This window comes from Phyllobates terribilis, unplaced genomic scaffold (genome assembly GCF_046119375.1).
Source record: "Phyllobates terribilis strain yellow unplaced genomic scaffold, ASM4611937v1 Scaffold_8__6_contigs__length_399053987, whole genome shotgun sequence".
In the NCBI taxonomy this organism is placed as follows: domain Eukaryota; kingdom Metazoa; phylum Chordata; class Amphibia; order Anura; family Dendrobatidae; genus Phyllobates; species Phyllobates terribilis.
Genome location: NW_027362768.1, coordinates 229,985,674 through 230,057,762, shown reverse-complemented (window position 1 = coordinate 230,057,762; position 72,089 = coordinate 229,985,674).

Below are 72,089 nucleotides of genomic sequence, written 5' to 3'. Positions count from 1 at the left end.
GTGGAGGCGGAATCTGGCCACCACGCCATGGCTGTCTCGGCGGCCTGGTATCCATACTCAGTCCCCAGCCGCCTGGTGGCCGGGTGTCCCCGCTTGCTCCCCAGCCTCCAGGGGGTGGCCGGGTGTCCATACTCAGTCCCCATCCACCCCTATTTGTCCCGGTATCCTTTCCCACACTTTTCTTAGCCTGGCCTGCTTTAGGGCAGCATTGGCCGAGCCCAACGGACTATCAGACTCCTCCGGTGGGCCCTGGCTTCTCCATCAGGGGAGTTGAGAGTGTCAAGGTGAGGAGCATGATGAAGATGATAGAAGTTAGCATCTGCTTTGTTTCATTGTAATGCAAGCGCATGTATGTTGTAGCGGCTAGGCCTGAGGTGGTCAGCGTTTTGGCGTATATCCTACCTCCTCCGAGGATTGCTGGATGTTTTCCTGCTACTATCCAAGTTCTATGACTCCCGTTAAAACAAAGCTTCAGGTGATAAATGATGGATGATGTAGTGTCAAAAGAGAAAGAGCAGGAGGAACAGGGACCATTCACATCAATATCAGGCCAGTCAACCAGATATGTCTTGTAGGATATGTTTCTGTAACAAAAGGAGCGGTTCAGCTACACAGTTATAGGGCATACAGTGAGTGCTATGCCTACCAAAAATTTCAAGGCACTCCAATGCCCCTTGAAAATGACATGGAGGTCAGAGGGCGTTAACTAAACCTTTTTTTCCATTTATAGCAACTGGGTCTCCTGTGCACTGTTGGCCTAAGCAGTGAATGGAAGGCTTTGCAAAAATTATGAGGAACTGCAATGCCCCTTACAATAGCCATGTGTGGCACCCCAGGGGTCTTGTCAACACAGTAATAGAGATATTGCATCGGAGAGCAAGTGAGAGGTTTCCTGGTCAGGATCCCTTAAACATGCAACATCCTCCTGCCCCAGTCCTGGGAGGGGAGAATTCTGCCCTTATAAACTGGATCTGGGGCGGGGTTGAGTGAGTCAGAGAACAGAGAACAGTCAGAGTCAGAGTGAGAGCAAGGGAAAGTAACAGCAAGGAGCTCTGTAGGAGCTAGGAGCTAAAGACCAGGGGCTGGAAGCTGAGCAGAGCTCGCCCTGGCAGAAGACAATAGGAACCGGACACAGGAGTCCGAGGCTGTGAGGACTTATATATCCAGCAGCAGAAACCAGCCGACAGGGGATTTCAGGTCCTCTGGCCATAGAAGCCCGGAGGCTCAGTCACAAGCAAGGGACCAGCTCCGCCATCGTGGAGCGGAGGCTAACAGAAGGCCCCAAATCACCAGCCATACAGGTGAGCACTACACGGTACATTCAGGGACGTGGGCTACTTCTACCCGCTTGCAGCAAGGTAGCCAGGAAGAGTGCAGACAGACGGGGAGGCCTACAACTCCACCTGGCCAGGGGAACTCCTGCTTGCTCACAGACTGACCAGGCCTCTTATGCTAGCCAGTACTCCCAGGAGGGTCTTCCTTGTAATCATCAGTAAAGACCCTGAACTGCACTGCAAAGAGTCTGAGTCATTTCTGCTGTGCTCGTGCACCATCACCCCCATCATCCACACTCACTGCCCTGAGGCTATACTCCTCCCGTGAGGAGTTATCCCATTCTATGCTGCGAACACAACACCAGCCTCAGCGGTCTGCCTCGCAGCAGTGGTACTCCCTGACCGCAATCCACAGGTGGCGCAGTCGGACAATTAACCTCAAAACCTAAGAAAGACTGCAACTGGTTTGACCAGCCTGAGCCACGGGACCGGGTCACCGCCACGGAGACAACAGACCCCAGAGACCCGGCACCGGGTATCCCACACACGTGTACACACGGCCCAGGGGGCGTGTCACATGCAGTACAGCATATTACAAACATAAGTCCCATTATTGGGGAGTGGGTGTTCCATAGTATTTGCTTAAGCATTACAAGCAAAGCTGGCAAAAATTAGGACGGAGCAACTTGCAATGCCCCTTACAAGAGCCATGCAGAACAGCATATTACAAACATAAGTCCCATTATTGGGGATTGGGTCTCCCATAGTTTTTGCTTATGCCTTGCAAGCAAAAGCTGCCAAAAATTAGGACGGAGCAACTGTCGGTAAACCAGGGGAGGAGTCCTGAGGAGATCATTTGCATATTCCCACTGCATTTTGGGGTAAGTGAAGAGTCTCCGCGAGCTCAAAGAACACTGGATTTTGGCTGTTGGAGCTGAAAAGAGGACATCGGTAAACCAGGGGAGGAGTCCTGAGGAGATCATTTGCATATTCCCACTGCATTTTGGGGTAAGTGAAGAGTCTCCGCGAGCTCAAAGAACACTGGATTTTGGCTGTTGGAGCTGAAAAGAGGACATCGGTAAACCAGGGGAGGAGTCCTGAGGAGATCATTTGCATATTCCCACTGCATTTTGGGGTAAGTGAAGAGTCTCCGCGAGCTCAAAGAACACTGGATTTTGGCTGTTGGAGCTGAAAAGAGGACATCGGTAAACCGCGCGCCTACCGGCGCGTGCATTTTGAAGCTTTTTTTTTTTTTCACTGTTTTCAGAACATTAACAATAAGAACATGGAAGAGTCCAGGAGCCATTTGGTGAGCTGCATATCCTGCTACATGTTCACAGACTTGCCAGTGGAAAAGCCAAACTTCACATGCCAGAAATGCAAGCTTGTGTCCCTGTTGGAGGAAAAGTTGCGAAATCTAGAAGAGAGGTTAACTACCTTGAAAATCATTAAGGAAGGTGAAGAGTTCTTAGACAGAGCAGAATTATCTCTTCATGATTCAGAAAGAGAAGAAATTCGAACTGCACCTGACGAAACAGAGGAATGGAAGCATGTGACCCACAGAAGCAGGAGGATCGAGAGGCAGTCAGCACCCATACTGCTCAGGAACCAGTACCAGGCTCTCACGCAGGAGAACCATGAAGAAATACAGCAAAATAAGACTTTGCCAGCAATGAATAACCTTGTAAGCCCTCAGAATCCTCCTGGATGGAGAAAGAAGAATGTTGTGAAGAAAAAACGGAGAGTGGTGGTCATGGGGGATTCCCTGTTAAGAGGAACAGAGGCCGCTATCTGCAGACCAGACATAACCTCAAGAGAAATGTGCTGTCTTCCAGGAGCAAAAATTAAAGATGTGTCTGACAGGATATCAAGACTCTTCAGACCTACAGATCACTACCCATTCCTGCTAATACATGTGGGGACAAATGATACCGCAAGAAAGGACCTGGAAACCATCTGCAGTGACTTTGAAGACTTAGGCAAGAAAGTGAAAGAATTGGGAGCGCAGGTGGTCTTCTCATCCATCCTCCCAGTGGATGGCCATGGAACAATGAGGTGGAATAAGATTCTACAGGTGAACAACTGGCTACGTCGATGGTGCTGTCAACAAGGATTTGGATTTCTGGATCACGGAATGAATTACCTATACGATGGACTACTTGCTAGAGATGGGGTGCACCTTACGAAGACTGGAAAACATGTATTTGGAAGTCGCCTTGCTACACTCATCAGAAGAGCTTTAAACTAGAACAATGTGGGAAGGGAAGCAAAAGGCTAGAAAAAGCCATACAGCTGACAAATACTATTGAGATCTCTGCTACTGGAAGTGGAAAGGAAGAACAAAGACAAAACAATTTAAATAATAAAAATATGGGAGGAAGAGAAACCAATCACAAACTAAAATGTTTTTATACAAATGCACAAAGCATGGGCAACAAACAAGGAGAATTGGAACTACTAATGCAGGAAAAGGAATATGATGTCATTGGAATCACTGAAACTTGGTGGGACGATACACATGATTGGAATAAAAGGCTAAAAGGATACAACTTATTTGCAAGAAACAGACTTGATAAACGAGGAGGAGGTGTTGCATTGTATGTTAGAAAAGCGTATATCTGCACAGAGATTGAAGCTTCAGAGACTGGGAGTTCTGTGGAAACTGTTTGGGTAAGAATACAAGGAGAGAACAACGGAAAGGACACCATTGTAGGCATTTACTACAGGCCACCTGGGCAAGCTGAAGATATGGATGAACTCTTTATGTATCAAATGACCAAGTTCTCCAAAAAATATGACGTAGTGGTCATGGGAGATTTCAACTATCCAGACATTTGTTGGGAATCTCTCTCAAGTAAAACTAACAGGTCAAGCAAATTCTTATCCTCTCTTGCTGACAACTTTATCTTCCAAAAGGTAGGGGAGAAAACAAGGAGATCTGCTACTTTGGATCTAATCCTTATAAACAGGGAGGAAATGGTTGAGGAGGTAAAGGTGGCTGGGACCCTAGGAGGCAGCGATCATGCTATTATAGAATTTTGGATAACTAGAGGAGGAAGACATGTGAAGACTCAGACTTCAAGGTTAGATTTTAGAAAGGCAGATTTTAAGAGACTCAGAAAGAGAATAGGAGGGATCCAATGGCTGGATGTCCTTAAGGACAAAAATGTCCAGGAAGGATGGGAAATTTTTAAAAATGAGATTCTCAAAGCACAATCGTTAACAATCCCGAAAAGTAGGAAGAATGGGAAGCATTTAAGGAAACCAGGATGGATGAACACAGAACTTAAACACATGCTAAAAAGAAAGAAAGAAATGTTTATTAAATGGAAAGAGGGAGGCATATCTAAAGAAGATTATAATGCAGTCTGCAGATCCTGCAGGGCACGTATCAGGTTAGCTAAAGCTGACAATGAATTAAGGCTTGCAAGAGATGTCAAAAGCAATAAAAAAGGATTTTGGGGGTATGTCAAAAGTAAAAGAAAAGTCAAAGATGCTATAGGATTTTTACAGGATGAAAATGGAGAAATGGTAAGAGAGGATGTTGAGAAGGCCGAACTTTTTAATTCCTATTTTGCATCTGTTTTCTCTCAGAAAGAAAATGTAACATCAACTGATCTTCACTGTCCTTTTAAAGGAATAGAGGTATCCAAGTTATCTGTAAACAGAAAGATTGTGAGGGAATATTTAGCTAACATAAATGAGTTCAAGTCTCCAGGTCCAGATGAATTACACCCCAGAGTACTGAAGGAGATCGTAGAAGAAATTTTAGAACCACTCTCCATAATCTTTGAAAATTCTTGGAGAACAGGAGAAGTCCCAGAAGACTGGAGAAGAGCAAATGTTGTTCCTATCTTCAAAAAGGGGAAGAAGGTGGACCCAGGGAACTATAGGCCGGTGAGTCTGACTTCTATACCAGGAAAGATCTTTGAACAAATTATTAAACAACATGTATGTAAGTACATGGATAAGAATGAAGTGATTAACCAGAGTCAGCATGGGTTTGTAACTAACAAGTCATGTCAGACTAACTTAATTTCCTTCTATGACAGAATCACTGACTGGGTGGATCAGGGAAATGCTGTAGATATAGTATATCTTGACTTCAGCAAAGCATTTGACAAAGTATCTCACACCATCCTTATTGAAAAAATGACCAAGTATGCAATGGACCAGGCAACTGTTAGGTGGATTCATAACTGGCTTAGTGATCGGACTCAAAGGGTGGTTGTAAATGGCTTCACATCCAGCTGGATGAATGTCTCAAGTGGGGTACCACAGGGCTCCGTCCTGGGACCTGTATTGTTCAACATCTTTATCAATGATTTAGATGAAGGAATTGAGGGTAAACTGATTAAATTTGCTGATGACACAAAGCTAGGAGGGATAGCTAATACTAGAGAAGAGAGAGAGAGGATTCAAAAAGACTTAAATAAACTGGAGCAGTGGGCAGCAACCAACAGAATGGTTTTTAACAGGGAAAAATGCAAAGTACTACATCTGGGCAATAAAAATGAAAAAAGCATATACAGAATGGGAGGAATAGAGCTAAGCAACAGTACATGTGAAAAAGACTTAGGTATACTAATAGATCATAGACTGAACATGAGTCAACAGTGTGATGCAGCAGCAAAAAAGGCAAATACAATTCTGGGATGTATTAACAGAAGCATACAGTCTAGATCACGTGAAATCATTATCGGTCTTTACTCCTCTTTGGTCAGACCTCATCTGGAATACTGTGTACAGTTTTGGGCACCACATTTTAAAAAAGATATAGACAAACTGGAGCAAGTTCAGAGAAGAGCGACCAGAATGGTGACTGGTCTGCAAACCATGTCCTATGAGGAACGGTTGCAGGATTTGGGAATGTTTAGCTTGCAAAAAAGAAGACTGAGAGGAGACTTAATAGCTGTCTACAAATATGTCAAGGGCTGTCACATTGTAGAAGGATCATCTTTATTCTCATTTGCACAAGGAAAGACTAGAAGCAATGGGATGAAACTAAATGGGAGGAGACACAGATTAGATATTAGAAAAAACTTTTTGACAGTTAGGGTGATTAATGAGTGGAACAGGCTGCCACGAGAGGTGGTGAGTTCCCCTTCAATGGACGTCTTCAAACAGAGGCTGGAGAGACATCTGTCTGAGATGATCTAGTGAATCCTGCTTTGAGCAGGGGGTTGGACCAGATGACCCAGGAGGTCCCTTCCAACTCTACCATTCTATGATTCTATGATTCTATGAACTTGCATTGCAATGCCCCATACAAGAGCCATGCAGTACAGCATATTACAAACATAAGTCCCATTATTGGGGAGTGGGTCTCCCATAGAATTTGCTTATGACTTGCAAGCAAAAGCTGCCAAAAATTAGGACGGAGCAACTTGCAATGCCCCTTACAAGAGCCATGCAGTACAGCATATTACAAACATAAGTCCCATTATTGGGGAGTGGGTCTCCCATAGTATTTGCTTATGCCTTGCAAGCAAAAGCTGCCAAAAATTAGGACGGAGCAACTTGCAATGCCCCTTACAAGAGCCATGCAGTACAGCATATTACAAACATAAGTCCCATTATTGGGGAGTGGGTCTCCCATAGTATTTGCTTATGCCTTGCAAGCAAAAGCTGCCAAAAATTAGGACGGAGCAACTTGCAATGCCCCTTACAAGAGCCATGCAGTACAGCATATTACAAACATAAGTCCCATTATTGGGGAGTGGGTGTCCCATAGCATTTGCTTATGCCTTGCAAGCAAAAGCTGCCAAAAATTAGGACGGAGCAACTTGAAATTCCCCTTACAAGAGCCATGCAGTACAGCATATTACAAACATAAGTCCCATTATTGGGAGTGGGTCTCCCATAGTATTTGCTTATGCTTTCCAAGCAAAAGCTGCCAAAAATTAGGACGGAGCAACTTGCAATGCCCCTTACAAGAGCCATGCAGTACAGCATATTACAAACATAAGTCCCATTATTGGGGAGTGGGTGTCCCATAGTATTTGCTTATGCCTTGCAAGCAAAAGCTGCCAAAAATAAGGACAGAGGAACTTGCAATGCTGGCACCCTGGTGGTATAGTGGTGGTGGAGGCTGAGGATAAGGAGAAGAAGATAAAACAGCTGAAACGAGGAAGAGTATACCCATGTGTGGGTTTGAAGCGGTGCATGTGAATACACCTCCCGAAATAACACAGTGGATTTGACTTTATGTTACTCTGCTGTCATTTGGTGGTGATGAGAAGTCTGGCCCAATCCAGCCCTTGTTCATTTTGATAAGGGTCAGCTTGTCAGCATTGTCAGTTGACAAGCGAGTGCGCTTATCAGTTATAATTCCCCCAGCGGCACTAAAAACACGCTCCGATAACACGCTGGCGGCAGGGCAAGCCAGGACCTCCAAGGCGTACAGAGCGAGTTCATTCCAAGTGTCCAGTTGGATACCCAATAATTAAAAGGCACAGAGGAATCACAGAGGATGCTGGTACGGTCGGCAAGGTACTCCCTCACCATCTTTTGAAACTTTCCACTCCTTGTGAGAGTACCCCACGTCTCAGGGCCTGTAAGCTGGGCGGGTGTCAGAAAACTGTCCCAGAACGTTGACATTGTTCCCCTGCCTCTGCTGGATTGGAGTTGCATCTCTCTCGCCTGTACGCCTTGGTTGGGCAACGAACTGTGACCTCTGCCGCTAGCGTGTTCAGATGGGAATTTTTTTAAGAGTTCTGCAGCAAGAGACTTCTGGTACTGTCCCATTTTTGTAGACCTCTCCACCTCAGGAAAAAGAGAGTGAAAGTTCTCCTTGTAGCGGGGGTCTACAAGTGTCACCAACCAGTAATGACTGTCACCCAACATTTTGACAAGGGTCACGGTTAAGGCAGCGTAACATAAAGTCAGCCATGCGTGCCAGACTGGTAACGGGCAAGATTTCCGTGTCCTCACCAAGATGACGACTGACCATGCTCTCCTCCTCCTCCTCTTCCTCCTCCCCCCTGTCCTCAGGCCACCCACGCTGAACCGACGGTATGACACTTGTACAGGTACTACCGTCTACACCGCATGATAGCATCTCCTGTCCTTCCTCCTCCTCCTCCTCCTCCTCCTCCTCTCCCTCATTGTCCCCCAATGCACATTGGGATGAGATGAGGCTGGGCTGTGTGTAATCGCCCGCTACGGCTTCTTGATCCATCTCATCATACTCTGGCTGCAATGCCTCCTCTTTAATTCTCTGCAGAGAGCGTTGCAAAAGACAGACAAGTGGGATGCTGACACTAATGATGGCGTCATCGCCACTCACTATCTTGGTGGCTTCCTCAAAGTTTGTCAGGATGGTACATATGTCAGACATCCAGGTCCACTCCTGAGGTCTTATGTGTGGAGTCTGACCTGAATATCGACGGCCTTGTTGCAGCTGGTATTCCACAACTGCTCTCTTCTGCTCACAAATCCTTTGCAGCATGTGGAGGGTAGAGTTCCAACGTGTGGGGACATCACACACCAGTCGGTGTGCCGGAAGCTGCAAACGCTGCTGCAACACAGCAAGGGCGGCGGAAGCTGTAGCCGACTTGCGAAAATGAGCTGACAGGCAGCGTACTTTCATGAGCAGATCTGGCAACTCGAGGTACGATTTAAGAAACCACTGAACCACGAGGTTAAGCACATGAGCCAGGCATGGTACGTGTGTGATCTCACCTCGCCTCAGAGCCGCCACCAGGTTACGGCCATTGTCACACACGACCATGCCGGGATGTAGGTTCAGCGGTCTCAGCCACAGATCTGCCTGCTCTTTCACAGCTGTCCACAACTCACAAGCAGTGTGTAGCGTCGGCGTCCCTGCCTCCTGATAGGCAGGGACGCTGTTCCCCTCACCTCTCCGCTCCGTGCCCGGCGTCTTCCTCCCACTCTGCTGGCAGCGCGCGCTCCTTCCCGGCCACGGTGCTTAGGGCGCGCGCGCGCTCCCTCCCTCTTAAAGGGGCCGCGCGCGCCGTACTAAGGAGTCCCCGGCCAATGGCCGGAGGACTTCACCGTATATAAGGCACCTCCTCCAAAATGGAGGTGCCCGAGCAATGTTGTTGCACTGTTCACTACTCTGCTTCAGCCCTCAGGTCCCGTTTCCAGTTACCTGCCAGTTACCTGCCAGTTTGCTGTTTGATTTCTGCCTGTTATCCGCTTACCTACTTGCTAGCCTGAGGTCCGACGGTCTGCCTTCCGACACCAGTCAGTTTGTCTATGGACCAGCTTGCCCGCTCACCTGGGAGCGCTCATCTGCTACCTGCCTGTTAGCCTACCTGGAGGCTCCGCCGTCACGTGCCGTGACCACCTGCCAGTCCAGAGACTCTTGCCCGCTCACCTGGGAGCGCTCACCTGCTACCTGCCTGTTAGCCTACCTGGAGGCTCCGCTGTCACATGCCGTGACCACCTGCCAGTCCAGAGACTCTTGCCCGCTCACCTGGGAGCGCTCACCTGCTACCTGTCTGCTAGCCTACCTGGAGGCTCCGCCGTCATGTGCTGTGAACACCTGCCAGTCCTGAGACTCTTGCCCGCTCACCTGGGAGCGCTCACCTGCCATCTGCCTGCTAGCCTACCTGGAGGCTCAGCCGTCACAGGTCGTACCTACCCTATACCCTGAGACTGTCCCGGTCACTTGCCGTGACCTCCTGCCCGTTCACCCAGAGACTGCCCCGGTCACTTGCTGTGACCTCCTGCCCGCTTTCCCAGAGACTGTCCCGGTCACCTCCTGTGACTACCTGCCTGTTTCCTGGTTGCCACCCGCTTCCTTACAAGGACCGCCCCCTTGTATAAGTTGCTCAGAGGTTCCGCCTCCCAGACCCTTTACACAGTGTGAGGTTTATCACCTAAGCTTATGAGTTTCAGCACAGCCTGTTGCCGCTTGGCAGAGGCAGTACTGCAATGCTTCCAGCTTGTAACTGATGTGGTGATATCTGAGATGGAGGCTGAACATGAGGAGGAGGAGGAGGATGCGCAGGAACTGTACACTGTGGGGGCAACTCTGACTGGCATAGGGCCCGCAATCCTCGGTGTGGAGAGGATGTGTACCGTCCCAAGGTCCGACTGGGTCCCGGCTTCCACTATGTTTACCCAGTGTGCCGTCAGAGAGATGTACCGTCCCTGGCCTCAAGCACTTGTCCACGTGTCCGTTGTCAGGTGGACTCTCCCAATAACTGCGTTGTTGAGGACACTGCAGATGCTTTGGGACACGTGCTTGTGTAGTGCGGGGATGGCACACAGGGCAAAATAGTGTCGGCTGGGGACTGAGTACCGAGGGGCGGCCACCGCCATAAGATTGCGGAAGGATTCTGTCTCCACCAGCCTTAAAGGCAGCATTTCCAACGCAAGCAGTCGTGAAATGTGCGAATTTAGGACTGTGGCCTGTGGGGTGTTAGCTGCGAATTTCCGCCTTCGTTCAAAGGTCTGGGATATGGACAATTGAATGCTGCGGTGGGACGTGGACGTTGATGCTGTTTCTTGAGAAACTGCCATAACAAGTGAAGACTGAGAGGAGGGGACATCTTTACATGCAGTATGGACAGGGGATTGCCTTGCACACACAACAGGGGGTTCTATTGCACGCACAACAGTGGAAGAAGCAGTGGTGACACCCGCTGACACTGGTGGTGGACCCTGGGCTTCGCCCCACAAAGTCGGGTGCTTTGCTGCCATGTGCCTGATCATGCTGGTGGTGGTCAGGCTGGTAGTTTTGTCACCCCTGCTGATGCTGGCATGGCAGGTGGAACATATGGCCTTTTTGGGGTTATCAGCAGAGTCTTTAAAAAAATTCCAGACTCTGGAAGACCTACCGCTTGTACTGGCAAGGTCCCTCGTGTTGGTTTTACGGGGAACGGTTGCCTGCCTTCTGTCTGCGGCCACCACACTGCTTCTTCCTGCCTGTTGGGGTACTATGCCTCCCTCCCCCTGTGTGCTTCTGGCCTCACTCTGCATGTCCTCCTTCCACGTTGGGTCAGTTACTAGATCATCCACCACCTCCTCCTCTTCCACTTGCGCACCACGATCCTCCTCCTCACTTCGTGGCAATTGTGTCTCGTCATCGTCCACCTCTTGTGACAGATTGCCAATGTCGACTTCCTGTGGCCGTGGCTGTTCAAATATTTGGGCATCGCAACATGGGATCTCCTCTTCCACCACTTCAAACGTATCAGGCGAGTGGCCCAAATATGGAAATGGACCAGTGAACAGCTCTTCAGAGTGTCCAAGTGTGGGATCACTTGCTGTCTGACGACACTCGGCATGGTGGGAGGAAGGAGCATAAGGGTGAGGAGGAGTATGCGGTCGAGACTCACGGCTACTAAGAGTTGACCGTGTGGAAGACAGACCGGAGGTGGTGGTGCCCAGGTTACTGGAAATATTATCTGCTATCCAATTAATAACCTGTTCACACTGATCAGTTCTCAATACTGGTGTTGTTCTGTGCTTCCCTAGTAATTCGGTCAAGAAGTGGGAGCGAGAAGATGTGGCTGTTGGTTGTGGCACATTTTCACCTTGGCCACGGCCCCGTCCTATGCACGAACCATCACCAGAACGTCCACTTCCACGTCCCTTGCCACGCGACTTGCCCATTGTAAATGAAGTAAAATAGCTTACACTTGCACTATCAATGGAAAAAGGGTAATAAAGAGTAGATTAGAACCGTGGAAGAGGAAAACCACAGTTATTGTTTACTGGGGTATACCACACTTTTTTAAATAGAGATATTTGCCGCTGAACAGTGAGCGACACACTCAAACTGCTTTTTTTTTAGATACAAAAGGCCCAAAACTGGATAGTACAGCGATTTGACCCATGGAACTGCGAAACCACACTGGGATGTTGGACCTACACAAGACTATTTTCAACAGATATATTTTTGTGTCACAACAGTCAGGAGACACTACTGTTTTTCTTTACGGAAAAAACTACCAAAGGCTGAATAATAGAGATTTTTTACCGTGGGATGGCAAAACCACAGTTATTGTTTACTGGGGTATACCACACTTTTTTAAATAGAGATATTTGCCGCTGAACAGTGAGCAACACACTCAAACTGCTTTTTTTTTAGATACCAAAGGCACAAAACTGGATAGTACAGCGATTTGACTCGTGGAACTGCGAAACCACACTGGGATGTCGGGCCTACACAAGACTATTTTCAACAGATATATTTTTGTGTCACAACAGTCAGGAGACACTACTGTTTTTCTTTACGGAAAATATACCAAAACCTGAATAATAGAGATTTTTTATCGTGGGATGGCAAAACCACAGTTATTGTTTACTGGGGTATACCACACTTTTTTAAATAGAGATATTTTCGGCTGAACAGTGAGCGACACACTGAAACTGTTCTTTTTTTAGATACCAAAGGCCCAAAACTGGATAGTACAGTGTTTTGACCCATGGTACTGCGAAAACACACTGGGATGTCGGGCCTACACAAGACTATTTTCAACAGATATATTTTTGTGTCACAACAGTCAGGAGACACTACTGTTTTTCTTTACGGAAAAAACAACCAAAAGCTGAATAATAGAGATTTTTTACCGTGGGATGGCAAAACCACAGTTATTGTTTACTGGGGTATACCCCACATTTTTAAATAGAGATATTTGCGGCTGAACAGTGAGCGACACACTGAATCTGCTTTTTTTTTAGATACCAAAGGCCCAAAACTGGATAGTACAGTGTTTTGACCCATGGAACGGAGAAACCACACTGGGATGTCGGGCCTACACAAGACTATTTTCAACAGATATATTTTTGTGTCACAACAGTCAGGAGACACTACTGTTTTTCTTTACGGAAAATATACCAAAACCTGAATAATAGAGATTTTTTACCGTGGGATGGCAAAACCCCAGTTATTGTTCACTGGGGTCTACCACACTTTTTTATATAGAGATATTTGCGGCTGAACAGTGAGCGACACACTCAAACTGCTTTTTTTTTAGATAGCAAAGGCCCAAAACTGGTTAGTACAGCGATTTGACCCGTGGAACTGCGAAACCACACTGGGATGTCGGGCCTACACAAGACTATTTTCAACAGATATATTTTTGTATCACAACAGTCAGGAGACACTACTGTTTTTCTTTACGGAAAAAACTACCAAAAGCTGAATAATAGAGATTTTTTACCGTGGGATGTCAAAACCACAGTTATTGTTTACTGGGGTATACCACACTTTTTTAAATAGAGATATTTGCGGCTGAACAGTGAGCGACACACTCAAACTGCTTTTTTTTTAGATAGCAAAGGCCCAAAACTGGATAGTACAGCGATTTGACCCGTGGAACTGCGAAACCACACTGGAATGTCGGGCCTACACAAGACTATTTTCAACAGATATATTTTTGTGTCACAACAGTCAGGAGACACTACTGTTTTTCTTTACGGAAAATATACCAAAACCTGAATAATAGAGATTTTTTACCATGGGATGGCAAAACCCCAGTTATTGTTCACTGGGGTATACCACACTTTTTTAAATAGAGATATTTGCGGCTGAACAGTGAGCGACACACTCAAACTGCTTTTTTTTTTAGATACCAAAGGCCCAAAACTGGATAGTACAGCGATTTGACCCATGGAACTGCGAAAACACACTGGGATGTCGGGCCTACACAAGACTATTTTCAACAGATATATTTTTGTGTCACAAAAGTCAGGAGACACTACTGTTTTTCTTTACGGAAAAAAATACCAAAAGCTGAATAATAGAGATTTTTTACCGTGGGATGGCAAAACCACAGTTATTGTTTACTGGGGTATACCACAATTTTTTAAATAGAGATATTTGCGGCTGAACAGTGAGTGACATACTCAAACTGCTTTTTTTTTAGATACCAAAGGCCCAAAACTGGATAGTACAGCGATTTGACCCGTGGAACTGCGAAACCACACTGGGATGTCGGGCCTACACAAGACTATTTTCAACAGATATATTTTTGTGTCACAACAGTCAGGAGACACTACTGTTTTTCTTTACGGAAAATATACCAAAACCTGAATAATAGAGATTTTTTACCGTGGGATGGCAAAACCACAGTTATTGTTTACTGGGTTATACCACACTTTTTTAAATAGAGATATTTGCGGCTGAACAGTGAGCGACACACTGAAACTGCTTTTTTTTTAGATACCAAAGGCCCAAAACTGGATAGTACAGTGTTTTGACCCATGGAACTGCGAAAACACACTGGGATGTCGGGCCTACACAAGACTATTTTCAACAGATATATTTTTGTGTCACAACAGTCAGGAGACACTACTGTTTTTCTTTACGGAAAAAACAACCAAAAGATGAATAATAGAGATTTTTTACCATGGAATGGCAAAACCACAGTTATTGCTTACTGGGGTATGCCACACTTTTTTAAATAGAGATATTTGCGGCTGAACAGTGAGTGACACACTCAATCTGCTTTTTTTTTTAGATACCAAAGGCCCAAAACTGGATAGTACAGAGATTTGACCCATGGAACTGCGAAACCACACTGGGATGTCGGGCCTACACAAGACTATTTTCAACAGATATATTTTTGTGTCTCAACAGTCAGGAGACACTACTGTTTTTCTTTACGGAAAAAACTACCAAAAGCAGAATAATAGAGATTTTTTACCGTGGGATGGCAAAACCACAGTTATTGTTTACTGGGGTATACCACACTTTTTTAAATAGAGATATTTGCGGCTGAACAGTGAGTGACACACTCAAACTGCTTTTTTTTTAGATACCAAAGGCCCAAAACTGGATAGTACAGCGATTTGACCCGTGGAACTGCGAAACCACACTGGGATGTCGGGCCTACACAAGACTATTTTCAACAGATATATTTTTGTGTCACAACAGTCAGAAGACACTACTGTTTTTCTTTACGGAAAATATACCAAAAGCTGAATAATAGAGATTTTTTACCGTGGGATGGCAAAACCACAGTTATTGTTTACTGGGGTATACCACACTTTTTTAAATAGAGATATTTGCGGCTGAACAGTGAGCGACACAATCAAACTGTATTTTTTTTAGATAAAAATGGCCCAAAATGGATAATGCAGAGGTTTGAACGTGGAAGTGCAAAACAACACTTCTGTTTCTCTAGCCTACACCAGACTATTTTCAACAGGTATATTTGTGTCTGAAAAATCACAGACACGCTTTTTTTTTGGGGGGGGGACATCAAAAGGTTGTGCAGTGTGAAGGAGGAAAAAAAAGGAGGATTTAGATGAAAAAAAAAAGATTTTCCTGGCCCGCGACACCTGCTGCTAAGTCCAGCAATTTCAGCAACAGGAGCACACAGGACTGTAATGCAGCGTTTGCTGGTATAACCACTGTGTCTCCTATACAGCCTGCCTGCCTGGTATCTGCGTTGGATATTAGTCCTGAAAAGGACTGTTTGTTTGTTCTGGCAGCCTTTACAGACCCTACTCTAACTATTTTGCAGTTTACATCTCTCCCTAAATCAGCAGCGCTGTCCCGCCATTGTCTAATCTGAAGCAACTGTGTCTAAGATGGCGGCGCGCCCGTTTTAAATATTCGAGGTGATGCTGTGCGGCCAGCCAATCACTGTAATGCCCACAACCAACATGGCTGCAGCATTACAGTGACTGGCTGGCAATCCCTGCATGTTCATTGGCTCTGTAAAGAGCGCCAAGCATGCAAGGCGGAGACGCGAGCTCCCGCCCGAGTAACAAGGAAATGCTCGGTGTTCGCCGAACATCCAGAGTAGCATGATGCTTTGGCGAGTACCGAGCAGTGTCGAGCATGTTCGCTCAACACTAGTAATAATATGTGTGAGGGTACCCCAGGAGAGTTCCAAATGTGTGTGGGTAGAATATACTGTGTATCCCACGGGGGTAAAATTGAAAAAAGTTGAAAACAATTTTTTTTTGGACTTAGTCATTTTTCCAGCATTTATCAGACTTTCAGATAGGGTAAATGTCAGTGAGCGTTCCGATTTCAGTTCCAGAGTGATTCGCCCAATGAGTCCTTGATATTTCTTTGTTTTCAGCCAATTTTCTGAATTTTTGAAAATTTCACTTTTTTGTGAAAATATCCACTAAATAAGGGAATAATATGTGTGAGAGTACCCCAGTAAAGCTTCAAATGTGAGTGGGTAGAATATATATCCCTCGAGAGTAAAATTGAAAAAAGTTGAAAAAAATTTTTCTTGGGACTTAGTCATTTTTCCAGCGTTTATCAGACTTTTAGATAGGGAAAATGTCAGTGAGCATTCCGATTTCAGTTACAAGAGCGATTCGCCCGATGACTTCTTGATATTTTGTCGTTTTCAGCCAATTTTCAGAATTTTTGAAAATTTCACTTTTTGTGAAAATATCCACTAAATGAGGTAATAATATGTGTGAGGGTACCCCAGGAGAGATCCAAATGTGAGTGGGTAGAATATATATCCCACGCGAGTAAAATTGAAAAAAGTTGAAAAAAATTTTTTTTTGGGCTTAGTCATTTTTCCGGCGTTTATCAGACTTTCAGATAAGGGAAATGTCAGTGAGCGTTCTGATTTCAGTTCCAGAGCGATTCGCCCGATGATTCCTTGATATTTAGTCATTTTCAGCCAATTTTCTGAATTTTTGAAAATTTCACTTTTTTGTGAAAATATCCACTAAATGAGGTAATAATATGTGTGAGGGTTCCCCAGGAGAGTTCCAAATGTGTGTGGGTACAATATATATCCCACGGGGGTAAAATTGAAAAAAGTTGAAACAATTTTTTTTTTTTTGGGACTTAGTCATTTTTCCGGAATTTATCAGACTTTCAGATAGGGGAAATGTCAGTGAGTGTTCCGATTTCAGTTCCAGAGCAATTCGCCGGATAAGTACTTGATATTTAGTCGTTTTCAGCCAATTTTCTGAATTTTTGAAAATTTCACTTTTTTGTGAAAATATCCACTAAATAAGGTAATAATATGTGTGAGAGTACCCAAGGAGAGTTCCAAATGTTTGTGGGAAGAATATATATCCCACGGAGGTAAAATTGAAAAAAGTTGAAACAATTTTTTTTTTTGGACTTAGTCATTTTTCCGGCGTTTATCAGAATTTTAGATAGGGGAAATGTCAGTGAGCGTTACGATTTCAGTTACAGAGCGATTCGCCCGATGATTCCTTGATATTTAGTCGTTTTCAGCCAATTTTCTGAATTTTGGAAAATGTCACTTTTTTGTGAAAATATCCACTAAATGAGGTAATAATATGTGTGAGGGTTCCCCAGGAGAGTTCCAAATGTGTGTGGGTAGAATATATATCCCACGGGGGTAAAATTGAAAAAAGTTGAAAAAATTTTTTTTTTGGACTGTCATTTTTCCGGCGTTTATCAGACTTTCAGATAGGGGAAATGTCAGTGAGTGTTCCGATTTCAGTACCAGAGCGATTCGCCCAATGAGTGCTTGATATTTAGTAGTTTTCAGCCAATTTTCTGAATTTTTGAAATTTCACTTTTTTGTGAAAATATCCACTACATGAGGTAATAATATGTGTGAGAGTACCCAGGAGAGTTCCAAATGTGTGTGGGTAGAATATAAATCCCACAGGAGTAAAATTGAAAAAAGTGAAAACAATTTTTTATTTGGACTTAGTCATTTTTCCGGCGTTTATCAAACTTTCAGATAGTGGAAATGTCAGTGAGCATTCCGATCTCAGTTCCAGAGCGATTCACCCGATGATTCCTTGATATTTAGTCGTTTTCAGCCAATTTTCTGAATTTTTGAAAATTTCACTTTTTAGTGAAAATATCCGCTAAATGAGGGAATAATATGTGTGAGGGTACCCTAGGAGAGTTTGAAATGTGCGTGGGTAGAATATATATCCCACGGGAGTAAAATTGAAAAAGTTGAAATATTTTTTTTTTTGGACGTAGTCATTTTATCGGCGTTTATCAGAGTTTTAGGTAGGGGAAATGTCAGTGAGTGTTCCGATTTCAGTTATAGAGCGATTCGCCCGATGAGTCCTTGATATTTAGTCATTTTCTGCCAATATTCTGAATTTTTGAAAATGTCACTTTTTTGTGAAAATATCCACTAAATGAGGGAATAATGTGTGTGAGGGTACCCCAGGAGAGTTCCAAATGTTTGTGGGTAGAATATATATCCCTCGGGGGTAAAATTTAAAAAAGTTGAAAAAAATTTTTTTGGGACTTAGTCATTTTTCCGGCGTTTATCAGACTTTCAGATAGGGGAAATGTCAGTGAGTGTTCCGATTTCAGTTCCAGAGCGATTCGCCCGATAAGTCCTTGATATTTAGTCATTTTCAGCCAATTTTCTGAATTTATGAAAATTTCACTTTTTTGTGAAAATATCCACTAAATGAGGGAATAATATGTGTGAGGGTACCCCAGGAGAGTTCCAAATGTGTGTGGGTAGAATATATATCCCACGGGGGTAAAATTGAAAAAAAAATTTTTCTGGACTTTGCCATTTTTTCGCCGTTTATCAAACTTTTAAATAGGGGAAATGTCAGTGAGCATTCCGATTTCAGTTCCAGAGAGATTTGCCCGATGAGTCCTTGATATTTATTCATTTTCAACCAATTTTCTGAATTTATGAAAATTTCACTTTTTTGTGAAAATATCCACTAAATGAGGGAATAATATGTGTACCCCAGGAGTGTTCCAAATGTGTGTGGGTAGAATATGAATCCCACGGGAGTAAAATTGAAAAAAGTTGAAAAATGTTTTTTTTTTGGACTTAGTCATTTTTACGGCGTTTATCAGACTTTCAGATAGGGGAAATGTCAGTAAGCATTCCGATTTCAGTTCCAGAGCGATTCGCCCAATGAGTCCTTGATATTTAGTCGTTTTCTGCCAATATTCTGAATTTTTGAAAATTTCACTTTTTTGTGAAAATATCCACTAATTGAGGGAATAATATGTGTGAGGGTACCCTAGGAGAGTTCCAAATGTTTGTGGGTAGAATATATATCCCTCGGGGGTAAAATTAAAAAAGTTTAAAAAAATTTTTTTTTGGACTGTCATTTTTCCGACGTTTATCAGACTTTCAGATAGGGGAAATATCAGTGAGTGTTCCGATTTCAGTTCCAGAGCGATTCGCCCGATGAGTCCTTGATATTTTGTCGTTTTCAGCCAATTTTCTGAATTTTTAAAAATTTCACTTTTTTGTGAAAATATCCACTAAATGTGATAATAACATATGTGAGGGTACCCCAGGAGAGTTCCAAATGTGTGTGGGTAGAATATATATCCCACGGCTGAAAAATTGAAAAAATTTGTAAAATTTTTTTTTTTTTGGACTTAGTCATTTTTTCCGGCGTTTATCAGACTTTCAGATAGGGGAAATGTCAGTAAGCATTCCGATTTCAGTTCTAGAGCGATTCGCCCGATGAGTCCTTGATATTTAGTCGTTTTCTGCCAATATTCAGAATTTTTGAAAATTTCACTTTTTTGTGAAAATATCCGCTAAATGAGGGAATAATACGTGTGAGGGTACCCCAGGAGAGTTCCAAATGTTTGTGGGTAGAATATATATTCCACGGGGGTAAAATTGAAACAGTTGAAAAAAATTTTTTTTGGACTGTCATTTATCCGGCGTTTATCACACTTTCAGATAGGGGAAATGTCAGTGAGCGTTCCAATTTTCTGAATTTTTGAAAATTTCACTTTTTTGTGAAAATATCCACTAAATGAGGTAATAATACTCGACACTGCTCGGTACTCGCCCGAGCATCACGCTACTCGGGATGTTCGGCGAGCACCGAGCATTTCCGGGTTACTCGGGCAGGAGCTCGGGTCTCCGCCCTGCATGTTTGGCGCTCTTTACAGAGCCAATGAACATGCAGGGATTGCCAGCCAGTCACTGTAATGCTGCAGCCATGTTGGTTGTGGGCATTACAGTGATTGGCTGGCCGCACAGCGTCTCCTTAAGTATTTAAAACGGGGCGCCGCCATGTTGGACACAGTCGCTCCGGATTAGACAGTGTAGGGACAGCGCTGCTAATTTAGGGAGAGATATAAACTGCGAAATAGTTAGTGTAGGGTCTGTAAAGGCTGCCAGAACAAACAAACAGTCCTTTTCAGGACTAATATCCATCCCAGATACCAGGCAGGCACAGTGTTTATACCAGCAAACGCTGCATTACAGTCCTGTGTGCTCCTGTTGCTGAAATTGCTGGACTTAGCACCAGGTGTCGGGGGCCAGGAAAAATCCTTTTTTTTCATCTAAATCCTCCTTTTTTTTTCCTCCTTCACACTGTACAAATACCCGTCTTATTAACCTTTTGGTGTCCCCCCCCCCCCCCAAAAAAAAGCGTGTCTCTGATTTTTCAGACACAAATATAACTGTTGAAAATAGTCTGGTGTAGGCTAGAGAAACAGAAGTGTTGTTTTGCACTTCCACGGTTGAAAGCTCTGTATTATCCATTTTGGGCCATTTGTATCTGAAAAAAAAAAAACAGTTTGAGTGTGTCGCTCACTGTTCAGCCGCAAATATCTCTATTTAAAAAAGTGTGGTATACCCCAGTAAACAATAACTGTGGTTTTGCCATCCCATGGTAAAAAATCTCTATTATTCAGCTTTTGGTAGTTTTTTCCGAAAAGAAAAACAGTAGTGTCTCCTGACTGTTGTGACACAAAAATATATCTGTTGAAAATAGTCTTGTGTAGGCCCGACATCCCAGAGTGGTTTCGCAGTTCCATGGGTCAAATCGCTGTACTATCCAGTTTTGGGCCTTTGGTATCTAAAAAAAAGCAGTTTGAGTGTGTCGCTCACTGTTCAGCCGCAAATATCTCTATTTAAAAAAGTGTGGTATACCCCAGTAAACAATATCTGTGGTTTTGCCATCAAACGGTAAAAAATCTCTATTATTCAGCTTTTGGTAGTTTTTTCCGTAAAGAAAAACAGTAGTGTCTCCTGACTGTTGTGACACAAAAATATATCTGTTGAAAATAGTCTTGTGTAGGCCCGACATCCCAGTGTGGTTTCGCAGTTCCACGGGTCAAATCGCTGTACTATCCAGTTTTGGGCCTTTGGTATGTAAAAAAAAAGCAGTTTGAGTGTGTCGCTCACTGTTCAGCCGCAAATATCTCTATTTAAAAAAGTGTGGTATACCCCAGTAAACAATAACTGTGGTTTTGCCATCCCACGGTAAAAAATCTCTATTATTCAGCTTTTGGTAGTTTTTTCCGTAAAGAAAAACAGTAGTGTCTCCTGACTGTTGTGACACAAAAATATATCTGTTGAAAATAGTCTTGTGTAGGCCCGACATCCCAGTGTGGTTTCGCAGTTCCACGGGTCAAATCGCTGTACTATCCAGTTTTGGGCCTTTGGTATCTAAAAAAAAAGCAGTTTGAGTTTGTCGCTCACTGTTCAGCTGCAAATATCTCTATTTAAAAAAGTGTGGTATACCCCAGTAAACAATAACTGTGGTTTTGCCATCCCACGGTAAAAAATCTCTATTATTCAGCTTTTGGTAGTTTTTTCCGTAAAGAAAAACAGTAGTGTCTCCTGACTGCTGTGACACAAAAATATATCTGTTGAAAATAGTCTTGTGTAGGCCAGACATCCCAGTGTGGTTTCGAAGTTCCACGGGTCAAATCGCTGTACTATCCAGTTTTGGGCCTTTGGTATCTTAAAAAAAAGCAGTTTGAGTGTGTCGCTCACTGTTCAGCCGCAAATATCTCTATTTAAAAAAGTGTGGTATACCCCAGTAAACAATAACTGTGGTTTTCCTCTTCCACGGTTCTAATCTACTCTTTATTACCCTTTTTCCATTGATAGTGCAAGTGTAAGCTATTGTACTTCATTTACAATGGGCAAGGCGCGTGGCAAGGGACGTGGAAGTGGACGTTCAACTGGTGATGGTTCGTGCAGAGGACGGGGCCGTGGCCAAGGTGAAAATGTGCCACAACCAACAGCCACATCTTCTCGCTCCCACTTCTTGACCGAATTACTAGGGAAGCACAGAACAACACCAGTATTGAGAACTGATCAGTGTGAACAGGTTATTAATTGGATAGCAGATAATACTTCCAGTTACCTGGGCACCACCACCTCCGGTCGGTCTTCCACACGGTCAACTCTTAGTAGCCTTGAGTCTCGACCGCATACTCCTCCTCACCCTGATGCTCCTTCCTCCCACCATGCCGAGTGTCGTCAGACAGCAAGTAATCCCACACTTGGACACTCTGAAGAGCTGTTCACTGGTCCATTTCCATATTTGGGCCCCTCGCCTGATACGCTTGAAGTGGTAGAAGAGTGTTGCGATGCCCAAATATTTGAACAGCCACGGCCACAAGAAGTCGACGTTGGCAATCTGTCACAAGAGGTGGACGATGACGAGACACAATTGCCAGGAAGTGAGGAGGAGGATCGTGGTGTGCAAGTGGAAGAGGATGAGGTGGTGGATGATCTAGTAACTGACCCAACGTGGAAGGAGGACATGCAGAGTGAGGCCAACAGCACACAGGGGGAGGGAGGCATAGTACCCCAACAGGCAGGAAGAAGCAGTGTGGTGGCCGCAGACAGAAGGCAGGCAACCGTTCCCCGTAAAACCAACACGAGGGACGTTGCCAGTACAAGCGGTAGGTCTTCCAGAGTCTTGAATTTTTTTAAAGACTCTGCTGATAACCCCAAAAAGGCCATATGTTCCACCTGCCATGACAGCATCAGCAGGGGTGACAAAACTACCAGCCTGACCACCACCAGGATGATCAGGCACATGGCAGCAAAGCACCCGACTTTGTTGGGCGAAACCCAGGGTCCACGACTAGTGTCAGCGGGTGTCACCACTGCTTCTTCCACTGTTGTGCGTGCAATAGAACCCCCTGTTGTGTGTGCAAGGCAATCCCCTGTCCATACTGCATGTAAAGATGCCCCCTCTCAAGAAACAGCATCAACGTCCACGTCCACGTCCCAACGCAGCGTTCAATTGTCCATATCCCAGACTTTTGAACGAAAGCGGAAATTCGCAGCTAACGCCCCACAGGCCACAGTCCTAAATTCGCACATTTCACGACTGCTTGCATTGGAAATGCTGCCTTTTAGGCTGGTGGAGACGGAATCCTTCCGCAATCTTATGGCGGTGGCCGTCCCTCGGTACTCGGTCCCCAGCCGATACTATTTTGCCCGGTGTGCCATCCTCGCACTACACAAGCACGTGTCCCAAAGCATCTGCCGTGCCCTCAACAACGCAGTTACTGGGAGAGTCCACCTGACAACGGACACGTGGACAAGTGCTTGTGGCCAGGGACGGTACATCTCTCTGACGGCACACTGTGTAAACATAGTGGAAGCCGGGACCCAGTCGGACCTTGGGACGGAACACATCCTCCCCACACCGAGGATTGCGGGCCCTATGTCAGTCAGAGTTGCCCCCACAGTGTACAGCTTCTGCGCATCCTCCTCCTCCTCCTCATGTTCAGCCTCCATCTCAGATATCACCACATCAGTTACAAACTGGAAGCATTGCAGTACTGCCTCCGCCAAGCGGCAACAGGCTGTGCTGAAACTCATAAGCTTAGGTGATAAACCTCACACTGCTTGTGAGTTGTGGACAGCTGTGAAAGAGCAGGCAGATCTGTGGCTGAGACCGCTGAACCTACATCCCGGCATGGTCATGTGTGACAATGGCCGTAACCTGGTGGCGGCTCTGAGGCGAGTTGAGATCACACACGTACCATGCCTTGCTCATGTGCTTAACCTCGTGGTTCAGTGGTTTCTTAAACTGTACCCCAAGTTGCCAGATCTGCTCGTGAAAGTACGCCGCCTGTCAGCTCATTTTCGCAAGTCGGCTACAGCTTCCGCCGCCCTTGCTGTGTTGCAGCAGCGTTTGCAGCTTCCGGCACACCGACTGGTGTGTGATGTCCCCACACGTTGGAACTCTACCCTCCACATGTTACAAAGGATTTGTGAGCAGAAGAGAGCAGTTGTGGAGTACCAGCTGCAACAAGGCCGTCGATATTCAGGTCAGACTCCACACATAAGACCTCAGGAGTGGACCTGGATGTCTGACATATGTACCATCCTGACAAACTTTGAGGAGGCCACCAAGATGGTGAGTGGTGATGACGCCATCATTAGTGTCAGCATCCCACTTGTCTGTCTTTTGCAACGCTCTCTGCAGAGAATTAAAGAGGAGGCATTGCAGCCAGAGTATGATGAGATGGATCAAGAAGCCGTAGCGGGCGATTACACACAGCCCAGCCTCATCTCATCCCAACGTGCATTGGGGGACAATAAGGGAGAGGAGGAGAAGGAGGAAGAACAGGAGCTGCTATCATGCATTGTAGACGGTAGTACCTGTACAATGTCATACCGTCGGTTCAGCGTGGGTGGCCTGAGGACAGGGGGGAGGAGGAAGAGGAGGAGGAGGAGGAGAGCAAGGTCAGTCGTCATCTTGGTGAGGACACGGAAATCTTGCCCGTTACCAGTCTGGCACGCATGGCTGACTTTATGTTACGCTGCCTTAACAGTGACCCTCGCGTTGTCAAAATGTTGGGTGACAGTCATTACTGGTTGGTGACACTTGTAGATAGTGTTGAGCCACCCCCGTAGTGTTCGAGTTCGGTTCGGTTCGTCGAACACCTGTGTGTTCACCGAACTGTTCGTCGAACTGTTTGTCGAACACCTTCGAACACCATTAAAACCAATGGCAGACAAACAAAAACACATAGAAACACATAGAAAACACCTTCAAAGGTGTCCAAAAGCTGACAAACTGCTCAGAAGACAAAACTAACACATGGAAAATTGACAAGTACATATAGTCATGCGAAAAGAAAAGAGGTGGAGGAGTAAAAGGAGGGGGAGACACAGATATAGGCATGTCATGCCCTTCCAAAATCTAAAAAGTGAGAAGCCGACACGATCAGTCCGTTCCTGCCCGTGCCACCTCCGTGTCGCCGGGTTTGTGCCAGAGCCGCGGTGGACCCTGACGGCCAGCCCCCCTCTCCCAATACTGGTGCCTGTCCGCTGGTGGGTCGAGCGAGCCCCCCTGTGGTGGAGGCAGCTCTAAGCTTTTTAATTTAAATTGTCTCTCTAATTTGAATGAATACACTTTAAATCCTTTTACAAGGATCTATTGGAGGGCAAGTCTCATGCCAGCAGCCGCATAATTCCAGCTCCAGTAGCGTCCACTAAAGCTGCTGCAGTTAAAAAGCTTTTATAACGATCGAGCTCGGCTGTCCACCGCAAGGCATCCTACCGCCAGTCCCAGCCCCTATGCCTTGGGGTGCCTCCTGATGCTCTTCACTGAGTATCCCGTGGTCCCGAAGCATTTCCTTTGAAAAAATTAAGTGTCCAAACTACAGGTGGTGTAGCTTGCTTAACAGCCGGGATAATCCGCTGACTAGCAGACACTGCTACTAGGCACAAAGTATTTCCTGGGCTTAATGCAGTTAAAAATGTGTAATAAGATACTCTCGTTGGATGCTGAGAAAGCATTCCATAGAGTCTCCTGGCACGCCATATATTATTCTCTTAAAAAGCTTGGGGTAGGGGTCTAGGGGACCCTTTTATAGCCAAAATCACGGCCCTGTATCGCAATACGTCACCTAGGCTGAAGATAAATGGAACTGTAGCACCCTGAGGGCTCGGTTGCTACAGAGGTATTGCACCTCACCCAGAGGTGTGATATCTCACTCTCAGGTAAGGATGGAGTGTGGATCAGGACCCGACACCTGCATGCATTACACCACATTGCCGTGGGGCAGGGCGACCAATATGCCCCTGAGATGGGCACGACAGTCCCTGTCCCTGGCTGGAATGGGGGGAGGGAACACTGAGGAAGGGGAACCATGTAGTGCAGGAGCAGGGAGGAAGCAGTTTCTGGGTGCATTGAGAAGGGAGTATAAAAGGTGGGCACCATCTTAGTTCAGTGCAGAGAAGTCTGAGCAGAAGTGACAGGGAGCAGGGGCTCTGCATGAGCTCTGCTCCAGAGGCGGGCCTAGTAACAGAGGCCCAGGCCTGGAAGAGGGAGAAGGAAGGAAGAGGAGTGGAGAAGGCTCCAGGAACGAGGAACGAAGGGATCCCAGGGGTGCGGACGGGCGAGTCGCCACCTGCGTGGAGGGGTCAGGCCAAAGGGGGAGACCGGTCCCCGAAACTAGTGGAGGCGGGAAACGACCCTCAGCTAGAAACCGGAGGCTGTGACATTTTATGTGGCGCAGCCCCTCGCTACACCTGCTAGGAAGGCACCACATAGGGTCAGGGAAACTGGCGCCAAGTTTACCAAGAGGAGGCCCGAGGCAGCCGGACAGAAGGGTTGGTAAGAAAGGCCAGACAAAGGACACACAAAGGGGGTCCTGTGAAGCGCTCCAAAGTTATCTGGGAGTTGTCTGAGCCCCTCACCTGGTGAGCACATTATGACATGGGCAGCCATTACCTGCAGAAGTGGTCTGGATAATAAGAACTGTGAGTAAAGGCCCTGGACTGCATCACTGACTCCGTGTCGTTACTGCTGCTGGCCTGCACCATCACCCCCATCCTCCGCATACACTGCCCTGAGGCTATACTCCTCCCGTTTGGAGTTATGCTACGCTCTGCTGCACCCACAACACCAGCCTCAGCGGTCTGCCCTGCAGCGGCGGTTCACTCTGACCGCAATCCACGGGTGGCGTAGTCGGACATTTAAACATCACAACCACATAAATAGTTCCGCCACTGGTTTGACCGCCCTGCGCCACGAAACCGGGTCGCTGGCACACGGAGACTACAACCACCAGCATCCACCAAAAGGGTCCGGCTCCGGGTGTCCCAAGGCCCAGGGGGCGCGTCAGAACATTTTCATCACCTTTCATAATCATCAATGGGACAAGGCAGGGATGTCCTCTGTCCCCTCTCTTATACATCCTAGTGACGGAGCACCTGCTCTCATCAATTCGCCATAACCCCAATATTAGGTGGATTGAGGTGGGAGGCACCAAGTACAAGTGCTCTCTATTTGCTGATGATGTCCTAGTATATATCACTCAATCACATATATCCATCCCTGCTGTTATGGCTGAAATAGATCACTTTGTTACATGGTCAAATTTTAAAATCAATGCAGCGAAGTCTGAGGCCCTCGATGTCTCCCTCCCCAAATCCATACTGGATTCCATCCAGTCCAACTTTCCCTTTGCCTGGCCCTCACAGGGTATCAAATACTTAGGAATTCCTATTCATAGAGACCTCTCCCGTCTATGTTATCTTAATTTTGGGCCCTTAATTGAACAACTCCATACAGACCACGGTTGGCAAGTTAGAACTGTAAGATTCACTACGTGAACCACTGGTGTTTTGTGGAAAAGCACATGTACACTGTGTTCCAAATTATTATGCAAAAAGTGTTTAGGAGTGATAAGGGAAGAATTTGTTTGTTTGTCAGTTAAACTCAGTGATGGTGATGTGTGTCAGGGCTCTTTATATCACTGTAAGCAATTGCAGACACCTGTGCTAATTAGTTTGGCAGGTGTGTCCAATGAAAGGCAAGACTACTTAAGAAGGCTGTCCCACATTATTAAGCAGCCTACATTTTCTGCCAAAATGGGAAAGAAAAAGGATGTGTCGGCTGCTGAGAAGCAACAAATTGTGGAGTGTTTAGGTCAAGGCATGACTACAATCAACATTGTGCGATGATCAGGATGAAGTGTCTTGGCAATCAAGAAGTATGTAGCTGATTCACAGTACACACGTGTGCGTGCTGATAAGGGCAAATTGAGGACTCTTTCCTACAGGCAATTACATCAGGTTAAAAGAGCAGCGGCAAAAAAGCCTTGTCATAGCAGCAGACAAGTTTTTGAAGCTGCTGGTGCCTCCAACGTCCCCCGAACAACAAGATGCAGGGTCCTTCAGAGGTTTGCAGATGTGCGTACGCCATCCTGTCGACCTCCTCTATCCACTTCACGCAAGCAGAAATGGCTCCAGTGGGCCAAACATTACATGAAGACTGATTTCAAAACTGTTTTGTTCACGGATGAGTGCCGTGCAACGCTCGATGGTTCAGATGGATGGAGTGGAGGATGGCTGGTTGATGGACATCCCACGCAAACATGGCTACAGCGCCAACAAGGAGGAGGTGGAGTAATGTTTTGGGCTGGAATCATGGGGAGAGAGATTGTCGGCCCCTTTAGGATCCCTGAAGGGGTAAAGATGAACTCCATAATGTATGTGGAGTTTCTCAAACAGCACTTCCTGCCATGGTTCAAGAAGAAGAACCGTGTATTCCACAGCAAGATCATTTTTATGCATGATAATGCACCGTCTCATGCTGCACATAACACATCTGCATCCCTGGCTGATATGGGCATAAAAGGGGACAAACTTATGGTGAGACCCCCATGCTCCCCTGACCTCTACCCCATTCAGAACCTCTGGAGCATCATCAAAAGGAGTGTCTATGATGGCGGGAGGCAGTTCACATCTAAGCAACAGCTCTGGGAGGGTATTCTGTCCTCATGCAAAACAATTGAAGCAGAAACCATCCAAAACCTGACAAATTCAATGGACGAGAGAGTTCAGAAGCTCCTTTCGAACAAGGGGTCCTATGTGCAAATGTAACATCACCTAGAATAAAGTTTTGCGTTGAAAACTGTTTGATTTCAGTTTCTAATAACCTGCTAATGCTTATAATTTCAAAAATGACCATTTTTTTGGTCTTTATTAAAATGAAAAGGTTGATCGAAGAGTGTGGGGGATGTAAGAGTGTGGCAACCCAGTAGTCAGGATTACTTCGAATTCTGACAATCTGAGGGTCATGTTGCAGGTAGTGCAGCAAGAAGGCACTTATGTGTCTTGCGCATCTCGGAGCCCCAAAATTATTTTCCGGGCTAGATGCAGCTAGAAATTATTATTAATTTTAAATCTGGTGGAGCTTAGTATAGATGGCCTAATAGAATCAGTACTGCACACTGCTACAAAGCCCAAATTATTTTCCAGCCAAGATACAGATAAACATGATTATTAATTTTAAATCTGGTGGAGCTTAGTATAGATGGCCTAATAGAATCAGTACTGCACACTGCTACAAAGCCCAAATTATTTTCCAGCCAAGATACAGATAAACATGATTAGTAATTTTAAATCAGGTGGAGCTTAGTATAGATGGTCTAATAGAATCAGTGCTGCACACTGCTACAAAGCCCAAATTATTTTCCAGCCAAGATGCAGATAAACATGATTAGTAATTTTAAATCTGGTGGAGCTTAGTATAGATGGCCTAATAGAATCAGTACTGCACACTGCTACAAAGCCCAAATTATTTTCCAGCCAAGATACAGATAAACATGATTAGTAATTTTAAATCTGGTGGAGCTTAGTATAGATGGCCTAATAGAATCAGTACTGCACACTGCTACAAAGCCCAAATTATTTTCCAGCCAAGATACAGACAAACATGATTAGTAATTTTAAATCTGGTGGAGCTTAGTATAGATGGCCTAATAGAATCAGTACTGCACACTGCTACAAAGCCCAAATTATTTTCCAGCCAAGATACAAATAAACATGATTAGTAATTTGAAAGCTTAAAACGGTTGGTGAGGTGATTTTAACCAATCATCAAGCTTTTACTCTCCCCAGGATGACACAGGGGTAGAAAAGTCGTTTCGGATCCATGATTTGTTCATGTTTATGAACGTGAGTCTGTCTACATTATCAGTGGAGAGCCGCGTGCGCTTATCTGTCAGCACACCACCAGCAGCGCTGAACACACGTTCAGACAGAACGCTGGCTGCGGGGCATGACAAGATCTCCAAGGCGTAAGTGGCTAGCTCCGGCCATTTATCCAGATTGGAAGCCCAAAAAGGGCAAGGGTCCAGTGACACAGTCATGGCTTCAATGTTTACTTGGAGATACTCCTGTACCATCGTCTCTAGGCGTTGACTATGTGTCAGACTTCTTGTCTCCTATGGCCTTGCAAAGAATGGGCTAAAAAAGTGGTGAAATGATTCCGCAAAATTGATGTTACCAGCAGATACTGTGTTTCTGTTACGGTTTGAGTGCTGAACACTCGACGGTCCCACGGTTGGCAAGTTGAAACTGTGAGATTCACTACGTGCACCACTGGTGTTTTGTGGAAAAGCACATGTAAGATTCTGCAACAGTCTCTGCTGATACTCCTGCATGCGTGCATCCCTTTCTATGGCAGGAATAATTTCTGCAAATTTACTTTTGTACCGGGGATCTAACAGTGTGGCAACCCAGTAGTCAGGATTATTTCTAATTCTCACAATTTGAGGGTCATGTTGCAGGTAGTGCAGCAAGAAGGCACTCATGTGTCTTGCGCATCCAGGAGCACCAAGTCCCTGTTGTGTTGGTGGCGAGGTAACAATCATGCTTCCTTCCTCTGTCCTCTCCCCCCAACCTCGCACAACAGAAATGTGATCAAGGTCTCCCTCATCTGATGAGTCTTTCATCAGTTCGTCCTCCACTTGTTACTGAGCTCCTGCACCTGCCTCACTAGTTTGGCTGCTACCATGCACCCTGGTAAAACCATCTCCCCCACCCTCACATGCCTGCCGCCTTGGTGCTGCCGACCGTCTGGACCTTGCAGATGTTAGCCCTTCCGCATACAACTCCTCCTCTTCTACTTCCTCCACCTCCTCTTGTGCCACCACCTGACTCCGAATTCTGTTTAACATGTGCACGTGCTCCAGCATGTAAATCACCGGAATAGTCATGCTGATAATGGCATCGTCAGCACTAAACATCTTCGTCGCCATTTCAAAACTGTGCAGAAGGGTGCATAGGTCCCTGATCTGAGACCACTCCTCCAGCGTGATTTGCCCCACCTCTGGATCTCGTTGGCCCAGGCTATACGTCAGAACGTATTGCACCAGGGCTTGTCGGTGCTGCCACAGTCGCTGCAACATGTGCAGAGTTGAATTCCACCGGGTAGGCACATCGCATTTTAGCCGGTGAAGTGGCAGGCCCAACGACTTCTGTAGAGATGTAAGTCGCTGAGCTGCAGGATGCGAATGGCGGAAGTGAGCACACAGCGACCATGCCCTCTGCAGAAGGCCATCTAGTCCGGGATAGTGGGCTAAAAATTGCTGGACAACCAGGTTCAACACGTGAGCCATACAAGGCACGTGTGTGACATTGCCCCGGCGAAGGGACGCACCCAGGTTTGCAGCATTGTCGCACACGGCCTTCCCTGGTTTCAGGTCCAGTGGAGACAACCATTCATGAAATTGGTTCTCCAGAGCTGACCACAACTCCTCAGCTGTGTGACTCACATTTCCCAGACATTTCAAAGTAAAAACCGCCTGATGACGTTGAACCCTACTGCCAGCATAGTAAGGAGGTGTGCAGGAACACTTCTGCGCAGTTAAAAAGCTTGTGGCATGAACAGACTGGCTTTGGGTGCAGGTGGAGGACCGAGAGGAGGCTGAGGAGGCAGAAGCAGTGGAGGAACTTTGAGATAAAGAGGATTGACGCACAACTCGTGGGGACGGCAAGACTTGGACAGCAGCCCCTTGTCCTGCTGTCATCATAGTTACGCAGTGCCCAGTCAGCGACATGTAACGCCCCTGTCCATGCCTACTCATCCAAGTGTCTGTGGTGAAATGCACCCTGTCACACACAGAGTTTCTCAAAGAAGCGGTGATGTTCTGTGTGACATGCTGGTGGAGCGCAGGCACACCTTTCTTTGAGAAGTAGTGCCGACTGGGCATCTGGTACTGGGGCACTGCGACGGACATAAGGTCTCGAAAATCCTCTGTGTCCACCAGGCAGAAAGGCAGCATTTCTGTAGCCAAGAGCTTGCAGATGGTGAAATTCAACCTCTTAGCTTTCTCATGGCTAGGAGGAAATGGTTTTTTACTTGTCCACATCTGAGGGACCGAGGGCTGGCTATTGTGCTTAGATGGGGTTGATAAGGGGGTCCCCGGCAAACTGCCGGTCTGTGAGGAAGATGCAGGCGGACATGTTAGGTTGCCTTGATCCAAAGGTGGTGCTATCGATGTCGGACAGCGCTCAACACCAGCTGGTGTTACAACCTCCAAAGAAAATGATGACCTGCCAATCACGCTGGCTGTTGCAGATAAAGAGGTGTCAGGTCTGCGTCCCAAAACAGGTGTGATTGCTGTCCCCCTAGTCACAGAGGATGAAGAGGCCACAGATGCACAAGATATGGCAGACGGTGGTTGGCCCGGCCGGCTAGGCCGCATTGTAGCACAGTGAGCTTCCCACTGCAACTTATGCTTCATGTCCATGTGCCGGTTCATGCATGAAGTACTCAAACTATGTATTTTTTGACCTCTACTTAGCTTTTGCTGACAAATGTTACAGATAACATGAGTTGGGTCATCTTTATCAATCTGAAAAAATGCCCAGGCTATGCAAGGCTTAGCACCCATGCGACCTGAAGAGCCACCACGACTTGTGGTGAGAGGCAGAGTTGTGTTTGAGGATGCAGTTGTTGACGTGCTTCCAGTACTACGTCTCTGTCCAGGAAGGCGCAACCTGACGTCATCGTCACTAGCATTCTCCTCCACCTCCTCTGCTGACCTCATCTCTTGGCTGACTGTGGGTTGACAGTAAGTGGGATCTCCAACCTCATCATCATCACCCTGTGCGTTATCACACCCGTCGTCCTCAGAGCCAACCTGTTCCTGCCCTGACAAAAAACTAAAGTTGTCGCTCCAATCAGGTATTTGAGTCTCATCATCGTCTTCCTCATTGTCTCCACCAACAGGAGTTACAGCTTGGGAATGAGGGTCTACATTATGGTCAGAACCTTCAGCGTCTGGTCCTGGATCCGACTCATAAAGATTCTGGGCATCAGTGCAGATCATTTCCTCGTCTGGATTCACAGAAGCCCTGGAGCCGACCTCTGATTCCCAGGCTATAGTATGAGCAAACAGCTCTGCAGACTCAACCATCTGTTCTACCTCATACTCAGACGGGCCGCTGGAGATTTGGGAGCTGTGAGGATGCAAGTGCGATTGGGTTGACAACTTTGAGGACTGGAGTATTTTTGATGTTGAAGTTGATGTGGAGGAGAGCCCACTTAAAGGAGCACTTGATATCCGTTGAAGCACCGGCTGTTTTTGTGCCTCATCTGGAATTTGTAGCGATTGGAGTGGCCGTAAGAAAGGGATCTTATCATATTGTCCGCTAAAAGAAGTAGACATTTTAGTTTGGCTGGAAGGTGGTCTTTCTTCTGCAGATGTTACTGTTGCTTTAACACCTACCCCACGGACACAAACTTTTTTCCCCTTCCCATCACGCCTATTCACCTTTTCCACCAGCAGCAGGCCTTTTTCCACTCATTTTGGTGGTTAACTAATTCACAACTCTGGAGTTGTTTGCACAAAAAAACAATGGATGGGAACCGAGCAGAGCTGAGTGGCCAAACTGTGGTATTAGGCCAAAACTACTGGCTGGGTTAGATGCAGAAAAAAATTATATTATATTTGCAACATGATGGAGGTCAGTATAGATGGACTAATAGACCAAGTCCCACACACTGCTAGAAGCCCAAATATTTTTTCAGAGCTAGATGCAGAAAAAAATTATATTCAATTTTCAACCTGATGGAGGTCAGTATAGATGGACTAATAGAACAAGTCCCACACACTGCTAGAAGCCCAAATATTTTTTCAGAGCTAGATGCAGAAAAAAATTATTTTTAATTTGCAACCTGATGGAGGTCAGTATAGATGGACTAATAGACCAAGTCCCACACACTGCTAGAAGCCCAAATATTTTTTCAGAGCTAGATGCAGAAAAAAATTATCTTCAATTTGCAACCTGATGGAGGTCAGTATAGATGGACTAATAGACCAAGTCCCACACACTGCTAGAAGCCCAAATATTTTTTCAGAGCTAGATGCAGAAAAAAATTATATTCAATTTTCAACCTGATGGAGGTCAGTATAGATGGACTAATAGAACAAGTCCCACACACTGCTAGAAGCCCAAATATTTTTTCAGAGCTAGATGCAGAAAAAAATTATTTTTAATTTGCAACCTGATGGAGGTCAGTATAGATGGACTAATAGACCAAGTCCCACACACTGCTAGAAGCCCAAATATTTTTTCAGTGCTAGATGCAGAAAAAAATTATATTCAATTTGCAACCTGATGGAGGTCAGTATAGATGGACTAATAGACCAAGTCCCACACACTGCTAGAAGCCCAAATATTTTTTCAGAGCTAGATGCAGAAAAAAATTATCTTCAATTTGCAACCTGATGGAGGTCAGTATAGATGGACTAATAGACCAAGTCCCACACACTGCTAGAAGCCCAAATATTTTTTCAGAGCTAGATGCAGAAAAAAATTATATTCAATTTGCAACCTGATGGAGGTCAGTATAGATGGACTAATAGACCAAGTCCCACACACTGCTAGAAGCCCAAATATTTTTTCAGAGCTAGATGCAGAAAAAAAATATTTTTAATTTGCAACCTGATGGAGGTCAGTATATATGGACTAATAGAACAAGTCCCTCACACTGCTAGAAGCCCAAATATTTTTTCAGAGCTAGATGAAGAAAAAAAATATTTTTAATTTGCAACCTGATGGAGGTCAGTATAGATGGACTAATAGACCAAGTCCCACACACTGCTAGAAGCCCAAATATTTTTTCAGAGCTAGATGCAGAAAAAAAATATTTTTAATTTGCAACCTGATGGAGGTCAGTATAGATGGACTAATAGACCAAGTCGCACACACTGCTAGAAGCCCAAATATTTGTTCAGAGCTAGATACAGAAAAAAATTATATTCAATTTGCAACCTGATGGAGGTCAGTATAGATGGACTAATAGAACAAGTCCCACACACTGCTAGAAGCCCAAATATTTTTTCAGAGCTAGATGAAGAAAAAAATTGATTTTAATTTGCAACCTGATGGAGGTCAGTATAGATGGACTAATAGACCAAGTCCCACACACTGCTAGAAGCCCAAATATTTTTTCAGAGCTAGATGCAGAAAAAAATTATATTCAATTTGCAACCTGATGGAGGTCAGTATAGATGGACTAATAGACCAAGTCCCACACACTGCTAGAAGCCCAAATATTTTTTCAGAGCTAGATGAAGAAAAAAATTATATTCAATTTGCAACCTGATGGAGGTCAGTATAGATGGACTAATAGACCAAGTCCCACACACTGCTAGAAGCCCAAATATTTTTTCAGAGCTAGATGCAGAAAAAAATTATATTCAATTTGCAACCTGATGGAGGTCAGTATAGATGGACTAATAGACCAAGTCTCACACACTGCTAGAAGCCCAAATTTTTTTTTCAGAGCTAGATGCAGAAAAAAATTATATTCAATTTGCAACCTGATGGAGGTCAGTATAGATGGACTAATAGACCAAGTCCCACACACTGCTAGAAGCCCAAATATTTTTTCAGAGCTACATGCAGAAAAAAATTATATTCAATTTGCAACCTGATGGAGGTCAGTATAGATGGACTAATAGAACAAGTCCCACACACTGCTAGAAGCCCAAATATTTATTCAGAGCTAGATGCAGAAAAAAAATAATTTTAATTTGCAACCTGATGGAGGTCAGTATAGATGGACTATTAGACCAAGTCCCACACACTGCTAGAAGCCCAAATATTTTTTCAGAGCTAGATGCAGAAAAAAATTATATTCAATTTGCAACCTGATGGAGGTCAGTATAGATGGACTAATAGAACAAGTCCCACACACTGCTAGAAGCCCAAATATTTTTTCAGAGCTAGATGCAGAAAAAAATTATATTCAATTTGCAACCTGATGGAGGTCAGTATAGATGGACTAATAGAACAAGTCCCACACACTGCTAGAAGCCCAAATATTTTTTCAGAGCTAGATGAAGAAAAAAATTATTTTTAATTTGCAACCTGATAGAGGTCAGTATAGAAGGACTAATAGACCAAGTCTCACACACTGCTAGAAGCCCAAATATTTTTTCAGAGCTAGATGCAGAAAAAAAATATTTTTAATTTGCAACCTGATGGAGGTCAGTATAGAAGGACTAATAGACCAAGTCCCACACACTGCTAGAAGCCCAAATATTTGTTCAGAGCTAGATACAGAAAATTTTTTTATTCAATTTGCAACCTGATGGAGGTCAGTATAGATGGACTAATAGAACAAGTCCCACACACTGCTAGAAGCCCAAATATTTTTTCAGAGCTAGATGAAGAAAAAAATTATTTTTAATTTGCAACCTGATAGAGGTCAGTATAGAAGGACTAATAGACCAAGTCTCACACACTGCTAGAAGCCCAAATATTTTTTCAGAGCTAGATGCATAAAAAAAATATTTTTAATTTGCAACCTGATGGAGGTCAGTATAGATGGACTAATAGACCAAGTCGCACACACTGCTAGAAGCCCAAATATTTGTTCAGAGCTAGATACAGAAAAAAATTATATTCAATTTGCAACCTGATGGAGGTCAGTATAGATGGACTAATAGAACAAGTCCCACACACTGCTAGAAGCCCAAATATTTTTTCAGAGCTAGATGAAGAAAAAAATTGATTTTAATTTGCAACCTGATGGAGGTCAGTATAGATGGACTAATAGACCAAGTCCCACACACTGCTAGAAGCCCAAATATTTTTTTAGAGCTAGATGCAGAAAAAAATTATATTCAATTTGCAACCTGATGGAGGTCAGTATAGATGGACTAATAGACCAAGTCCCACACACTGCTAGAAGCCCAAATATTTTTTCAGAGCTAGATGAAGAAAAAAATTATATTCAATTTGCAACCTGATGGAGGTCAGTATAGATGGACTAATAGACCAAGTCCCACACACTGCTAGAAGCCCAAATATTTTTTCAGAGCTAGATGCAGAAAAAAATTATATTCAATTTGCAACCTGATGGAGGTCAGTATAGATGGACTAATAGACCAAGTCTCACACACTGCTAGAAGCCCAAATATTTTTTCAGAGCTAGATGCAGAAAAAAATTATATTCAATTTGCAAGCTGATGGAGGTCAGTATAGATGGACTAATAGACCAAGTCCCACACACTGCTAGAAACCCAAATATTTTTTCAGAGCTAGATGCAGAAAAAAATTATATTCAATTTGCAACCTGATGGAGGTCAGTATAGATGGACTAATAGAACAAGTCCCACACACTGCTAGAAGCCCAAATATTTATTCAGAGCTAGATGAAGAAAAAAAATAATTTTAATTTGCAACCTGATGGAGGTCAGTATAGATGGACTAATAGACCAAGTCCCACACACTGCTAGAAGCCCAAATATTTTTTCAGAGCTAGATGCAGAAAAAAAATATATTCAATTTGCAACCTGATGGAGGTCAGTATAGATGGACTAATAGACCAAGTCCCACACACTGCTAGAAGCCCAAATATTTTTTCAGAGCTAGATGAAGAAAAAAATTATTTTTAATTTGCAACCTGATAGAGGTCAGTATAGAAGGACTAATAGACCAAGTCTCACACACTGCTAGAAGCCCAAATATTTTTTCAGAGCTAGATGCAGAAAAAAAATATTTTTAATTTGCAACCTGATGGAGGTCAGTATAGATGGACTAATAGACCAAGTCGCACACACTGCTAGAAGCCCAAATATTTGTTCAGAGCTAGATACAGAAAAAAATTATATTCAATTTGCAACCTGATGGAGGTCAGTATAGATGGACTAATAGAACAAGTCCCACACACTGCTAGAAGCCCAAATATTTTTTCAGAGCTAGATGAAGAAAAAAATTGATTTTAATTTGCAACCTGATGGAGGTCACTATAGATGGACTAATAGACCAAGTCCCACACACTGCTAGAAGCCCAAATATTTTTTCAGAGCTAGATGCAGAAAAAAATTATATTAAAATTGCAACCTGATGGAGGTCAGTATACATGGACTAATAGACCAAGTCCCACACACTGCTAGAAGCCCAAATATTTTTTCAGAGCAAGATGAAGAAAAAAATTATATTCAATTTGCAACCTGATGGAGGTCAGTATAGATGGACTAATAGACCAAGTCCCACACACTGCTAGAAGCCCAAATATTTTTTCAGAGCTAGATGCAGAAAAAAATTATATTCAATTTGCAACCTGATGGAGGTCAGTATAGATGGACTAATAGACCAAGTCTCACACACTGCTAGAAGCCCAAATATTTTTTCAGAGCTAGATGCAGAAAAAAATTATATTCAATTTGCAACCTGATGGAGGTCAGTATAGATGGACTAATAAACCAAGTCCCACACACTGCTAGAAGCCCAAATATTTTTTCAGAGCTAGATGCATAAAAAATTATATTCAATTTGCAACCTGATGGAGGTCAGTATAGATGGACTAATAGAACAAGTCCCACACACTGCTAGAAGCCCAAATATTGATTCAGAGCTAGATGAAGAAAAAAAATATTTTTAATTTGCAACCTGATGGAGGTCAGTATAGATGGACTAATAGACCAAGTCCCACACACTGCTAGAAGCCCAAATATTTTTTCAGAGCTAGATGCAGAAAAAAATTATATTCAATTTGCAACCTGATGGAGGTCAGTATAGATGGACTAATAGAAGAAGTCCCACACACTGCTAGAAGCCCAAATATTTTTTCAGAGCTAGATGAAGAAAAAAATTATTTTTAATTTGCAACCTGATAGAGGTCAGTATAGAATGACTAATAGAAAAATTCTCACACACTGCTAGAAGCCGAAATATTTTTTCAGAGCTATATGCAGAAAAAAAATATTTTTAATTTGCAACCTGATGGAGGTCAGTATAGATGGACTAATAGACCAAGTCCCACACACTGCTAGAAGCCAAAATATTTGTACAGAGCTAGATACAGGAAAAATTTTTATTCAATTTGCAACCTGATGGAGGTCAGTATAGATGGACTAATAGAACAAGTCCCACACACTGCTAGAAGCCCAAATATTTTTTCAGAGCTAGATGCAGAAAAAAATTATTTTTAATTTGCAACCTGATGGAGGTCAGTATAGATGGACTAATAGACCAAGTCCCACACACTGCTAGAAGCCCAAATATTTTTTCAGAGCTAGTTGCAGAAAAAAATTATATTCAATTTGCAACCTGATGGAGGTCAGTATAGATGGACTAATAGACCAAGTCCCACACACTGCTAGAAGCCCAAATATTTTTTCAGAGCTAGATGCAGAAAAAAAAATTATATTCAATTTGCAACCTGATGGAGGTCAGTATAGATGGACTAATAGACCAAGTCCCACACACTGCTAGAAGCCTAAATATTTTTTCAGAGCTAGATGCAGAAAAAAATTATATTCAATTTGCAACCTGATGGAGGTCAGTATAGATCTACTAATAGAACAAGTCCCACACACTGCTAGAAGCCCAAATATTATTTCAGAGCTAGATGAAGAAAAAAATTGATTTTAATTTGCAACCTGATGGAGGTCAGTATAGATGGACTAATAGACAAAGTCCCACACACTGCTAGAAGCCCAAATAATTTTTCAGAGCTAGATGCAGAAAAAAATTATTTTTAATTTGCAACCTGATGGAGGTCAGTATAGATGGACTAATAGACCAAGTCCCACACACTGCTAGAAGCCCAAATATTTTTTCAGAGCTAGTTGCAGAAAAAAATTATATTCAATTTGCAACCTGATGGAGGTCAGTATAGATGGACTAATAGACCAAGTCCCACACACTGCTGGAAGCCCAAATATTTTTTCAGAGCTAGATGCAGAAAAAAATTATATTCAATTTGCAACCGGATGGAGGTCAGTATAGATGGACTAATAGAACAAGTCCCACACACTGCTAGAAGCCCAAAATATTTTTTCAGAGCTAGATGAAGAAAAAAATTGATTTTAATTTGCAACCTGATGGAGGTCAGTATAGATGGACTAATAGACCAAGTCCCACACACTGCTAGAAGCCCAAATATTTTTTCAGAGCTAGATGCAGAAAAAAATTATATTCAATTTGCAACCTGATGGAGGTCAGTATAGATGGACTAATAGACCAAGTCCCATACACTGCTAGAAGCCCAAATATTTTTTCAGAGCTAGATGAAGAAAAAAATTATATTCAATTTGCAACCTGATGGAGGTCAGTATAGATGGACTAATAGACCAAGTCCCACACACTGCTAGAAGCCCAAATATTTTTTCAGAGCTAGATGCAGAAAAAAATTATATTAAATTTTCAACCTGATGGAGGTCAGTATAGATGGACTAATAGAACAAGTCCCACACACTGCTAGAAGCCCAAATATTTTTTTCAGAGCTAGATGAAGAAAAAAATTGATTTTAATTTGCAACCTGATGGAGGTCAGTTTAGATGGACTAATAGACCAAGTCCCACACACTGCTAGAAGCCCAAATATTTTTTCAGAGCTAGATACAGAAAAAAAATATTTTTAATTTGCAACCTGATGGAGGTCAGTATAGATGGACTAATAGACCAAGTCGCACACACTGCTAGAAGCCCAAATATTTGTTCAGAGCTAGATACAGAAAAAAATTATATTCAATTTGCAACCTGATGGAGGTCAGTATAGATGGACTAATAGAACAAGTCCCACACACTGCTAGAAGCCCAAATATTTTTTCAGAGCTAGATGAAGAAAAAAATTGATTTTAATTTGCAACCTGATGGAGGTCAGTATAGATGGACTAATAGACCAAGTCCCACACACTGCTAGAAGCCCAAATATTTTTTCAGAGCTAGATGCAGAAAAAAATTATATTCAATTTGCAACCTGATGGAGGTCAGTATAGATGGACTAATAGACCAAGTCCCACACACTGCTAGAAGCCAAATATTTTTTCAGAGCTAGATGAAGAAAAAAATTATATTCAATTTGCAACCTGATGGAGGTCAGTATAGATGGACTAATAGACCAACTCCCACACACTGCTAGAAGCCCAAATATTTTTTCAGAGCTAGATGCAGAAAAAAATTATATTCAATTTGCAACCTGATGGAGGTCAGTATAGATGGACTAATAGACCAAGTCTCACACACTGCTAGAAGCCCAAATATTTTTTCAGAGCTAGATGCAGAAAAAAATTATATTCAATTTGCAACCTGATGGAGGTCAGTATAGATGGACTAATAGACCAAGTCCCACACACTGCTAGAAACCCAAATATTTTTTCAGAGCTAGATGCAGAAAAAAATTATATTCAATTTGCAACCTGATGGAGGTCAGTATAGATGGACTAATAGAACAAGTCCCACACACTGCTAGAAGCCCAAATATTTATTCAGAGCTAGATGAAGAAAAAAAATAATTTTAATTTGCAACCTGATGGAGGTCAGTATAGATGGACTAATAGACCAAGTCCCACACACTGCTAGAAGCCCAAATATTTTTTCAGAGCTAGATGCAGAAAAAAATTATATTCAATTTGCAACCTGATGGAGGTCAGTATAGATGGACTAATAGAACAAGTCACACACACTGCTAGAAGCCCAAATATTTTTTCAGAGCTAGATGCAGAAAAAAATTATATTCAATTTGCAACCTGATGGAGGTCAGTATAGATGGACTAATAGAACAAGTCCCACACACTGCTAGAAGCCCAAATATTTTTTCAGAGCTAGATGAAGAAAAAAATTATTTTTAATTTGCAACCTGATAGAGGTCAGTATAGAAGGACTAATAGACCAAGTCTCACACACTGCTAGAAGCCCAAATATTTTTTCAGAGCTAGATGCAGAAAAAAAATATTTTTAATTTGCAACCTGATGGAGGTCAGTATAGATGGACTAATAGACCAAGTCCCACACACTGCTAGAAGCCCAAATATTTGTTCAGAGCTAGATACAGAAAAATTTTTTATTCAATTTGCAACCTGATGGAGGTCAGTATAGATGGACTAATAGAACAAGTCCCACACACTGCTAGAAGCCCAAATATTTTTTCAGAGCTAGATGAAGAAAAAAATTATTTTTAATTTGCAACCTGATAGAGGTCAGTATAGAAGGACTAATAGACCAAGTCTCACACACTGCTAGAAGCCCAAATATTTTTTCAGAGCTAGATGCAGAAAAAAAATATTTTTAATTTGCAACCTGATGGAGGTCAGTATAGATGGACTAATAGACCAAGTCCCACACACTGCTAGAAGCCCAAATATTTGTTCAGAGCTAGATACAGAAAAATTTTTTATTCAATTTGCAACCTGATGGAGGTCAGTATAGATGGACTAATAGAACAAGTCCCACACACTGCTAGAAGCCCAAATATTTTTTCAGAGCTAGATGCAGAAAAAAATTATTTTTAATTTGCAACCTGATGGAGGTCAGTATAGATGGACTAATAGACCAAGTCGCACACACTGCTAGAAGCCCAAATATTTGTTCAGAGCTAGATACAGAAAAAAATTATATTCAATTTGCAACCTGATGGAGGTCAGTATAGATGGACTAATAGAACAAGTCCCACACACTGCTAGAAGCCCAAATATTTTTTCAGAGCTAGATGAAGAAAAAAATTGATTTTAATTTGCAACCTGATGGAGGTCAGTATAGATGGACTAATAGACCAAGTCCCACACACTGCTAGAAGCCCAAATATTTTTTCAGAGCTAGATGCAGAAAAAAATTATATTAAATTTGCAACCTGATGGAGGTCAGTATACATGGACTAATAGACCAAGTCCCACACACTGCTAGAAGCCCAAATATTTTTTCAGAGCAAGATGAAGAAAAAAATTATATTCAATTTGCAACCTGATGGAGGTCAGTATAGATGGACTAATAGACCAAGTCCCACACACTGCTAGAAGCCCAGATATTTTTTCAGAGCTAGATGCAGAAAAAAATTATATTCAATTTGCAACCTGATGGAGGTCAGTATAGATGGACTAATAGACCAAGTCTCACACACTGCTAGAAGCCCAAATATTTTTTCAGAGCTAGATGCAGAAAAAAATTATATTCAATTTGCAACCTGATGGAGGTCAGTATAGATGGACTAATAGACCAAGTCCCACACACTGCTAGAAGCCCAAATATTTTTTCAGAGCTAGATGCAGAAAAAAATTATATTCAATTTGCAACCTGATGGAGGTCAGTATAGATGGACTAATAGACCAAGTCTCACACACTGCTAGAAGCCCAAATATTTTTTCAGAGCTAGATGCAGAAAAAAATTATATTCAATTTGCAACCTGATGGAGGTCAGTATAGATGGACTAATAGACCAAGTCCCACACACTGCTAGAAGCCCAAATATTTTTTCAGAGCTAGATGCATAAAAAAATTATATTCAATTTGCAACCTGATGGAGGTCAGTATAGATGGACTAATAGAACAAGTCCCACACACTGCTAGAAGCCCAAATATTGATTCAGAGCTAGATGAAGAAAAAAAATATTTTTAATTTGCAACCTGATGGAGGTCAGTATAGATGGACTAATAGACCAAGTCCCACACACTGCTAGAAGCCCAAATATTTTTTCGGAGCTAGATGCAGAAAAAAATTGTATTCAATTTGCAACCTGATGGAGGTCAGTATAGATGGACTAATAGAACAAGTCCCACACACTGCTAGAAGCCCAGATATTTTTTCAGAGCTAGATGCAGAAAAAAATTATATTCAATTTGCAACCTGATGGAGGTCAGTATAGATGGACTAATAGACCAAGTCTCACACACTGCTAGAAGCCCAAATATTTTTTCAGAGCTAGATGCAGAAAAAAATTATATTCAATTTGCAACCTGATGGAGGTCAGTATAGATGGACTAATAGACCAAGTCCCACACACTGCTAGAAGCCCAAATATTTTTTCAGAGCTAGATGCAGAAAAAAATTATATTCAATTTGCAACCTGATGGAGGTCAGTATAGATGGACTAATAGACCAAGTCTCACACACTGCTAGAGGCCCAAATATTTTTTCAGAGCTAGATGCAGAAAAAAATTATATTCAATTTGCAACCTGATGGAGGTCAGTATAGATGGACTAATAGACCAAGTCCCACACACTGCTAGAAGCCCAAATATTTTTTCAGAGCTAGATGCATAAAAAAATTATATTCAATTTGCAACCTGATGGAGGTCAGTATAGATGGACTAATAGAACAAGTCCCACACACTGCTAGAAGCCCAAATATTGATTCAGAGCTAGATGAAGAAAAAAAATATTTTTAATTTGCAACCTGATGGAGGTCAGTATAGATGGACTAATAGACCAAGTCCCACACACTGCTAGAAGCCCAAATATTTTTTCGGAGCTAGATGCAGAAAAAAATTATATTCAATTTGCAACCTGATGGAGGTCAGTATAGATGGACTAATAGAACAAGTCCCACACACTGCTAGAAGCCCAAATATTTTTTCAGAGCTAGATGAAGAAAAAAATTATTTTTAATTTGCAACCTGATAGAGGTCAGTATAGAATGACTAATAGAAAAAGTCTCACACACTGCTAGAAGCCGAAATATTTTTTCAGAGCTATATGCAGAAAAAAAATATTTTTAATTTGCAACCTGATGGAGGTCAGTATAGATGGACTAATAGACCAAGTCCCACACACTGCTAGAAGCCCAAATATTTGTTCAGAGCTAGATACAGAAAAATTTTTTATTCAATTTGCAACCTGATGGAGGTCAGTATAGATGGACTAATAGAACAAGTCCCACACACTGCTAGAAGCCCAAATATTTTTTCAGAGCTAGATGCAGAAAAAAATTATATTAAATTTGCAACCTGATGGAGGTCAGTATACATGGACTAATAGACCAAGTCCCACACACTGCTAGAAGCCCAAATATTTTTTCAGAGCAAGATGAAGAAAAAAATTATATTCAATTTGCAACCTGATGGTGGTCAGTATAGATGGACTAATAGACCAAGTCCCACACACTGCTAGAAGCCCAGATATTTTTTCAGAGCTAGATGCAGAAAAAAATTATATTCAATTTGCAACCTGATGGAGGTCAGTATAGATGGACTAATAGACCAAGTCTCACACACTGCTAGAAGCCCAAATATTTTTTCAGAGCTAGATGCAGAAAAAAATTATATTCAATTTGCAACCTGATGGAGGTCAGTATAGATGGACTAATAGAACAAGTCCCACACACTGCTGGAAGCCCAAATATTGATTCAGAGCTAGATGAAGAAAAAAAATATTTTTAATTTGCAACCTGATGGAGGTCAGTATAGATGGACTAATAGACCAAGTCCCACACACTGCTAGAAGCCCAAATATTTTTTCGGAGCTAGATGCAGAAAAAAATTATATTCAATTTGCAACCTGATGGAGGTCAGTATAGATGGACTAATAGAACAAGTCCCACACACTGCTAGAAGCCCAAATATTTTTTCAGAGCTAGATGAAGAAAAAAATTATTTTAAATTTGCAACCTGATAGAGGTCAGTATAGAATGACTAATAGAAAAAGTCTCACACACTGCTAGAAGCCGAAATATTTTTTCAGAGCTATATGCAGAAAAAAAATATTTTTAATTTGCAACCTGATGGAGGTCAGTATAGATGGACTAATAGACCAAGTCCCACACACTGCTAGAAGCCCAAATATTTGTTCAGAGCTAGATACAGAAAAATTTTTTATTCAATTTGCAACCTGATGGAGGTCAGTATAGATGGACTAATAGAACAAGTCCCACACACTGCTAGAAGCCCAAATATTTTTTCAGAGCTAGATGCAGAAAAAAATTATTTTTAATTTGCAACCTGATGGAGGTCAGTATAGATGGACTAATAGACCAAGTCCCACACACTGCTAGAAGCCCAAATATTTTTTCAGAGCTAGTTGCAGAAAAAAATTATATTCAATTTGCAACCTGATGGAGGTCAGTATAGATCGACTAATAGACCAAGTCCCACACACTGCTAGAAGCCCAAATATTTTTTCGGAGCTAGATGCAGAAAAAAAAATTATATTCAATTTGCAACCTGATGGAGGTCAGTATAGATGGACTAATAGACCAAGTCCCACACACTGCTAGAAGCCTAAATATTTTTTCAGAGCTAGATGCAGAAAAAAATTATATTCAATTTGCAACCTGATGGAGGTCAGTATAGATGGACTAATAGAACAAGTCCCACACACTGCTAGAAGCCCAAATATTTTTTCAGAGCTAGATGAAGAAAAAAATTGATTTTAATTTGCAACCTGATGGAGGTCAGTATAGATGGACTAATAGACAAAGTCCCACACACTGCTAGAAGCCCAAATAATTTTTCAGAGCTAGATGCAGAAAAAAATTATTTTTAATTTGCAACCTGATGGAGGTCAGTATAGATGGACTAATAGACCAAGTCCCACACACTGCTAGAAGCCCAAATATTTTTTCAGAGCTAGTTGCAGAAAAAAATTATATTTAATTTGCAACCTGATGAAGGTCAGTATAGATGGACTAATAGACCAAGTCGCACACACTGCTAGAAGCCCAAATATTTGTTCAGAGCTAGATACAGAAAAAAATTATATTCAATTTGCAACCTGATGGAGGTCAGTATAGATGGACTAATAGAACAAGTCCCACACACTGCTAGAAGCCCAAATATTTTTTCAGAGCTAGATGAAGAAAAAAATTGATTTTAATTTGCAACCTGATGGAGGTCAGTATAGATGGACTAATAGACCAAGTCCCACACACTGCTAGAAGCCCAAATATTTTTTCAGAGCTAGATGCAGAAAAAAATTATATTAAATTTGCAACCTGATGGAGGTCAGTATACATGGACTAATAGACCAAGTCCCACACACTGCTAGAGGCCCAAATATTTTTTCAGAGCTAGATGCAGAAAAAAATTATATTCAATTTGCAACCTGATGGAGGTCAGTATAGATGGACTAATAGACCAAGTCCCACACACTGCTAGAAGCCCAAATATTTTTTCAGAGCAAGATGAAGAAAAAAATTATATTCAATTTGCAACCTGATGGTGGTCAGTATAGATGGACTAATAGACCAAGTCCCACACACTGCTAGAAGCCCAGATATTTTTTCAGAGCTAGATGCAGAAAAAAATTATATTCAATTTGCAACCTGATGGAGGTCAGTATAGATGGACTAATAGACCAAGTCTCACACACTGCTAGAAGCCCAAATATTTTTTCAGAGCTAGATGCAGAAAAAAATTATATTCAATTTGCAACCTGATGGAGGTCAGTATAGATGGACTAATAGAACAAGTCCCACACACTGCTGGAAGCCCAAATATTGATTCAGAGCTAGATGAAGAAAAAAAATATTTTTAATTTGCAACCTGATGGAGGTCAGTATAGATGGACTAATAGACCAAGTCCCACACACTGCTAGAAGCCCAAATATTTTTTCGGAGCTAGATGCAGAAAAAAATTATATTCAATTTGCAACCTGATGGAGGTCAGTATAGATGGACTAATAGAACAAGTCCCACACACTGCTAGAAGCCCAAATATTTTTTCAGAGCTAGATGAAGAAAAAAATTATTTTAAATTTGCAACCTGATAGAGGTCAGTATAGAATGACTAATAGAAAAAGTCTCACACACTGCTAGAAGCCGAAATATTTTTTCAGAGCTATATGCAGAAAAAAAATATTTTTAATTTGCAACCTGATGGAGGTCAGTATAGATGGACTAATAGACCAAGTCCCACACACTGCTAGAAGCCCAAATATTTGTTCAGAGCTAGATACAGAAAAATTTTTTATTCAATTTGCAACCTGATGGAGGTCAGTATAGATGGACTAATAGAACAAGTCCCACACACTGCTAGAAGCCCAAATATTTTTTCAGAGCTAGATGCAGAAAAAAATTATTTTTAATTTGCAACCTGATGGAGGTCAGTATAGATGGACTAATAGACCAAGTCCCACACACTGCTAGAAGCCCAAATATTTTTTCAGAGCTAGTTGCAGAAAAAAATTATATTCAATTTGCAACCTGATGGAGGTCAGTATAGATCGACTAATAGACCAAGTCCCACACACTGCTAGAAGCCCAAATATTTTTTCGGAGCTAGATGCAGAAAAAAAAATTATATTCAATTTGCAACCTGATGGAGGTCAGTATAGATGGACTAATAGACCAAGTCCCACACACTGCTAGAAGCCTAAATATTTTTTCAGAGCTAGATGCAGAAAAAAATTATATTCAATTTGCAACCTGATGGAGGTCAGTATAGATGGACTAATAGAACAAGTCCCACACACTGCTAGAAGCCCAAATATTTTTTCAGAGCTAGATGAAGAAAAAAATTGATTTTAATTTGCAACCTGATGGAGGTCAGTATAGATGGACTAATAGACAAAGTCCCACACACTGCTGGAAGCCCAAATAATTTTTCAGAGCTAGATGCAGAAAAAAATTATTTTTAATTTGCAACCTGATGGAGGTCAGTATAGATGGACTAATAGACCAAGTCCCACACACTGCTAGAAGCCCAAATATTTTTTCAGAGCTAGTTGCAGAAAAAAATTATATTTAATTTGCAACCTGATGAAGGTCAGTATAGATGGACTAATAGACCAAGTCGCACACACTGCTAGAAGCCCAAATATTTGTTCAGAGCTAGATACAGAAAAAAATTATATTCAATTTGCAACCTGATGGAGGTCAGTATAGATGGACTAATAGAACAAGTCCCACACACTGCTAGAAGCCCAAATATTTTTTCAGAGCTAGATGAAGAAAAAAATTGATTTTAATTTGCAACCTGATGGAGGTCAGTATAGATGGACTAATAGACCAAGTCCCACACACTGCTAGAAGCCCAAATATTTTTTCAGAGCTAGATGCAGAAAAAAATTATATTAAATTTGCAACCTGATGGAGGTCAGTATACATGGACTAATAGACCAAGTCCCACACACTGCTAGAAGCCCAAATATTTTTTCAGAGCAAGATGAAGAAAAAAATTATATTCAATTTGCAACCTGATGGAGGTCAGTATAGATGGACTAATAGACCAAGTCCCACACACTGCTAGAAGCCCAGATATTTTTTCAGAGCTAGATGCAGAAAAAAATTATATTCAATTTGCAACCTGATGGAGGTCAGTATAGATGGACTAATAGACCAAGTCTCACACACTGCTAGAAGCCCAAATATTTTTTCAGAGCTAGATGCAGAAAAAAATTATATTCAATTTGCAACCTGATGGAGGTCAGTATAGATGGACTAATAGACCAAGTCCCACACACTGCTAGAAGCCCAAATATTTTTTCAGAGCTAGATGCAGAAAAAAATTATATTCAATTTGCAACCTGATGGAGGTCAGTATAGATGGACTAATAGACCAAGTCTCACACACTGCTAGAAGCCCAAATATTTTTTCAGAGCTAGATGCAGAAAAAAATTATATTCAATTTGCAACCTGATGGAGGTCAGTATAGATGGACTAATAGACCAAGTCCCACACACTGCTAGAAGCCCAAATATTTTTTCAGAGCTAGATGCATAAAAAAATTATATTCAATTTGCAACCTGATGGAGGTCAGTATAGATGGACTAATAGAACAAGTCCCACACACTGCTAGAAGCCCAAATATTGATTCAGAGCTAGATGAAGAAAAAAAATATTTTTAATTTGCAACCTGATGGAGGTCAGTATAGATGGACTAATAGACCAAGTCCCACACACTGCTAGAAGCCCAAATATTTTTTCAGAGCTAGATGCAGAAAAAAATTATATTCAATTTGCAACCTGATGGAGGTCAGTATAGATGGACTAATAGAACAAGTCCCACACACTGCTAGAAGCCCAAATATTTTTTCAGAGCTAGATGAAGAAAAAAATTATTTTTAATTTGCAACCTGATAGAGGTCAGTATAGAATGACTAATAGAAAAAGTCTCACACACTGCTAGAAGCCGAAATATTATTTCAGAGCTATATGCAGAAAAAAAATATTTTTAATTTGCAACCTGATGGAGGTCAGTATAGATGGACTAATAGACCAAGTCCCACACACTGCTAGAAGCCCAAATATTTGTTCAGAGCTAGATACAGAAAAATTTTTTATTCAATTTGCAACCTGATGGAGGTCAGTATAGATGGACTAATAGAACAAGTCCCACACACTGCTAGAAGCCCAAATATTTTTTCAGAGCTAGATGCAGAAAAAAATTATTTTTAATTTGCAACCTGATGGAGGTCAGTATAGATGGACTAATAGACCAAGTCCCACACACTGCTAGAAGCCCAAATATTTTTTCAGAGCTAGTTGCAGAAAAAAATTATATTCAATTTGCAACCTGATGGAGGTCAGTATAGATGGACTAATAGACCAAGTCCCACACACTGCTAGAAGCCCAAATATTTTTTCAGAGCTAGATGCAGAAAAAAAAATTATATTCAATTTGCAACCTGATGGAGGTCAGTATAGATGGACTAATAGACCAAGTCCCACACACTGCTAGAAGCCTAAATATTTTTTCAGAGCTAGATGCAGAAAAAAATTATATTCAATTTGCAACCTGATGGAGGTCAGTATAGATGGACTAATAGAACAAGTCCCACACACTGCTAGAAGCCCAAATATTTTTTCAGAGCTAGATGAAGAAAAAAATTGATTTTAATTTGCAACCTGATGGAGGTCAGTATAGATGGACTAATAGACAAAGTCCCACACACTGCTAGAAGCCCAAATAATTTTTCAGAGCTAGATGCAGAAAAAAATTATTTTTAATTTGCAACCTGATGGAGGTCAGTATAGATGGACTAATAGACCAAGTCCCACACACTGCTAGAAGCCCAAATATTTTTTCAGAGCTAGTTGCAGAAAAAAATTATATTCAATTTGCAACCTGATGGAGGTCAGTATAGATGGACTAATAGACCAAGTCCCACACACTGCTAGAAGCCCAAATATTTTTTCAGAGCTAGATGCAGAAAAAAAAATTATATTCAATTTGCAACCTGATGGAGGTCAGTATAGATGGACTAATAGACCAAGTCCCACACACTGCTAGAAGCCTAAATATTTTTTCAGAGCTAGATGCAGAAAAAAATTATATTCAATTTGCAACCTGATGGAGGTCAGTATAGATGGACTAATAGAACAAGTCCCACACACTGCTAGAAGCCCAAATATTTTTTTAGAGCTAGATGAAGAAAAAAATTGATTTTAATTTGCAACCTGATGGAGGTCAGTATAGATGGACTAATAGACCAAGTCCCACACACTGCTAGAAGCCCAAATATTTTTTCAGAGCTAGATGCAGAAAAAAATTATATTCAATTTGCAACCTGATGGAGGTCAGTATAGATGGACTAATAGACCAAGTCCCAAACACTGCTAGAAGCCCAAATATTTTTTCAGAGCTAGATGAAGAAAAAAATTATATTCAATTTGCAACCTGATGGAGGTCAGTATAGATGGACTAATAGACCAAGTCCCACACACTGCTAGAAGCCCAAATATTTTTTCAGAGCTAGATGCAGAAAAAAATTATATTAAATTTTCAACCTGATGGAGGTCAGTATAGATGGACTAATAGAACAAGTCCCACACACTGCTAGAAGCTCAAATATTTTTTTCAGAGCTAGATGAAGAAAAAAATTGATTTTAATTTGCAACCTGATGGAGGTCAGTTTAGATGGACTAATAGACCAAGTCCCACACACTGCTAGAAGCCCAAATATTTTTTCAGAGCTAGATACAGAAAAAAATTATATTCAGTTTGCAACCTGATGGAGGTCAGTATAGATGGACTAATAGAACAAGTCACACACAATGCTAGAAGCCCAAATATTTTTTCAGAGCTAGATGAAGAAAAAAATTGATTTTAATTTGCAACCTGATGGAGGTCAGTATAGATGGACTAATAGACCAAGTCCCAAACACTGCTAGAAGCCCAAATATTTTTTCAGAGCTAGATGCAGAAAAAAATTATATTCAATTTGCAACCTGATGGAGGTCAGTATAGATGGACTAATAGACCAAGTCCCACACACTGCTAGAAGCCCAAATATTTTTTCAGAGCTAGATGAAGAAAAAAATAATTTTTAATTTGCAACCTGATAGAGGTCAGTATAGAAGGACTAATAGACCAAGTCTCACACACTGCTAGAAGCCCAAATATTTTTTCAGAGCTAGATGCAGAAAAAAAATATTTTTAATTTGCAACCTGATGGAGGTCAGTATAGATGGACTCATAGACCAAGTCGCACACACTGCTAGAAGCCCAAATATTTGTTCAGAGCTAGATACAGAAAAAAATTATATTCAATTTGCAACCTGATGGAGGTCAGTATAGATGGACTAATAGAACAAGTCCCACACACTGCTAGAAGCCCAAATATTTTTTCAGAGCTAGATGAAGAAAAAAATTGATTTTAATTTGCAACCTGATGGAGGTCAGTATAGATGGACTAATAGACCAAGTCCCACACACTGCTAGAAGCCCAAATATTTTTTCAGAGCTAGATGCAGAAAAAAATTATATTCAATTTGCAACCTGATGGAGGTCAGTATAGATGGACTAATAGGCCAAGTCCCACACACTGCTAGAAGCCCAAATATTTTTTCAGAGCTAGATGAAGAAAAAAATTATATTCAATTTGCAACCTGATGGAGGTCAGTATAGATGGACTAATAGACCAACTCCCACACACTGCTAGAAGCCCAAATATTTTTTCAGAGCTAGATGCAGAAAAAAATTATATTCAATTTGCAACCTGATGGAGGTCAGTATAGATGGACTAATAGACCAAGTCTCACACACTGCTAGAAGCCCAAATATTTTTTCAGAGCTAGATGCAGAAAAAAATTATATTCAATTTGCAACCTGATGGAGGTCAGTATAGATGGACTAATAGACCAAGTCCCACACACTGCTAGAAACCCAAATATTTTTTCAGAGCTAGATGCAGAAAAAAATTATATTCAATTTGCAACCTGATGGAGGTCAGTATAGATGGACTAATAGAACAAGTCCCACACACTGCTAGAAGCCCAAATATTTATTCAGAGCTAGATGAAGAAAAAAAATAATTTTAATTTGCAACCTGATGGAGGTCAGTATAGATGGACTAATAGACCAAGTCCCACACACTGCTAGAAGCCCAAATATTTTTTCAGAGCTAGATGCAGAAAAAAATTATATTCAATTTGCAACCTGATGGAGGTCAGTATAGATGGACTAATAGAACAAGTCCCACACACTGCTAGAAGCCCAAATATTTTTTCAGAGCTAGATGCAGAAAAAAATTATATTCAATTTGCAACCTGATGGAGGTCAGTATAGATGGACGAATAGAACAAGTCCCACACACTGCTAGAAGCCCAAATATTTTTTCAGAGCTAGATGAAGAAAAAAATTATTTTTAATTTGCAACCTGATAGAGGTCAGTATAGAAGGACTAATAGACCAAGTCTCACACACTGCTAGAAGCCCAAATATTTTTTCAGAGCTAGATGCAGAAAAAAAATATTTTTAATTTGCAACCTGATGGAGGTCAGTATAGATGGACTAATAGACCAAGTCCCACACACTGCTAGAAGCCCAAATATTTGTTCAGAGCTAGATACAGAAAATTTTTTTATTCAATTTGCAACCTGATGGAGGTCAGTATAGATGGACTAATAGAACAAGTCCCACACACTGCTAGAAGCCCAAATATTTTTTCAGAGCTAGATGCAGAAAAAAATTATTTTTAATTTGCAACCTGATGGAGGTCAGTATAGATGGACTAATAGACCAAGTCCCACACACTGCTAGAAGCCCAAATATTTTTTCAGAGCTAGTTGCAGAAAAAAATTATATTCAATTTGCAACCTGATGGAGGTCAGTATAGATGGACTAATAGACCAAGTCCCACACACTGCTAGAAGCCCAAATATTTTTTCAGAGCTAGATGCAGAAAAAAAATATATTCAATTTGCAACCTGATGGAGGTCAGTATAGATGGACTAATAGACCAAGTCCCACACACTGCTAGAAGCCCAAATATTTTTTCAGAGCTAGATGAAGAAAAAAATTATTTTTAATTTGCAACCTGATAGAGGTCAGTATAGAAGGACTAATAGACCAAGTCTCACACACTGCTAGAAGCCCAAATATTTTTTCAGAGCTAGATGCAGAAAAAAAATATTTTTAATTTGCAACCTGATGGAGGTCAGTATAGATGGACTAATAGACCAAGTCGCACACACTGCTAGAAGCCCAAATATTTGTTCAGAGCTAGATACAGAAAAAAATTATATTCAATTTGCAACCTGATGGAGGTCAGTATAGATGGACTAATAGAACAAGTCCCACACACTGCTAGAAGCCCAAATATTTTTTCAGAGCTAGATGAAGAAAAAAATTGATTTTAATTTGCAACCTGATGGAGGTCAGTATAGATGGACTAATAGACCAAGTCCCACACACTGCTAGAAGCCCAAATATTTTTTCAGAGCTAGATGCAGAAAAAAATTATATTAAATTTGCAACCTGATGGAGGTCAGTATACATGGACTAATAGACCAAGTCCCACACACTGCTAGAAGCCCAAATATTTTTTCAGAGCAAGATGAAGAAAAAAATTATATTCAATTTGCAACCTGATGGAGGTCAGTATAGATGGACTAATAGACCAAGTCCCACACACTGCTAGAAGCCCAGATATTTTTTCAGAGCTAGATGCAGAAAAAAATTATATTCAATTTGCAACCTGATGGAGGTCAGTATAGATGGACTAATAGACCAAGTCTCACACACTGCTAGAAGCCCAAATATTTTTTCAGAGCTAGATGCAGAAAAAAATTATATTCAATTTGCAACCTGATGGAGGTCAGTATAGATGGACTAATAGACCAAGTCCCACACACTGCTAGAAGCCCAAATATTTTTTCAGAGCTAGTTGCAGAAAAAAATTATATTCAATTTGCAACCTGATGGAGGTCAGTATAGATGGACTAATAGACCAAGTCCCACACACTGCTAGAAGCCCAAATATTTTTTCAGAGCTAGATGCAGAAAAAAAATATATTCAATTTGCAACCTGATGGAGGTCAGTATAGATGGACTAATAGACCAAGTCCCACACACTGCTAGAAGCCCAAATATTTTTTCAGAGCTAGATGAAGAAAAAAATTATTTTTAATTTGCAACCTGATAGAGGTCAGTATAGAAGGACTAATAGACCAAGTCTCACACACTGCTAGAAGCCCAAATATTTTTTCAGAGCTAGATGCAGAAAAAAAATATTTTTAATTTGCAACCTGATGGAGGTCAGTATAGATGGACTAATAGACCAAGTCGCACACACTGCTAGAAGCCCAAATATTTGTTCAGAGCTAGATACAGAAAAAAATTATATTCAATTTGCAACCTGATGGAGGTCAGTATAGATGGACTAATAGAACAAGTCCCACACACTGCTAGAAGCCCAAATATTTTTTCAGAGCTAGATGAAGAAAAAAATTGATTTTAATTTGCAACCTGATGGAGGTCAGTATAGATGGACTAATAGACCAAGTCCCACACACTGCTAGAAGCCCAAATATTTTTTCAGAGCTAGATGCAGAAAAAAATTATATTAAATTTGCAACCTGATGGAGGTCAGTATACATGGACTAATAGACCAAGTCCCACACACTGCTAGAAGCCCAAATATTTTTTCAGAGCAAGATGAAGAAAAAAATTATATTCAATTTGCAACCTGATGGAGGTCAGTATAGATGGACTAATAGACCAAGTCCCACACACTGCTAGAAGCCCAGATATTTTTTCAGAGCTAGATGCAGAAAAAAATTATATTCAATTTGCAACCTGATGGAGGTCAGTATAGATGGACTAATAGACCAAGTCTCACACACTGCTAGAAGCCCAAATATTTTTTCAGAGCTAGATGCAGAAAAAAATTATATTCAATTTGCAACCTGATGGAGGTCAGTATAGATGGACTAATAGACCAAGTCCCACACACTGCTAGAAGCCCAAATATTTTTTCAGAGCTAGATGCAGAAAAAAATTATATTCAATTTGCAACCTGATGGAGGTCAGTATAGATGGACTAATAGAACAAGTCCCACACACTGCTAGAAGCCCAAATATTTATTCAGAGCTAGATGAAGAAAAAAAATATTTTTAATTTGCAACCTGATGGAGGTCAGTATAGATCGACTAATAGACCAAGTCCCACACACTGCTAGAAGCCCAAATATTTTTTCAGAGCTAGATGCAGAAAAAAATTATATTCAATTTGCAACCTGATGGAGGTCAGTATAGATGGACTAATAGAACAAGTCCCACACACTGCTAGAAGCCCAAATATTTTTTCAGAGCTAGATGAAGAAAAAAATTATTTTTATTTGCAACCTGATAGAGGTCAGTATAGAATGACTAATAGAAAAAGTCTCACACACTGCTAGAAGCCGAAATATTTCTTCAGAGCTAGATGCAGAAAAAAAATATTTTTAATTTGCAACCTGATGGAGGTCAGTATAGATGGACTAATAGACCAAGTCCCACACACTGCTAGAAGCCCAAATATTTGTTCAGAGCTAGATACAGAAAAATTTTTTATTCAATTTGCAACCTGATGGAGGTCAGTATAGATGGACTAATAGACCAAGTCCCACACACTGCTAGAAGCCCAAATATTTTTTCAGAGCTAGTTGCAGAAAAAAATTATATTCAATTTGCAACCTGATGGAGGTCAGTATAGATGGACTAATAGACCAAGTCCCACACACTGCTAGAAGCCCAAATATTTTTTCAGAGCTAGATGCAGAAAAAAAAATTATATTCAATTTGCAACCTGATGGAGGTCAGTATAGATGGACTAATAGACCAAGTCCCACACACTGCTAGAAGCCTAAATATTTTTTCAGAGCTAGATGCAGAAAAAAATTATATTCAATTTGCAACCTGATGGAGGTCAGTATAGATGGACTAATAGAACAAGTCCCACACACTGCTAGAAGCCCAAATATTTTTTCAGAGCTAGATGAAGAAAAAAATTGATTTTAATTTGCAACCTGATGGAGGTCAGTATAGATGGACTAATAGACCAAGTCCCACACACTGCTAGAAGCCCAAATATTTTTTCAGAGCTAGATGCAGAAAAAAATTATTTTTAATTTGCAACCTGATGGAGGTCAGTATAGATGGACTAATAGACCAAGTATCACACACTGCTAGAAGCCCAAATATTTTTTCAGAGCTAGTTGCAGAAAAAAATTATATTCAATTTGCAACCTGATGGAGGTCAGTATAGATGGACTAATAGACCAAGTCCCACACACTGCTAGAAGCCCAAATATTTTTTCAGAGCTAGATGCAGAAAAAAAAATTATATTCAATTTGCAACCTGATGGAGGTCAGTATAGATGGACTAATAGACCAAGTCCCACACACTGCTAGAAGCCTAAATATTTTTTCAGAGCTAGATGCAGAAAAAAATTATATTCAATTTGCAACCTGATGGAGGTCAGTATAGATGGACTAATAGAACAAGTCCCACACACTGCTAGAAGCCCAAATATTTTTTCAGAGCTAGATGAAGAAAAAAATTGATTTTAATTTGCAACCTGATGGAGGTCAGTATAGATGGACTAATATACCAAGTCCCACACACTGCTAGAAGCCCAAATATTTTTTCAGAGCTAGATGCAGAAAAAAATTATATTCAATTTGCAACCTGATGGAGGTCAGTATAGATGAACTAATAGTCCAATCCCATACACTGCTAGAAGCCCAAATATTTTTTCAGAGCTAGATGAAGAAAAAAATTATATTCAATTTGCAACCTGATGGAGGTCAGTATAGATGGACTAATAGACCAAGTCCCACACACTGCTAGAAGCCCAAATATTTTTTCAGAGCTAGATGCAGAAAAAAATTATATTAAATTTTCAACCTGATGGAGGTCAGTATAGATGGACTAATAGAACAAGTCCCACACACTGCTAGAAGCCCAAATATTTTTTTCAGAGCTAGATGAAGAAAAAAATTGATTTTAATTTGCAACCTGATGGAGGTCAGTTTAGATGGACTAATAGACCAAGTCCCACACACTGCTAGAAGCCCAAATATTTTTTCAGAGCTAGATACAGAAAAAAATTATATTCAGTTTGCAACCTGATGGAGGTCAGTATAGATGGACTAATAGAACAAGTCACACACACTGCTAGAAGCCCAAATATTTTTTCAGAGCTAGATGAAGAAAAAAATTGATTTTAATTTGCAACCTGATGGAGGTCAGTATAGATGGACTAATAGACCAAGTCCCACACACTGCTAGAAGCCCAAATATTTTTTCAGAGCTAGATGCAGAAAAAAATTATATTCAATTTGCAACCTGATGGATGTCAGTATAGATGAACTAATAGAACAAGTCCAACACACTGCTAGAAGCCCAAATATTTTTTCAGAGCTAGATGAAGAAAAAAATTATTTTTAATTTGCAACCTGATGGAGGTCAGTATAGATGGACTAATAGACCACGTCCCACACACTGCTAGAAGCCCAAATATTTATTCAGAGCTAGATGAAGAAAAAAATTGATTTTAATTTGCAACCTGATGGAGGTCAGTATAGATGGACTAATAGACCAAGTCCCACACACTGCTAGAAGCCCAAATATTTTTTCAGAGCTAGATGCAGAAAAAAATTATATTCAATTTTCAACCTGTTGGAGGTCAGTATAGATGGACTAATAGACCAAGTCCCACACACTGCTAGAAGCCCAAATATTTTTTCAGAGCTAGATGCAGAAAAAAATTATATTCAATTTGCAAACTGATGGAGGTCAGTATAGATGGACTAATAGACCAAGTCCCACACACTGCTAGAAGCCCAAATATTTTTTCAGAGCTAGATGCAGAAAAAAATTATATTCAATTTGCAACCTGATGGAGGTCAGTATAGATGGACTAATAGAACAAGTCCCACACACTGCTAGAAGCCCAAATATTTTTTCAGAGCTAGATGAAGAAAAAAATTGATTTTAATTTGCAACCTGATGGAGGTCAGTATAGATGGACTAATAGACCAAGTCCCACACACTGCTAGAAGCCCAAATATTTTTTCAGAGCTAGATGCAGAAAAAAATTATATTCAATTTGCAACCTGATGGATGTCAGTATAGATGAACTAATAGAACAAGTCCAACACACTGCTAGAAGCCCAAATATTTTTTCAGAGCTAGATGAAGAAAAAAATTATTTTTAATTTGCAACCTGATGGAGGTCAGTATAGATGGACTAATAGACCACGTCCCACACACTGCTAGAAGCCCAAATATTTTTTCAGAGCTAGATGAAGAAAAAAATTGATTTTAATTTGCAACCTGATGGAGGTCAGTATAGATGGACTAATAGACCAAGTCCCACACACTGCTAGAAGCCCAAATATTTTTTCAGAGCTAGATGCAGAAAAAAATTATATTCAATTTTCAACCTGATGGAGGTCAGTATAGATGGACTAATAGACCAAGTCCCACACACTGCTAGAAGCCCAAATATTTTTTCAGAGCTAGATGCAGAAAAAAATTATATTCAATTTGCAAACTGATGGAGGTCAGTATAGATGGACTAATAGACCAAGTCCCACACACTGCTAGAAGCCCAAATATTTTTTCAGAGCTAGATGCAGAAAAAAATTATATTCAATTTGCAACCTGATGGAGGTCAGTATAGATGGACTAATAGAACAAGTCCCACACACTGCTAGAAGCCCAAATATTTTTTCAGAGCTAGATGAAGAAAAAAATTGATTTTAATTTTCATCCTGATGGAGGTCAGTATAGATGGACTAATAGACCAAGTCCCACACACTGCTAGAAGCCCAATTATTTTTTCAGAGCTAGATGCAGAAAAAAATTATATTCAATTTGCAACCTGATGGATGTCAGTATAGATGAACTAATAGAACAAGTCCAACACACTGCTAGAAGCCCAAATATTTTTTCAGAGCTAGATGAAGAAAAAAATTATTTTTAATTTGCAACCTGATGGAGGTCAGTATAGATGGACTAATAGACCAAGTCCCACACACTGCTAGAAGCCCAAATATTTTTTCAGAGCTAGATGCAGAAAAAAATTATATTCAATTTGCAACCTGATGGAGGTCAGTATAGATGGACTAATAGAATGATGCTATGCCCAAAAGGTTTTACTTCACTAGGTGCAGTAAAAAAATTGGTATTCTATACACAGCTGGTGTAGCTTGCAACACAGATAGGCTATTCCACTGACTAACACACTCTGCAATAGGCCAAAAAGGATTAGCTTTGCTAAATTTAGCCAAATGCTGTGAAAAAAACTTGCACAGCACTGGCACAGACCTGCCTGGCAAAAACTGATAGGAACTGATGTAACTTAGTCCTGAAAAGGACTGCAATTACAATTAGTCTTTACTCCCAATCTATCTATTTAAGAGCACAGACCTGCCTGATAAAAGTCGTAGGAAATGCTGTAACCTAGTCCTTAAAAGGACTGCAATCACAACTATTCCCTACTCCCAAGCTATCTGTAGATTTGTGCGAAAATTGGCTTGAAATTAACAAGATATAGCGCACACAGCAACAGCGGTGCCGTCTAACACGCAGCTGCAGCAGTGAGAAAATGGTGGCAACGGGGAAAATGGCTGGGTCTTATAGGGCAAGGACATGTGACATACACTGCCAATGACACATGCCCTTGCTTGTGTGAAAAAAAGCACTTCGCTCCGTGTGTGCGCTGCTGATAGGCTGACAGATTGCACCTCCTCACTGTAAATGCGGGAAAGACAAAAAAAAATGGAGATCTTCATTATTCCTGCAGAGATCCATCCCCTGCCCCTCCCCCTGCCCCGCTGTACACTAAAACTGTGTATTAACATTAATTTTCATCATTACTGAGAAAAAATCCAGTTATGATTTTGGTGCACGAACAGTTATCGAGCATAACCTCGAACAGCCGAATTTTTCTCAAATCGTTCGTGTTCGCCGAACGGCTCGAACACCGCCCAAAACAGCTCGAATTTGAGATTGGCGAACAGTTCGAGTCGAACAACGCTCATCTCTACTTGTAGACCCCCGCTACAAGGAGAACTTTCACTCTCTTATTCCTGAGGTGGAGAGGTCTACAAAAATGGGGCAATACCAGAAGGCCCTTGCTGCAGAACTCTTAAAAAAATTCCCATCTGAACACGCTAGCGGCAGAGGTCACAGTTCGTTGCCCAATCAAGGCGTACAGGCGAGAGAGATGCAACTCCAATCCAGCAGAGGCAGGGGAACACTGTCAACATTCTGGGACAGTTTTCTGACACCCACCCAGCTTACAGGCCCTGAGGCACGGGGTACTCTCACAAGGAGTGGAAAGTTTCAAAAGATGGTGAGGGAGTACCTTGCTGATCGTACCAGCGTCGTCCGTGATTCCTCTATGCCTTTTAATTATTGGGTATCCAAGCTGGACACTTGGAATGAACTCGCTCTGTAAGCCTTGGAGGTCCTGGCCTGCCCTGCCGCTAGCGTGTTATCGGAGCGTGTTTTTAGTGCCGCTGGGGAAATTATAACTGATAAGCGCACTCGCCGGTCAACTGACAATGCTGACAAGCAGACCCTTATCAAAATGAACAAGGGCTGGATTGGGCCAGACTTCTCATCACCACCAAATGACATCAGAGTAACATAAAGTCAAATCCACTGTGTTATTTCGGGAGGTGTATTTACATGCACCGCTTCACACCCACACATGGGTATACGCTTCCTCGTTTCGGCTGTTTAATCTTCTCCTTATCCTCAGCTTCCACCACCACTATACCACCAGGATGCCAGCATTGCAAGTTCCTCCGTCCTTATTTTTGGCAGCTTTTGCTTGCAAGGCATAAGAAAATACTATGGGACACCCACTCCCCAATAATGGGACTTATGTTTGTAATATGCTGTACTGCATGGCTCTTGTAAGGGGCATTGCAAGTTGCTGCATCCTAATTTTTGGAAGCTTTTGCTGGGAAAGCATAAGCAAATACAATGGGACACCCACTCCCCAATAATGGGACTAATGTTTGTAATATGCTGTACTGCATAACTCTTGTAAGGGGCATTGCAAGTTGCTCCGTCCTAATTTTTGGCAGCTTTTGCTGGGAAAGGATAAGCAAATACTATGGGACACCCACTCCCCAATAATGGGACTTATGTTTGTAATATGCTGTACTGCATGGCTCTTGTAAGGGGCATTGCAAGTTGCTCCGTCCTAATTTTTGGCAGCTTTTGCTGGGAAAGCATAAGCAAATACCATGGGACACCCACTCCCAAATAATGGGACTTATGTTTGTAATATGCTGTACTGCATGGCTCTTGTAAGGGGCATTGCAAGTTGCTCCGTAATAATTTTTGGCAGCTTTTGCTGGAAAAGCATAAGCAAATACCATGGGACATCCACTCCCCAATAATGGGACTTATGTTTGTAATATGCTGTACTGCATGGCTCTTGTAAGGGGCATTGCAAGTTGCTCCGTCCTAATTTTTGGCAGCTTTTGCTGGGAAAGCATAAGCAAATACCATGGGACACCCACTCCCCAATAATGGCACTAATGTTTGTAATATGCTGTACTGCATGACTCTTGTAAGGGGCATTGCAAGTTGCTCCGTCCTAATTTTTGGCAGCTTTTGCTGGGAAAGCATAAGCAAATACTATGGGACACCCACTCCCCAATAATGGGACTTATGTTTGTAATATGCTGTACTGCATGGCTCTTGTAAGGGGCAATGCAAGTTGCTCCGTCCTAATTTTTGGCAGCTTTTGCTGGGAAAGCATAAGCAAATACTATGGGAGACCCACTCCCCAATAATGGGACTTATGTTTGTAATATGCTTTACTGCATGGCTCTTGTAAGGGGCATTGCAAGTTGCTCCGTCCTAATTTTTGGCAGCTTTTTGCTTGGAAAGCATAAGCAAATACCATGGGACACCCACTCCCCAATAATGGGACTTATGTTTGTAATATGCTGTACTGCATGGCTCTTGTAAGGGGCATTGCAAGTTGCTCCGTCCTAATTTTTGGCAGCTTTTGCTGGGAAAGCATAAGCAAATACCATGGGACACCCACTCCCCAATAATGGGACTTATGTTTGTAATATGCTGTACTGCATGGCTCTTGTAAGGGGCATTGCAAGTTGCTCCGTCCTAATTTTTGGCAGCTTTGCTGGGAAAGCATAAGCAAATACTATGGGACACCCACTCCCCAATAATGGGACTTATGTTTGTAATATGCTGTACTGCATGTGATGCGCCCCCTGGGCCATGTGTACACGTGTGTGGGATACCCGGTGCCGGGTCTCTGGGGTCTGTAGTCTCCGTGGCAGTGACCCGGTCCCGTGGCTCAGGCTCGTCAAACCAGTGGTAGTCTTTCTTAGGTTTTGAGATTAATTGTCCGACTGCGCCACCCGTGGATTGCGGTCAGGGAGTACCACCGCTGCGAGGCAGACCGCTGAGGCTGGTGTTGTGTGTGCAGCATAGAATGGAATAACTCCACTCGGGAGGAGAATAGCTTCAGGGCAGTGAGTGTGGATGATGGGGGTGATGCTGCACGAGCACAGCAGGAATGACTCAGAGTCTTTGCAGTGCAGTTCACGATCTTTACTGATGATTATAAGGTAGACACTCCCGGGAGTACTGGCTAGCATAAGAGGCCTGGTCAGACTGTGAGCAAGCAGGAGTTCCCCTGGCCAGGTGGAGTTGTAGGCCTCCCCGTCTGTCTGCACTCTTCCTGGCTACCTTGCTGTAAGCGGGTAGAAGTAGCCCACGTCCCTGAGTGTACCGTGTAGTGCTCAGTAGTATGGCTGGTGACTTGGGGCCTTCTGTTAGCCTCCGCTCCACGACGGTGGTGCTGGTCCCTTGCTTGTGACTGAGCCTCCGGGCTTCTATGGCCAGAGGACCTGAAATCCCCTGCCGGCTGGTTTCTGCTGCTGGATATATAAGTCCTCACAGCTTCGGACTCCTGTGTCCGGTTCCTATTGTCTTCTGCCAGGGTGAGCTCTGCTCAGCTTCCAGCCCCTGGTCTTTAGCTCCTACAGAGCTCCTTGCTGTTACTTTCCCTTGCTCTTACTGTGACTCTGACTGTTCTCTGACTCACTCAACCCCGCCCCAGATCCAGTTTATAAGGGCAGAATTCTCCCCTCCCAGGATTGGGGCAGGAGGATGTTGCATGTTTAAGGGATCCTGACCAGGAAACCTCCCACTTGCTCTCCGACGTAATATCTCTATTACTGTGGTGACCAGACCCCTGGGGTGCCACACATGGCTCTTGTAAGGGGCATTTCCGTTCCTCATAATTTTTGGAAAGCCTTCCATTTACTGCTTAGGCCAACAGTGCATGGGAGACCCAGTTGCTATAAATGGAAAAAAAGGTTTAGTTAACGCCCTCTGACCTCCATGTCATTTCCAAGGGGCATTGGAGTGGCTCGAAATTTTTGGTAGGCATTGCACTCACTGTATGCCCTATAACTGTGTAGCCGAACCGCTCCTTTTGTTACAGAAACATATCCTACAAGACATATCTGGTTGACTGGCCTGATATTGATGTGAATGGTTCCGGTTCCTCCTGCTCTTTCTCCTTTGCCACTACCTCATCAATCATTTATCACCTGAAGCTTTGTTTTAACGGGAGTCATAGAACTTGGATAGTAGCAGGAAAACATCCAGCAATCCTCGAAGGAGGTAGGATATGCGCCAAAACGCTGACCACCTCAGGCCTAGCCGCTATTAAATACATGCGCTTGCATTACAACAAAACAAAGCAGATGCTAACTTCTATCATCCTCATCATGCTCCTCACCTTGGCACTCTCAACTCCCCTGATGGAGAAGCCAGGGCCCACCGGAGGAGTCTGATAGTCCGGTCAGCTCGGCCAATGCTGCCCTAAAGCAGGCCAGGCTAAGAAAAGTGTGGGAAAGGTTACCGGGACAAATAGGGGTGGCTGGGGACCGAGTATGGACACCCGGACACCCCCTGGAGGCTGGGGAGCAAGCGGGGACACCCGGCCACCAGGCGGCTGGGGACTGAGTATGGATGCCCGGCCGCCGACACAGCCATGGCGTGGTGGTCAGATTCCGCTTCCACATGCCTAAAAGGCCCAATTTAAAGTGCAAGCAAGCAGTATGGTATTGCAGCTTGGGGGTGGGTGGGTGGCAGGCTGCATACTTGCGCTTGCATTGCAAGGAATGGGAGAGGTACAATTGAACACTGCCCTGGGACAAGGACTAGAATGGGGATAGTTGCAAGTCTGCAACGACAGGTGCAAGGTGGGAGGCATCTTCGCATGTACCATGAACAGGGGTTTGGCATGCACACACTACAGCGGAATAGGCTCTCCTTCCCACTAAATGCACTGGGGAGGGCACAGGTAATGTTTTGGTATACGCGCTTAATCTTATGCATAAGGCACACCAGGACAAATATGGGCGGCTGGGGACTGAGTATGGATACCTCGCTGCCCAAGCAGCCATGAGGTAGTGGCCAGCTTCGGCCTCCTCCAAACTAAAAGGCCCCATTTCAAGTGCAAGCTAGCAGTATGGAATTGCATTCTGGGGGTGGGTGGGTGGCAGGCTGCACACTTACACTTGCATTAAAAGAAAACATAGCAGATGCTAACTTCTGTCATCATCATCATGCTCCTCACCTTGGCACTCTCAACTCCACCGATGGAGAAGTCAGGGCCCACCGGAGGAGTCTGGTTCTCTGGTGGGCTCGTCCAATGCTGCCTAAAGCAGGCCGGGCTAAGAAAAGTGTGTGGGGGGATATTCCAAGGAGAAATAGGGGCGGCTGGGGACCGTTTATGGACACCCGGCTGCCCCCAGGCGGCTGGGGACCGTGTGTAGACACCCGGCCGTGGGGCGGCTGGGGACCGAGTATGGACACAGAGCCGCCAACACAGCCATGACGTGGTGGCCAGATTCCGCTTCCACATGCCTAAAAGGCCCAATTTCAAATTCAAGCAAGCAAGCAGTATGGTATTGCAGCCTGGGGGTGGGTGGGTGGCAGGCTGCATACTTGAGCTTGTATTGCAAGGAATGGGGGAGGTACAATTGAACACTGCCCTGGGACTAGAACTTGCATGGGGATAGTTGCAAGTCTGCATCTTCTGATGCGGTAAGGATCTCTTATGAGCACACTTTTAGACAGTGATCTGGGAGTCAGAGATGCTTCCAGGGGTCTTCCCCATGCTGTTCCCTTGTCTTTTCAGCACTTTATGCATGTGTCACACAACACATGGCCAGATAAGGTTGTAAAATGTTAAAATTACATTTCACGGTGAATGCATTTGTCACAGTTGAAAGCAATACAAAAGTGCAAAAACGCATAAAAAATGCTACTTGTGAACATAGCCGAAGGTATGGAGGAGTATTCTTGTTTTTGGTCATTTATTTTAACTTATACACAAGTCTTTTCCCTGGAAAGGATGTTCCTTAACATATTTCACAGGAAAAAAGTTTGAACGTTTTATTTTGAGCCTGTAAAAGTGGCTTAATACCTCTGACCACTTTGTTGACAGCAGTGACCTGGGGGTCAGAATTGCATCCTGGGGCGATCCCCATGCTGTCCCCATGTCATTTGAGCACTGTCACTATCATTTTGGGCACTTGTTAGGCTTTTAAAAGACTGCCGGAGGTGCCAACGCAAAAATGCTCGAGTCTCCCATAGACTAACATTGGGCTCGTTGCTCGTGTCGAGCACCCGAGTATCACGGCGAGCTCGGCCCGTGCTTCAAGCACCCGAGCAATTTAGTGCTCGCTCAACACTAGTAATAATATGTGTGAGGGTACCCCAGGAGAGTTCCAAATGTGTGTGGGTAGAATATGAATCCCACGGGAGTAAAATTGAAAAAAGTAGAAAAATTTTTTTTTTTTTGGACTTAGTCATTTTTCCGGCTTTTATCAGACTTTCAGATAGGGGAAATGTCAGTAAGCATTCCGATTTCAGTTCCAGAGCGATTCGCCCGATGAGTCCTTGATATTTAGTCGTTTTCTGCCAATATTCTGAATTTTTGAAAATTTCACTTTTTTGTGAAAATATCCACTAAATGAGGGAATAATATGTGTGAGGGTACCCCAGGAGAGTTCGAAATGTGTGTGGGTACAATATATATCCCTCGGGAGAAAAATTGAAAAAAGTTGAAAATTTTTTTTTTTTTTGAACTTAGTCATTTTTCCGGCATTTATCAGACTTTTAGATAGGGGAAATGTCAGTGAGCATTCCGATTTCAGTTCCAGAGCGATTCGTCCGATGAGTCCATGATATTTAGTCGTTTTCTGCCAATATTCAGAATTTTTGAAAATTTCACTTATTTGTGAAAATATCCGCTAAATGAGGGAATAATATGTGTGAGGGTACCCCAGGAGAGTTCCAAATGTGTGTGGGTAGAATATGAATCCCACGGGAGTAAAATTGAAAAAAGTTGAAAAAATTTTTTTTTTTGGACTTAGTCATTTTTCCGGCTTTTATCAAACTTTCAGATAGGGGAAATGTCAGTAAGCATTCCGATTTCAGTTCCAGAGCGATTCGCCAGATGAGTCCTTGATATTTAGTCGTTTTCTGCGAATATTCTGAATTTTTGAAAATTTCACTTTTTTGTGAAAATATCCGCTAAATGAGGGAACAATATGTGTGAGGGTACCCCAGGAGAGTTCCAAATGTGTGTGGGTAGAATATATATCCCACGGGAGAAAAATTGAAAAAGTTGAAAATTTTTTTTTTTGGACTTAGTCATTTTTCCGGCATTTATCAGACTTTCAGATAGTTGAAATGTCAGTGAGCATTCCGATTTCTGTTCCAGAGCGATTCGCCCGATGAGTCCTTGCTATTTAGTCGTTTTCAGCCAATTTTCAGAATTTTTGAAAATTTCACTTTTTTGTGAAAATATCCACTAAATGAGTTAATAATGTATGTGAGGGAACCCCAGGAGTGTTCCAAATGTGTGTGGGTAGAATATATATCCCATGGGGGTAAAATTGAAAAAAGTTGAAAAAAATTTTTTTTTGGACTGTCATTTATCCGGCGTTTATCAGACTTTCAGATAGGGGAAATGTCAGTGAGCGTTCCGATTTCAGTTCCAGAGCGATTTGCCCGATGGGTCCTTGATATTTAGTCGTTTTGTGCCAATATTCTGAATTTTTGAAAATTTCACTTTTTTGAGAAACTATCTGCTAAATGAGGGAATAATATGTGTGAGGGTACCCCAGGAGAGTTCCAAATGTTTATGGGTAGAAAATATATCCCTCGGGGGTAAAATTTAAAAAAGTTGAAAAAATTTTTTTTTTGCACTGTCATTTTTCTGGCGTTTATCAGACTTTCAGATAGGGGAAATGTCAGTGAGCATTCCGATTTCACTTCCAGAGAGATTCGCCCGATGAGTCCTTGATATTTAGTCGCTTTCAACCCATTTTCAGAATTTATGAAAATTTCACTTTTTTTGTGAAAATATCCACTAAATGAGGGAATAATATGTGTGAGGGTACCCCAGGAGAGTTCCAAATGTCTGTGGGTAGAATATATATCCCTCGGGGGTAAAATTTAAAAAAGTTGAAAAAATGTTTTTTTTTTAACTGTCATTTTTCCGGCGTTTATCAGACTTTCAGATAGGGGAAATGACAGTGAGTGTTCCGATTTCAGTTCCAGAGTGATTCGCCCTATGAGTCCTTGATATTTAGTCATTTTCAGCCAATTTTCAGAATTTTGGAAAATTTCACTTTTTTGTGAAAATATCCACTAAATGAGGTAATAATATACATGAGGGTACCCCAGGAGAGTTCCAAATGTGTGTGGGTAGAATATATATCCCACGGGGGTAAAATTGAAAATAGTTGAAAAAAATTTTTTTTTGGACTTAGTCATTTTTCCAGCATTTATCAGACTTTCAGATAGGGGAAATGTCAGTGAGTATTCCGATTTCAGTTCCAGAGCGATTCGCCCGATGAGTCCTTGATAATTAGTCATTTTCTGCCAATATTCTGAATTTTTGAAAATTTCACTGTTTTGTGAAAATATCCGCTAAATGAGGGAATAATATGTGTGAGGGTACCCAAGGAGAGTTCCAAATGTGTGTGGGTAGAATATATATCCCACGGGGGTAAAATTGAAAAAAGTTGAAAAAATTTTTTATTGGGACTGTCTTTTATCCAGCGTTTTTCAGACTTTCAGATAGGGGAAATGTCAGTGAGCGTTCCGATTTCAGTTCCAGAGCGATTCGCCCGATGAGTCCTTGATATTTAGTCGTTTTCTGCCAATATTCTGAATTTTTGAAAATTTCACTTTTTTGTGAAAATATCCACTAAATGAGGTAATAATATATGAGGGTACCCCAGGAGAGTTCCATATGTGTGTGGGTAGAATATATATCCCACGGGGGTAAAATTGAAAATAGTTGAAAAAAAATATTCTTTGGACTTAGTCATTTTTCCGGCATGTATCAGACTTTCAGATAGGGGAAATGTCAGTGAGTATTCCGATTTCAGTTCCAGAGCAATTCGCCCGATGAGTCCTTGATATTTAGTCGTTTTCTGCCAATATTCTGAATTTATGAAAATTTCACTTTTTTGTGAAAATATCCACTAAATGAGGGAATAATATTTGTGAGGGTACACCAGGAGAGTTCCAAATGTCTGTGGGTAGAATATATATCCAACGTGGGTAAAATTGAAAAAAGTTGAAAAAAAATTAGTTTTTTGGACTTAGTCATTTTTCCAGCATGTATCAGATTTTTAGATAGGGGAAATGTCAGTGAGTGTTCCGATTTCAGTTCCAGAGAGATTCGCCCGATGAGTCCTTGATATTTAGGCATTTTCTGCCAATTTTCTGAATTTATGAAAATATCACTTTTTTGTGAAAATATCCACTAAATGAGGGAATAATATGTGTGAGGGTATCCCAGGAGAGTTCCAAATGTGTGTGGGTAGAATATATATCCCTCGGGGGTAAAATTTAAAAAAGTTGAAAAATTTTTTTTTTTGCACTGTCATTTAGCCGGCGTTTATCAGACTTTCAGATAGGGGAAATGTCAGTGAGCATTCCGATTTCAGTTCAAGAGCGATTCGCCCGATGAGTCCTTGATATTTAGTCGTTTTCTGCCAATATTCTGAAATTTTGAAAATTTCACTTTTTTGTGAAAATATCCACTAAATGAGGGAATAATATGTGTGAGGGTACCCCAGGAGAGTTCCAAATGTTTATAACTAGAATATATATCCCTCGGGGGTAAAATTTAAAACAGTTGAAGCAATTTTTTTTTTGGACTGTCATTTTTCCAGCGTTTATCAGACTTTCAGATAGGGGAAATGTCAGTGAGTGTTCCGATTTCAATTACAGAGTGATTCGCCCGATGAGTCCTTGATATTTAGTCGTTTTCAGCCAATTTTCAGAATTTTTAAAAATTTCACTTTTTTGTGAAAATATCCACTAAATGAGGTAATAATATATGAGGGTACGCCAGGAGAGTTCCAAATGTGTGTGGGTAGAATATATATCCCACGGGGGTAAAATTGAAAAAAGTTGAAAAATTTTTTTTTAGACTTAGTCATTTTTCCGGCATTTATCAGACTGAGTGTTCCGATTTCAGTTCCAGAGCGATTCGCCCGATGAGTCGTTGATATTTAGTCTTTTTCTGCCAATATTCTGAATTTATGAAAATTTCACTTTGTTGTGTAAATATCCACTAAATGAGGGAATAATATGTGTGAGGGTACCCCAGGAGAGTTCCAAATGTATGTGGGTAGAATATATATCCCAAGGGGGTAAAATTGAAAGAAGTTGAAAACATTTTCTTTTCGGACTGTCATTTTTCCGGCGTTTATCAGACTTTCAGATAGGGGAAATGTCAGTGAGCGTTCCGATTTCAGTTCCAGAGCGATTGACCCGATGAGACCTTGATATTTAGTCGTTTTCAGCCAATTTTCTGAATTTTTGAAAATTTCACTTTTTTGTGAAAATATCCACTAACTGAGGGAATAATATGTGTGAGGGTACCCCATGAGAGTTCCATATGTGTGTGGGTAGAATATATATCCAATGGGGGTAAAATTGAAAAAAGTTTAAAAAAAATTTTTTTTTTGGACTTATTCATTTTTCCAGCATGTACCAGACTTTTAGATAGGGGAAATGTCAGTGAGCACTATGATTTCAGTTCCAGAGAGATTCGCCCGATGAGTCCTTGATATTTAGTCGTTTTCAACCAATTTTCTGAATTTATGAAAATTTCACTTTTTTGTGAAAATATCCGCTAAATGAGGGAATAATATGTGTGAGGGTACCCTAGGAGAGTGCCCAATGTGTGTGGGTAGAATATATATCCCTGGGGGTAAAATTGAAAAAAGTTGAAAAAAAATATTTTTTTTGGACTTAGTCATTTTTCCAGCATGTATCAGACTTTCAGATAGGGGAAATATCAGTGAGTGTTCCGATTTCAGTTCCAGAGCGATTCACCCGATGAGTCCTTGATATTTAGTCGTTTTCTGCCAATTTTCTGAATTTATGAAAATATCACTTTTTTGTGAAAATATCTGCTAAATGAGGGAATGATATGTGTGAGGGTACCCCAGGAGAGTTCCAAATGTCTGTGGGAAGAATATATATCCCACAGGGGTAAAATTGAAAAAAGTTGAGAATTATTTTTTTTCGGACTTAGTCATTTCTCCGGCGTTTATCAGACTTTTTGATAGGGGAAATGTCAGTGAGCATTCCGATTTCAGTTCCAGAGTGATTCACCCGATGAGTCCTTGATATTTAGTCGTTTGCTGCCAATATTCAGAATTTTTGAAAATTTCACTTTTTTGTGAAAATATCCACTAAATGAGGGAATAATATGTGTGAGGGTACCCCAGGAGAGTGCCAAATGATTGTGGGTAGAATACATATCCCACGGGGGTAAAATTGAAAAAAGTTGAAAAATTATTTTTTTTTTGACTTAGTCATTTTTCCAGCGTTAATGAGACTTTTAGGTAGGGGAAATGCCAGTGGTCATTCCGATTTCAGTTCCAGAGCGATTCGCCCGATGAGTCCTTGATAT